Source organism: Eschscholzia californica, unplaced genomic scaffold (genome assembly GCF_041429995.1).
Source record: "Eschscholzia californica isolate CP2 unplaced genomic scaffold, dmEscCali1.0.p SCAF_2, whole genome shotgun sequence".
In the NCBI taxonomy this organism is placed as follows: domain Eukaryota; kingdom Viridiplantae; phylum Streptophyta; class Magnoliopsida; order Ranunculales; family Papaveraceae; genus Eschscholzia; species Eschscholzia californica.
In genome coordinates this window covers 44,927,068-44,998,612 of record NW_028238309.1, presented here as the reverse complement: position 1 = coordinate 44,998,612, position 71,545 = coordinate 44,927,068, and the positions used below count along the sequence as shown (strand labels likewise).

The 71,545-nt window shown below is 36.2% G+C and overlaps 4 protein-coding genes, 1 long non-coding RNA gene and 1 pseudogene across 19 annotated transcripts; 4 read left to right on the top strand and 2 right to left on the bottom strand.

Moving 5' to 3' along the window:
* Positions 1–18,606: 18,606 nt before the first annotated feature.
* Positions 18,607–26,228, top strand: LOC147558262 (ethylene-insensitive protein 2.1-like). Of its 2 annotated transcripts, none has more exons than XM_086659835.1 (8): positions 18,607–19,222; positions 19,870–20,513; positions 20,717–20,803; positions 20,947–21,057; positions 21,134–21,346; positions 21,888–22,088; positions 22,272–24,956; positions 25,475–26,228. In XM_086659835.1, the coding sequence occupies exons 2-8, from the start codon at positions 20,262–20,264 to the stop codon at positions 25,868–25,870; spliced, it is 3,945 nt and encodes a 1,314-aa protein (XP_086515961.1). In that variant the 5' UTR covers positions 18,607–19,222; positions 19,870–20,261; the 3' UTR covers positions 25,871–26,228. The 2 variants fall into 2 exon arrangements, with proteins under 2 accessions (XP_086515961.1, XP_086515962.1); XM_086659836.1 differs by having other exon boundaries at positions 18,905–19,661.
* Positions 26,229–36,164: 9,936 nt separating this feature from the next.
* Positions 36,165–40,176, top strand: LOC147558261 (phenylalanine ammonia-lyase 1-like). The gene is made up of 2 exons (XM_086659837.1): positions 36,165–36,733; positions 38,201–40,176. Exons 1-2 carry the CDS (start codon positions 36,309–36,311, stop codon positions 39,948–39,950), a joined length of 2,175 nt encoding a protein of 724 aa, XP_086515963.1. The 5' UTR covers positions 36,165–36,308; the 3' UTR covers positions 39,951–40,176.
* Positions 40,177–42,212: 2,036 nt separating this feature from the next.
* Positions 42,213–52,871, bottom strand: LOC147558259 (uncharacterized). 14 transcript variants are annotated; one of them, XM_086659820.1, is made up of 14 exons: positions 52,736–52,871; positions 51,104–51,208; positions 50,103–50,654; positions 49,090–49,673; positions 48,698–48,773; positions 47,593–47,883; positions 47,212–47,385; positions 46,022–46,943; positions 45,842–45,942; positions 45,346–45,450; positions 44,362–45,186; positions 43,453–44,241; positions 43,160–43,373; positions 42,213–42,605 (listed from the first exon to the last, which is right to left on the bottom strand). In XM_086659820.1, exons 2-14 carry the CDS (start codon positions 51,104–51,106, stop codon positions 42,316–42,318), a joined length of 4,926 nt encoding a protein of 1,641 aa, XP_086515946.1. In that variant the 5' UTR covers positions 51,107–51,208; positions 52,736–52,871; the 3' UTR covers positions 42,213–42,315. The 14 variants fall into 14 exon arrangements, with proteins under 14 accessions (XP_086515946.1, XP_086515959.1, XP_086515954.1 ...); XM_086659833.1 differs by having other exon boundaries at positions 49,090–49,645; XM_086659828.1 differs by having other exon boundaries at positions 50,111–50,654.
* LOC147558260 (uncharacterized) lies at positions 49,990–52,814 on the top strand. The gene is made up of 2 exons (XR_015234315.1): positions 49,990–51,709; positions 51,858–52,814. It is a non-coding gene; the product is annotated as an uncharacterized LOC147558260 (long non-coding RNA).
* Positions 52,872–57,819: 4,948 nt separating the features above from the next.
* Positions 57,820–62,616, top strand: LOC147558258 (adenosine kinase 2-like). Its single transcript, XM_086659838.1, has 12 exons — positions 57,820–58,117; positions 59,304–59,357; positions 59,798–59,844; positions 59,949–59,980; positions 60,082–60,183; positions 60,296–60,363; positions 60,776–60,852; positions 60,936–61,033; positions 61,124–61,194; positions 61,328–61,394; positions 61,476–61,656; positions 62,258–62,616. Exons 1-12 carry the CDS (start codon positions 58,035–58,037, stop codon positions 62,398–62,400), a joined length of 1,023 nt encoding a protein of 340 aa, XP_086515964.1. The 5' UTR covers positions 57,820–58,034; the 3' UTR covers positions 62,401–62,616.
* A 1,189-nt stretch (positions 62,617–63,805) lies between these two features.
* LOC147558257 (protein SMALL AUXIN UP-REGULATED RNA 16 pseudogene) lies at positions 63,806–64,270 on the bottom strand (annotated as a pseudogene).
* Positions 64,271–71,545: the final 7,275 nt, after the last annotated feature.

The window sequence follows — 71,545 nt, the reverse complement described above, 5'->3', positions numbered from 1 at the left end:
TCGTATCCTTCTCATTCCCTCTCGGTCTTATGAAATCTTCTCCTTCTTTACTTATCTGTTTTTTCTATTTATTTCATAAGGAAGGAGAAGATGAGAATGATATGACCCAATCAAAGAGATCCCCCAAATCGTGGAGCTAATCAATGCTTGTCACGTTTAACCAAAAGCTGGCATAAGGTGTAATTTGGTGCTTCGCGCGGCAGCCAACATAAACTACGACAGGAGCCACATACACGGGATCTGTGGGAAATATCTACGGTCGTCGATCAATATGACGTGTGTAAGGGAGCATCATAGTACCATGTGCCATGTCGCACCCAACTGCTGCTAGGTCAGGATCCCGAAAACACCCGGGAGCCCACCAAGCTTCCCGACAGTATACCACAAACTCATGTTACCGTCAGATTGCGTTGTGTCCTCCTGATGGATCTGCGCCACGTGGCTCTAGGTGTTTTGGTCAAATGATTTTGACCCCAATCTTTGACCTCACCTAAATTGCTCGTCCGGACCCCGATTCGACTTCCGTTTTCACCTACGGGCTCGTCTTGGGCTCTACTTTCCATCCGAACACTAATCTTGACCAAGAAGTCAGAATCAACAAATGACCAAAATGCCCCTAGTCTGTATTCTTTCCGACTTTATCCGTTTTGCACGCGTAACTCTGTAAAAAGGTACCTGAACATAAAAGAGAATAATTCGTGAGAGTAACTGCTCTAGAGAGACTAACTCGTCTAAATTAAGAGACTCAAATGGGACATTTCCATGTCTCATCAGCAGGTAAAGATCAATCATCTATATGATCGATCTTATGCCTTAGACATAAGTTTCTCTCTCATGTGGGCTTTTGCTCATCAGGATTTCCAAATTCTGAGTCTTGCTTAGCAATGTTCCATGAGAGATGGGTAGATACTCTTTCCTAGAGTATTTCTAGTTAGACCTCTTCAAAACTCTTTTGAACGAGTCCTATCATCTTCCTTATCTATTACTATAAACATCGATGCCAAAGTAATTTACCCTCGTCTGGTGTCCTTTTGATTGAGTCAGTTCCCTAACTGTTTCAACATTCCCAATGTTGTTCTCAATCTTGGCATGTCTCACATACCGGGTGTGAAACAAACTTGTTTCAGTCCCACTTACCCTCTTGTCGAACAAGACTCTAACCTATTCTTTTAAGAAAATCAAACCTTCGAACTTCTTTATGAATGTTAGATACCAACTCTTACTTGTTAATCCTTTATGAACTTTTACGATTGAGCATAAAATCTTATTCATAAGACTCTTCTTGTGAATTCATTTATCTCGATCATAAATCTCAGGAAATCAAGATATTTCCGTCTATGTCTAGGTTTTCGCTTTGAAATTCTAACGTAGATTCCATTTCTAATCTTTTTTGCTCTTAGCCAAATTTCAGAGTCTTGTTCTACTATAGTTTGTGTGGGTCTTCTGAGGACTTACTCGGGGTTTTAAACAATTTCATAAAACCTTCTTAACTCTGAAGAAGTTTCCTGACGAGTTACCACCTACTCCCATTTGTTGCTCGGTTCGAATCGGATTCGAATATTTCTCCCACTTGTCTTCTTGAACGACACCTTTCAAGGAAGACACCATCTGGAGCAGCAATCCAATTGTGTTCTGGTGTTCTGTGGAAAAACTTCGCTTTCTTCTTTGGAAGAAACTTTGTCAATAACGTTTTAGACATGCATAAAAGACTATTTTAGAACTCCATCTAAAATCCATACTCGTATGGAGCTCTTTTATTAACTATAGCATATTTTAGTGGGTATGCAGCTTATATTAGACACTTTTGTTTCGGAAGACTTTATGACTTTGATTTATGATCTCATCAAAATCTTTAGTCAAGTTGATTCTTTACTTCATTTAGGTTTGGTTTCTAAAAGTTATCCTACAATCGAGTATTTAGTTTATTCTAGTCAAATTAACCATAATCTTATGTTTAACATAAGATTCAATGATTGATTGACCCCTGTTTTGTCATAAGAGATTTTGTCAGATTCGTTAGTTGAACCATGGTTTACAAGAGTTCAGTGATTCGCGATGAAACAACTATTGGTTACATCTTCTCGGATTTCATGTGCATCTTAACTGTCTGACTAAATTAGAATAAATAACTTGAATCCTTTGGTATTGATGTTGTAAGTTAAATAGGCACCTTTAAGAACATCATAAAATATTGAACTTAAATACTTTATCTCTCTATAAATCTGAATACAGAGACGATGTTATAAAAGAAAAACTAAAATCTAATTAAAGTAATGTCTTTAGGAGACTATGATCTTTCTCGAGTCGTCTCAGAAACTCTTTCCTTGTTTGCTTTCGACAGGTTCATCTCTTCTTCATTTAAATACTTAGCCCTATTTTGCTCATGTCATTCAAAATTTTACGAGCATGTATCTCATACCTATAAGGGAATGTATTTATTTAACTTTTATCATTTATACCTGAAGCGAAATTCACAGTATTGTTCTTCTTGTCTTCCAGGAATTTTGGACAGTTTCTCTTCCAATGGTCTCGCCATCACAGTAAAAACACTTGGAATCAGAAAGAGGGCCTTTGGTTTTGACAACTTATTTGCCTTTTCCTTTACTCATTTTCTTCTTCTTGTTCTTCTCTTTCCTGTCCCTTTTAAATCCATTGCCCTTTTGAACCATTAAAACTTCTTTCTTAGGTTCAACTACTTCGATATTCTCTTCGGTTGTCTGGAGCATTGCGTGTAGTTCCTCCAAAGATTTATCCCATCCGTTCATATTGTAGTGCATTCTAAATTGATTGTACCTATTATGAAATGAATGCAGGATAATATCAGTGGCGAATTCATGGTCATTGTCGACTCCAAGTCGTGCTAGTTTCTCAAAAAGACTTATCATTTTGAAAACATGTGACCCTACAGGTTTTCCCCTTTCAAGGCGACAATCTAGTATTGCCCTTGATGTCTCGTACCTTTCCATTCTCGACTTCTTTTGGAACAAATTCCTAAGTTGTCGTATCATGGTGTAAGCATCCATTTGAATGAACTTATTCTAAAGATTAGGTCCATGTTTGCTTAACATAAGACACGTTACAGGTTCAGATTTTCTCCAAAGGAACTTCTCTTGCTCTATTTCCTCGACAGTCGAGAGTTTCTAAGATAGCTGCTTTGTTTTCGGATCTGAGAACGGGTCCCATACTTTTTTTCCCAAACAATAAAGTTATCTCCATTCAACTTCTCTTTCTCAAGAAGCCAACGGATGTTGAAGGATTCTTTGGTTGCCATAATTAAACTACACGTAAAAAACGCAAACTGACAAACTTGTTATCCTAGCAAAATTCTAGTTTTGTCATATTTTCAAGAATTTATTCCCAATTTGAGTAATATGATTTCAAGATCTCATTTCTCTGAAGTTAAGCATACTAGGGCACTGCCCTTAACTCCGTCCTCCTAGGTGGGTAACATCTTTACTGATCATACTCCTATAATTCTTGGTTGATGAGTTTCACACTTGAGTGTCAAACTCATCCTTTGCCTCGAATTCCAAAACCCTTTTGCTGACTCATTAAGAATAACCATTTAGACATGTAGACCTCTTCATAGGTCTACCCGTATTGTCCCAAGATAAAAGATGGCACTCTGCGGAGGCAGCCCCACCATCGATGAACAAGGGCTCAACAGATGTCTAAATCTAGGTAGGCTTTTACTCAAAATTCTTTTTAGATTTTTACGTATTTATCGTGTATGCGTTACTGTGAACTCTAACATAACTATTCACGATATAAAATGTAAATAAATAAGTAAATGCGCACAAGGAAATAAATCAAGTAGACTAGATTTTAATATGACCCCTAAAAGATCTAATCTTCTTAGGTAAATTCTTGTTTCGCCTTTTGTTCGTATGGATCATCATCCTTGAACCACCATTAAGTACTCCCACTTGAACATGATCTCATCATTCGGTTCTTCAATGGATTCTTTAGACCCTATACTCTACGTATTTTATCGGCCACACACACACACTTGTGCTTAAAAACATTAATAGAAAACTTCTATGGCAGTACTATTCTCCGCATTCACATTCATAATACACAACAATATGTCATTCAGAATATGATAAAGTATGTATGAGATCCGTCTCTAAGGTCGAATCTAGGTTTGCCATAATCTAGATAGCTATTCGGGTGAATCTTTTGACATCTTCATGTCTAACGGGCTTTTAAGTCTATTTTCGTAAAATTCGGACTAATGACACGTTATGTTTCTTCCATAATGATTTCTAAAATCGATTTTAGGAAAAACTTCGTTTAGGCCCTCGGATGGCCCGGGTCAATATCAGAAAAATTTTATGCGTGAAACCGGGAGAAAAGTTTAACAACTCCCACTCGGGTCAAGGCCCAAAAGAGCCCGAGTAAGCCTCAAAAAGACCCAAGTCAAAGCTTGGTCCAAGCCCATGGACTAGTCTCGGGTAAGCCCAAGACATGTCTCGGCATAACCTAATCATAGGCTGGACCTAGGGACAGCAGGTTCCAAACGTGCTCAGTCCCTTGGTCAGACGCGTCCTAGCCGTGCCAGACGTGTCTGACCTAGGACCGGTCATAGGCCATATCGGACATAAAGCCCGAGATGCGTAGGGACGTGCCAGACGCCTCCACACGCGTCTAGACTATCGGGTCAATAATATTCCATCTCGGTCTTGAAGTTCGAGATGCATTGGGACGTGCCAGAAGCGTCCCATACGTGTCTGGGTTCGGGACTAGCACATTGGCCATCTCGGACTCAAGTCCGAGATGCCTTACTGTGTTCCAGACGCGTCTGGTCTATCGGATGGGAATAGGCCATCTCGGACTCTAAGTCCGAGATACCTCTGGACACTCTAGATGCGTCCTAGATGCATCCTAGATGCATCTGGACTAGTGTCTCGGTCCAAGACCGAGACCTGCTGGGAACCCCAGATGCATCTGGGATGTCCGAGACATATACTGTCTTGGACTTTCCGGGTCCGACTGGGATTGGGATCCCCAGACGCGTCTGGGATGTCTGAGACTTTAGTGTCTCGGACTCCTAGTCCTATTCGAACTAGGAATCCCAGTTTCGGTATTCCCGAGTCTCGGGATTCTTTCCTGAGTCTCGGGATTCTTTCCCGAGTCTCGGGATTCTTTCCCGAGTCTCGGGATTCTTTCCCGAGACCTGCTGGACCAGTCTAGATGTGTCCTGGCCGGTCCGGCCGGGCAGTTTCTAAAAATTTAGAAACTCCCAACCGTCCCACCTTCTTCTTTGATTCATTCCGGTTGTTGTTTTTAATGATATTCATCATCAAAAACTCAGATTTTGAAACTCTTTTCAAAATTCATAAACCCTACGATCATGTTTTCGACAAGTGTTTTCAAAATATTGAAAATTTAAGGTTATGTGCTATTGAAACCCTTTCAAAAACCTATTTGATTACGTCTAAATCTCATTCAAACTAATCAAATATATGTCCGAATCTCTATTCAAACTAATCTATCTAATAGTTCAAGTTCGAATCTAATTTGTCTGGTCAAAGATAGTTCGTGCAACCAACTCGTGATGCCACTGTTGGGTTTAGTGGTGTCTCTTTAGTGTTGTTAGCGGAATCTCAAAACATCTATATGTTCAATACTAGGTTTCCAGGATCATATGCAGGAACTAAAGATGAACTAGAATGGGAAGAAGAATACCTTATTCGCTTTCCCTCGAACTAAATTCCGACCAGTATTCGACAGATAGAGAGCTTCAAGTGTAGCTCCTCTACTTGAGACACCCAGTAGGTTGACTTGAACTCTCTTCTTTAAGTCAGCTAGGACCTTCTTGAAGGTTGAGATGAAGAACTCCTTCTTCTTGACTAGATAGATTAATCAGGAGTCTTTTCTCTAAAATCTCTCACTTCACTAGATGTTTGGAAGAGTGATTTTCTCTTGAGAAAATTTCACATCTTTCCTGTTCCCTACTTGGTCTTTGTATAGAAACCCTAAAATAAGAGTTGTACTCAAACTAGGATTCAATATGGACAACAGAAAAGATATTACTCTGAAATCCCCTTTTCAGAGTAATTAGGGTTTCTTTAAGGTGGCCGGTCAGAGTAACCCATTAATGGATTTGGCCTGGCCGGCCAACTCACCTTAGCCGGCCATCACATGCCGGCCCATTGCTCCTGGTCGGCCATCACATGGCCGACCCTTTACAGCCTTTGTGGGCCTCCCTTTCAGGCCCGGTATTATCTATCCTTTCAGGCCTTTCATACTGGATCTAATCCATCTATTGACGAAGTTCTCGCTAGTCAATTCCCTCCGTTCAAATCACCACTCCTTGTATAACCCGTTGTAGGATCCGGTCTATATTAGTTGCGATTTCTAGCTAAGCATTACGATCCCTGATTCGACCGGACTAGATGATCTTTCATATAAGGTCACCGTTATCTTATAAGCCAAATTGTACGCATTGCCATCTTGGTCGAAGGACACTCCTTCTGAAGGACATTCCTTCCGACCGCAAGGACATATCCTTCAGATGTAAGAATGAAGAGAAGAAAAGTGAAAGAGTACACAACAGAGCAAAAAGTATTTCTACATATGATTTGCTCATTATATTTTTGAATTTGAAAAATAGTTGCATATGTGGATAACTATCATATCTGATGCAATCCCAAGTTAATTGTAGTCGATGTAAATCTAGTTGAATCTCATGTACATCCCAATCAATGTAATCTTATTGCAACTCGAAGTTGATATTATTATAAATATATGACTCCTTTGAACAGAAAACTCAAGGGAGTATTTTCTGCTTTCATGGTATATAGAGCCCATGGTTTCACTTGTTGCTTCTTCCCAATCAACCTCAACGCAATCCCACCTTCATACCCTAACTGTTTGCAATAAACCCTTACTCTTTGCAAGATGATAAAATGGAAAATACTCTTCTGTGGTTTAAATTCCAATTGACTATTCTCTGTGTTGTAAGTCCTACAAATCTTGCAATTGGTTCTTGATTGTTAAGTCTTTTGGTAGGATCGTAATTGTTGTTATTATTGATACTATCGTTGTTATATGATCTCATGGATTCATCAGGTGAAAATCTAATACGACATTTTCTGCATATGCCACAAGGTATGCTTGTAAAGTCAAAATGATGAATTACCTTTTATGTTGATTACATTTAACGACCACTTTGACTGTTTTGATATGGTCTATTATATTGAGTTGAACTATATTGTTATTGATTTGAGTAGCTTCTTTACCGTTGTGGTTGATAGTTTCTAACTTGTTTTTGATTCATTTGAGCCAGATTGTGTTGTTCATTTTGTGACTAAAATTGTTGCCTTAAACGTGTCTTCTTTACAAACTAAGTTGAATAATTTGTATCTTCAGTTTCTTGTATATTCAGTCATTCTTCATGTTGAACGATCTTGGTTCTTAGCTCAGGAAAGGTAATTTTTATTCTCCTTGATGTGTTGCAATAACAAATTGGCTATACTTTTTTCCTAAACCTTTCAAAGTTATTCGACATAGTTTCTTTTATGGAATTTTTATTAACAACAACTGCATCTGCTAATGTCTTGATTTTTCTCAATTAGTCACTTACGGTTAAATTTCCTTTCTTGGTATTCTGAAGAATACTCTTTATATATATATATAATTTCTAAGAACTTCCAGATCTCTCTAGATGTAGTCTTCATACATAATTTTACAAAATTATTTACTTTTCTCCAATTGAGATAAGTAACATTTAAAGTTTCTATTCCTTCTCTAGTGATGAACTAATTTAGTGATTGAATTGATCCATCCACATAACTTAGAAGATTTGTACTTGAGAATATAGTTTCATTCAGGAAATTGGACCGAAGACTCAATTTTAAGTTTTTTTTAGTTAAAAAGGCAAGTTAAAAAAGACAAGTTTTTTTTTTTTAGTTTACAAGGCAAGTTAAAAAAAAAATTGTTAAAATGTGGTTGGAATCAAACCCTTACCGGAAAGAGAAAGTGGAAACTAAAACCCTAGAACTCTCCTCTCTCTCTCTCTCTAACTCCCCATAACCGTTTTTTGTAAAACTCCTTGATCGTCGTTGCTTCTCCGGCGTAGGGTTCTCCCTTCGCCGGATCCCTTTACTTTTCGTTTATAATAAATTGTTATTTGTTTTGTTGGTCTTTTAGGGCCTGTTTAGTTGATCTATAGGATCTTTTTTGTTGTTTTCGAATTTCTTCCGGTTCAAGTGTTTGATCATGGACAATTCATTGGTGCTTCTTCAACAACTCACTTCTCTCTTCATTTAAAGAGAAATCTCAGAAGATGTGGACTTACTCAAATTCAAACTCATCATGTTAAACTTAGGTTTGAGAAGATAGGGAGATTTTGCTTCTTCTGTGGGATCTTTTGGAGATCAAAGTATTGAAGTTGTGGAAAACAAAAATTAAGATCGGGGTGAGACTCAAGCTTCGGGTTGCATGGACGAAGATGCTGACTTGACAATGGGAGTCAAATCCCGACCGGCGGCCAATGGAGGTTCTCCGATCAATCCAGTTTGTGGTGGGGAAACGGTTACAAGTTTTGACCCACTCAAAGTTAGTTACTCAACTACATGAACCAATGGAGGAAGTAGTGGAAATGGGTCATGTACTCATGAAAGCGGGGGAACCACTAAAGACACACATAAACTATTGTCTTCTTCATATGTAGTAGGCATAGGATTATTTTCTTTGTGCTTTGTGCTTTGTTCTTTCTTTTAACTTCTTATTGTAATCCATCTTGGCTTTGCCTAATCAATGAAGTTATCAGATTCCACAAAAAAAATTGTTAAAAACCCAAATTTTGTTTTTTTTTTGTTGAAAACCCAAATATTTGTATTTTGTTTTGTTAAATCCCCAATATTTTTTACAAAGTTGTTGCAAGGTGTTGTAAGGCGTTGCAAGGCATTGCACAAGTGTTGCAAAGTTGTTGTAAGGTGTTGCAAGGTGCTCCAAAGCTATTGCAAAACAATTGTAAAATTGTCGCAAAGCTGTCACAAGGCGTTGCAAACTAAAAACGTACTCAGAGACCTAAAGACTAAAAAAAATTGACTGGTCCTTTTAAACCAAAGTCCAAATTTTTTAGGGAGTTTTGGTCAAATTTCCCTTTTACATTTGACCTTTGCACAACATGTAGTTTGTTCCATTTAGTTTCTCTTATACAAAGTTTAAAATGTTCGAGATCGAAACATTTATGTTTGAATTGAAACTTGGAGAATTTGTTGACATATTTTTTTTTGAAATAAACCAAAATTTCATCCAGAGAAGGAATACATTCCAACAAATTACATGGTTTTGATGATTTTGACTCCTTTGAGTACAACATAGATTTACTCAAGTAAAAAACAAAATGAAACTAACAAAAGTAAAGACAACATGAAGGGAGTACAAGATTGCAAAAATAAAATAAAAAGACCCTAAAGGTCACACATAAAAGATCCTAAAGATCACAAAGGAGACCCTAAAGGTCGTGAATTATAATACTTAATTATATGTAATCAGGATGAATCAAGTAGAGACGAATTACGGTTTCATCAAAAGCACCACCAAATTTCTGGGAGACTAATTATTATACTTAATTTCGAAGATGAAGGTTGAGTGATTTCATAACTTTATCTTCTTGTTGTTTATGTATAATCTTTCCTCCTCCATTGATATTTTCTTCTTATCATCAAGATACAGAAACCCAGATCGATGAGGAAGAGAAGAAATTTTGGATATGGAAAATAGCTTCTACTTTCTTCTCCTTCTTTCCTGTTTTCTTGAAAATCTCTCAAATCTAGAACAGAAAATCGAATCTCTACTTCCAAAAAGATTACTATAGATTGAAAGAAAATATATACATAACAAGAGGAAATTCTGGAGAAGGAAACCCTCTTCCGGAATAATTGAAGATCTAGAAAACTGGTTTGGAGAGAATTGAGGAGGCGGTTAGGAGAGAATGGAGGTGGTGGTTTTCTCTGCTACATTTGTTGACATTGATGGATCCATTTTTAACAAGTTTTAGAACGATAATAAGAAGATTCAAAGAACAGATTGACTTACTCAGATTTCTGAAAATAGAGATATGTTTTAAGTAGATAGAGGAATGAAAGGTTTTCCACCAAACTCTCATACCGTGTTAGAGTAGACAAATTTCATAGAAGAATCAAATCCATTAAGAGAGAAAAGATTTCAAGCAGGATCGTGCTTCTCACATATTTGATGTTCAGCGCCATTGTATCGACTATCGTACATCGTAGTTAATTTTCAAAAAAAAAAAAAATCTATTTTTAGATAATAAATTTGTTAACTAGAAAGAGAAAGTTAGTTGAAAGGATTCTTAAAAAACTTTCTTCTTGGGTCTATAAGAGCACCCCTTATTCTAACCGCACCTCCATTCAAACCTAAAATCTTTACTCGTTTACCCTCTCTCTGCCCCTTCTTCATTCATTTATATTTATATTCATCCACAAACACAACATCTGACCATAAACCAATCACCAATATTTAATTTGATTCTAACATCAAATGCATGAATAATCCCAAATTACTAATGTTGTTAAAATTAAGGTAGGTTCTAAGAACCTTTCTTTCTTTTATCCTCAAGAGTTGGAAATCTCTAGAATGGTGGAAACCAATTCTTTGTGCCCAATGGATCCACACCATGTCTTAGTTTTAAATGATTCAATCCTTCTCCACTATCATAATCCATGCATGAAGACGTGTCTTTGTATGGACACTGTAATTGTTTAGACATGTTTATTTACCTGCTTTAACCAAAGTTCAATGAACCTAGCCATACCCATAACTCTCCAAGTACATGCATGCACGTACTCTCTCTCTCTCTCTCTCTCTCTCTCTATCTCTCTCTAGATATATATATATATGTATAGAGAGAGATAGAGAGAGACATAATGATAAGATCATGAGACATGAATAACAGTACTCTTAGTACATCAATCATAAAGAAATGAGTCAGTTAACTAAGAATATTTAAGAATTAAGTCAGCACAATTCTTATGATGTAGGCCCCAAGATAGCTTTTTTTTGTTGTTGTTGAAAGGCCCCAAGATAGCTAGCTAGGTTTGTTCTAGTCTTATTGTTTACATAAGAGCAATTGAAATGCGGCATATGGCTAGGGTTAGAATAGATAGAGTAGTAGGTACTTTGATTGCTAATTAACTGTTTCTTTTATTACATTGTTTTTTTTTATTACGTAGTTAAGACAACAATCAAAATTGTGCCTATCATTCATGAATTGACTGCCATGTAATGAAACAAATATGTGATGTTATGATAATGATTGTGAGATGGCTTCTCAAACTTATATTGCTCCATGTACGATTGATAGTGCTATAACATGTGAATCTCATGTAGTATTTGGTTTAAACACATCATGTCAGTCTACTAATCCCAATCAATTTTATTGTGTGGATTGTTAAAGGGTTTGCATTAAAACGAATTTAGTACAAATTAAAATGTCTAGCTAGGTGGCTAAATATATAAAAAAAAATGAAAATGGTAGTTAGGGCCACTGAAATTTCAAGCCGACTCAGGAGAGAATCTCGAAATCAACGACTTTGATTTGAAAGTCAACTCTCTCTTGATTTGTGTGTAAGATCCCGAGAAAATCTTAACCCTTGATTCTATTTTCTCTCCCAAATCTGTCTACACTGTCGATGGTTGTATCACTAGCTTCTTGATATTATTGTAAAACTTACTAGGATTAATATATACATACATTATTTCTAATTTATATACATGTTTGCATTTCTTGTTGCATATGGAATATTGAGCTCGACTTTGATTAAGTGTGAGAAGTTAACCCGGAAGTTAGGACCTATCAAGTTTATACAAGTAGCTAGTTGTTCTTATCATGGCTTCTCACACTTATATGTTGTTCCACGTACAATTTATAATTTTAGGGCCTATGTAAATCTCACGTATATATTTGGTTAAACAGATCATGTCAATCAAGTAGATTTCAATTCTACTTGATTGACATGATCTGTTTTATGTAGAAGAGGATTTTACACAATTACTCTGCAAATGGATTATGGATATTGGAAATGGAGAAGCCACAGAGCTTCGGTTTTATGTAGCTTGGTGTCTATGGAAATCACGAAATAAATGTGTGTTCGAGCATGTTATTCCAAATCCTTATCGAAATTTACAGGAAGCTGTTACATTACAAAAAGAGTACTCAGGCACTCTCCTGAATATTGAACACACAACTGTAGAAGCATTGGAGCATAGCTCCTATTGGGTCCCACCAGGAGATACAGAACTTAAGATAAATTGTGATGCAGCGTTTGCCGATGGAAGGGCGTCGGTAGCAGCAGTATGTCGAAATGCGCAAGGAGAATTCGTTATGGCCTTTGTCAGAAAGTGCTCCATCTCGACAGCAGTTGAAGCTGAAGCTCAAGCAGTTAAATTAGCCATTGAGACAGCAAACAGGTTACCAGAGTATGTGTGTATAGTTGAAGGAGACTCACAAACGGTCATAAGTGCGTGTTCGAAGAATTTAGAAGAAATTCCTTGGCGAATTCGAACTACTATGAGAGAAATACATAAGGGAAAGGAAAAACTTCGAGACTTAAAGTTCAACCACTGTATTAGGAGTGCAAACTCTGTAGCTCACTCATTGGCGAAACAATATTTTAATTCCAGTTTAGAGCAAACATTGGAGATCTATGATTCTCCTTCTTATCTTGTAAGCCAGTTGGCGGCAGATGTAACCAATATAATTTCTCGCTCAAATAGCTAATAAATTTAGGCATTGGCCTCGTTTCATCAAAAAAAAAAAAAGTAGATTTTAATTCCCAATTATTCTTTCATAGTGAAAGTTATATTGTGTCAATTGTTAAAACTTCTATATTGGCATATTTCTGACAAATTATCGTCTGAATGGCTAAATATGTAAGAATCATATTTAATTTAATCGAGTTATGGTCACATGAGGTAGTTCTAGACATTGGAATATTACCTTTAGCTTTAAATCAAAGTAAAATAGGAAGCTATTGAAGCTAGCTTGTTAATGTAAATATTGTAAATCTAAAATACTCGAGGAAAGTAATATATAATTTGCTACTTTACATAAATCTCTTTCATTTCTATTGTTATATATAAAATACTACGGTAAGAATGGAGGTGAACTATGAATAAGGATGGGAATTTAGTCTAAGTTTTTTACCTATCACATCCATCTAAATAGTCTAAATTAATACGTAGACTCTCTAATATACAAGTAATTGTTACTATGTCTATAAAAGATTTTGACCTAATTTATGCCAAGATGACTCACATTTATTATAATAACATAACATAATCTGATGAGTTATTCCTAAAGATAAATTTGTACGTTCATTTTTTGTTAGGAGTTTAATAAGATTACATCCAATTATAAAATCATCTCCATATAAATCGACCAAAATCGGTTAGGATATCCTTAAAATAACTACGTTAATATCTCTTCCTTATTTTTTTTTCTCTTCACTTCTTTATTTTCTTTCCAAAATCTGCGCCGTCTTTATTACTTATTCAGTTCTCTGTTTTCCCATCTCCATAATTTTTAGGGATTCTGATTTAAATATGAATCTGAATCAAATGTTGGCGTTAGCCAAGAGGAATTTGTCTCGTCTAGTGACGTAGTGGACACCTAGTTTACTAAAGACAACAAAATTCAAATTTTGATTAGGGTTTGGATCGTTTTTTTTACATAAGTGATTATCATGTCACGAAATTGAGTTAGTCTCTAAAATAATTGGAAACCCTATGGGTAGGGGTGGGAATCGGTCCGGGTCGAGTCGGTCGGGTTCAGGTCATTCATCGGGGAGAGCCGGTCGGGTTTTCAAACTCTCTGTCCATTCGGGCTTTCGGGTTTAATCGGACGGGTTATTTAAAAATTCTAGTGTCCAAAACCCGTCCAAGTCCGTCAAACTTTTCGGGTTTTTCGGGGTATTGAGCAGTCGAGTATCGGGTTTTCACCAAAGTTTCAAAATATCTCGGTCGAAATGACCAAAATATTTCTACTTTGATGGTACCGAAATTTCTATCGAAACTAAAATTTAATTACGTTTCTCTCTTAACAATGTTGTGTCAAGGGCACTCCGCACTCGGACACCAATATATGTGTATATATCTACGCTTTAAATACTTTAAAAATATATCTATATATATATATATATATATATATATATATATATATATGTTATACATGCATACATACAAGCAAGCATACATATAATGTGCGTAGGTATTATAGTACAAATGGATGACATTATTAAACAGGTTATGTCTAATTAAGATTACTGGGTGAGTTCGAGCGGGATGTCGGGTAGCACTTCAAAATCCGTACTCGACCCGTTGATTTTGTCGGGTCGGTCGGAATAAACCTGCCTTCGAGTTTTGGGTATCCGCGAGTTCTAACGGACTCAGATACCCGCAAAGGGTTTCGGGTTTGCAGTTTTTTTTTTCCCAACCCTACCTATGGGCCAGCCACGGGGTTTGGGAGACAGGTCTTTGAGAAAATGTTGTGGATTCTCAACCCGACCCTCGATTACCTTCCCAAATTAACAAAGAAGATCGACCCAAATGACATGAGAGAGAAGTATTAGGATTATTAAACATGTGAATTTGTGGGAATATGGGGCTAACAAATGTACACGGCTACTTGTACATGGGCACTTGGAACAAAGCATTAGTTGTCCCCTACTTTACGGGAACCAATAACTTGGATCTCCACCAACTATGGATACCTAGAATTGGTCTTTGTTGACATTGCTGACTCATCATATTCAACCACTATGATGATGACACATCAGCATCTTAAACATATCTAATGATCACAGATCTTGTTGGGAAATAATCGAGGAATGTTAATGTGGAAAACAAATGGTCCTCTAATTTTATAATTAAAGGTTTATAATTGTTTACAAAAACTCAATAATTAAGGTACTTTTAATTTACATAGCCTTTCACCGCAAGATATGGGTACCAAGAGTGGTGTTGACAACATATTTATCTTTTTTCGATGTTAGTCCTCGATTTATTCACCTCATTTTATCTTTCCCATTTTTGAGATAGATTTTATATTCGCCGTTATATCGACGACTTCTCTACAAAAGTTGTCAAATTTTTTGAGAGCAAATCTTTTCCGAAAAAGTTGATATCATTCTAAACATATTATATGTATTCCAATTAGCAAAGAATTACATATTAAATTTATCGGTCGGCGACCCTCGCCGGTGAAGACGATGAGGTGGCGAGAAGATGATGTGGCGGAGAGAGAAGATGAGATGGACAAGAGAAGGTGATGACTAGTTAACAGTGTGCTAACGGTAACTGAAAAAAAGGCCATATGAAAATATTTAATAAAGTTAGGAACTATGCAGGAAGCTGGTCACAAAGTTAAGGGCTATTGGGGAAATGACTCAAAAATAAAAGTTATAATTAGTCCCTTGCTCCCTTTCATAAATTGATCATAGCCAATATCTTAAGGGGTATATATTTTGGCCAATTTCTTAAAATTAAGGTCAACAAATTGAATTGTTGGCTGCTGTTGATATGCTCTTATTATACTTTTCTTCAATCTAAATATTTTCCCATAATCTCTTTTTTTTTTTCTTTTTTTGATGAACATCCCATAATCTCTCTTATTAAAGAAGATGTAGAAATGTGAAGGTGTGACCACCAATTGCCATGCCTAGATTCATGGGGAAATGAGATGAAATCTATGGGAAGGTCGTTCATAGACATGAAGAGCCATCTATCAATCAACATCAAATATTTTACATTGAAAACCTTACCACACGTGCACCCAAAATGGGAACCCACCACTAGACAATTTCAATAGCTCTTCAATTCCTACTCCATCTTATCGACAGCCAACTTTGGCTAATCCTTTTTTTTTTTGGCTAATCCTTTCAACAAAAAAAAAAAAAAAAAAGCTTTGGCTAATCGGTATATGTCCAATAATTAATCATGCCCCTTTGAAGTTTAGTGTAACAAAGAGGAGTTTCACTTACAAATGTTTAATAGGAATATCGAGACGCTTTTTGGAAGTTTAAATTAAGGTTGGTTGGGTCAATCCAAAAATTCTACTTATCCCTCCATTTTAGTCCCTCCCCCAGCCCTCCGTCGATGTGGCGACATATCACTGGAGTATATTTTCTCACAATTCTCTCTCCGATTGCTCCACACTCAAGTGATATGTTGTCACACCGGCGGAGGGTTGGGGGAGGGACCAAAATGGAGGGATGAATAGAACTTCTCATGTATGTCAGCTTTGATCCAGGAAGAAGTCAAAAGATTTACATGAGCTACACGTGTCGACACCCACATATCTAGTGAACAAACCCTCAATATAGCCATCTGAGAGTGAACCAGACAAAGCTTTATTGCCTTAGTCTAACTTTAACCAAAGAGATTGTTGGAAGGTTGACATGAGTTACCTAGGCACCTTGAGTACTGTGTTGGTCCAAAGACAATCCAAGAGGTGGATTCGAGTCAGCCCTGCCCCTAAGCCAAGTTTGAGTCTTGAAATAGATTAGAGGGGATTGGCGAAGTCCGGTAGGCGCCTTGAACTCTGCTCTGTCTCGAGGCAAGAGGTGAGTCATCTCTGCCCTCAGAGGCCGGCTCTGATTTGAGAAACAAAAGAGCAAAGTCTGCAGAAGGCAACTCAACACAGCGAAACTTGCCCTGCCTGAAGAGAATGACGATAATATGGAGGGCCAGGAAGCGCCAAACATCTTCCAATCATACACAAACGATTATTGTCTGATGATACGGCAGTGTCAAAAGATTCGCATTAGATCAGATTATCCTCGAACGACCATAACACACGACTCTCATCAAGTTGGTGTCGTCACACTGCATCATCTCAGCCAGTACTTCGCCACCGCCCTCCAAACCAATAAATAAACACATCAGGGGTGCAAAAAAAGTGGGCGAATCTTTCACATTCTCATTGAATTACTTCATAACCTGCAACACTTGACTGATTGGAGCATTGGGGTATCTTTTTTGCAGGTCCCCCTGGCCATCTCAGATCACGTTAATTTCAGGAAGGACATCCTTCTTATAGGGGGGTAATGCAACAGAAAGGAAGAAAAAGTATCTTACTAAACCACTTCCCTCAAGTCCGTCCCGAGCTAGGATTTACAAAAGAAGATGTCATTTGTTTGATTAGAAATAAAAAGGAATATTGAAAATTCTAAATATGGTTGTAGAAGCCCCTGGACCAACTAACTTAACCGTTTCTTCTTAACTTACTTAAAAGAAAGCCCTTCGGCTTGATTTTTTGGATAATGAAATGGAATAAGCTAGCCTGACTTCGACTGCTGGTTTGATGACAGATTAGGATGAAGGGTTTCCCTTCGATCCGATCCATCTGTGACCCATGGTCTGGAAATGAACTGATTGTTTCTTCGTCTTTTGCCTTTGAAGTTCGGTAGAGTTCAAAAGGATCAACTTTCTATGAGATATTTAGAAAAACCATTTTTCCACGTCATTATTTGGCACTAGATGAAGGAGTTTTCACTTCAACAACCCCCAATATTCGTTAAACACGACAACAATTTTAAGCATTTCGTTTTCACGAATTGAATCACCGAACGTTCAATATCTTGAATCTGAAGAGAACCTCTTTAATCTCTCCTAAAAGATCTCTTCACAACTCCTACTTTCCCGAAACTCCCTTCGTCAATACTAACAAAGAAAAGAAAATAAGTTCAAACTCAGAGCATCGCGAAATCAAATTAAATAGCCTCATTAACAATCTACCATGTGTTACTAATTAACTTCCTAAATTATTCGAATATCGTTGAAAAGAAATCCGTAAAAGGAGGGGGTTTTAAACCAACCTTCACAGGCATATATTGGTTGGAGTCACTCTAACTAACAATTTAGCCTCCCTTACAAATAATTTCTCAATCAATCGCGGCTTGGAGTCACCCTAACCTACAATCTTTAATTTTCAGAACTAGCCACCCTTAACTCCATTATAAAGAATATACTTTATTCTTTTTATTAAAAAATAAACTAAAAAAAATTAAGTTATGAAAAGAAATAGGGTGCATGAGTTTTAGGCCCAAAATAAAATTCAAAAAGGGATTAGAGTCCAATCTTCTCAGAAAAAGGAATTTTAGTACTTTTTTTATTTGGACCCTACTTTACCCACGTATAGAAGAAACATTGTTAATGCATAATGTGTTATGTATAACGCATATAAAAAGTGATATAAAGTATGAAACTTTAACAAGAATCAATAAACAGATTAACACTGTAACCTTGACATCTAGACACACTTTAACTATACTAAATGTGTTTTGTTGTATGAAATATGCGTAATTGATATTAAATAACGTGTATCTTGCGAAACATATACTAAATTTGCAATCAATCGAAAAAATCTGAAAAAAACGAAAGAGAATTTTGGGGATTGATTTTCAAAAGTGGATTTTTTGTTATATAAAAAGTTATAATGTGTATTGTGATTAAAATAGAAATCATAGAGATCTGTTTTTTCCATTGATATGGTCAATTTAGATTGAATATCCATCATTATTATTATTTTGGCTTAAAATTCTATATTATTAGGGCGGACTAAATGTGTGTTTTAGCTATAGATTGACCATAAGAACCCAAAATTAAAAGAAATAATAGTACGAAAATAATGTTTGTCATCGGGAGGAGGACGATTTCTAGACTGACTCATCATCTTATTTGTTATTTCACTGATCTCGAAGAATATCTAGCGACATAGAGAAAGAGAAAACTTTCAGTCCGGGATGACAATAAAGAGAAGTGAAGAGAAGATAATAGAGAGAGAGAGAGAGTCTGGTTGTCGGAAATGGAAAAATAAAAGCAAAGATGAGAGATCCTCAATAAATACAAAAGAGTGCGTAGATGAGAGAGAAAGTGCCAGTTATCAGAAAAAAAATAATATTATCAATTCGTTTAACTGTCTCTCTAAAACACTTTCTCTCTCTAAAAACTCTCTCCATTCTTTCTTTCACCAGTAAATGCTTTTAGTTTTGACTCTTTTTGATCTATTTTTAGAGTCCTTTTAACAAAAACAAACCCCCTCCCATCACTTTCTCTCTCTCTCTCTCTCTCTCTAGATTGGTTTTTAGACTTCGGATGGACTTATCAACCAAGAAGAAGAAGAGTTTCATTAAACTCCTCCTCACTACTTCTCTAACATACAACAAAGTTTAACGGGAAACCCTAAAAGGTACTACTAGTACTACTACTTGTATCATCTTTCATCAAACCCTAATTTACCTATTTATATGGATGAATAGAATTTGTAACTCCAATTGTTTCTTTGATTTTCTTCTAGATCTATCAACAGTTTGATTTCAATTGTTTCGATCATTAATTTCTAGGGTTTTGTTATCAATTTTTTTATTCTTATTAATCTGATGATCTGGATGACATTGATGGAATTAACTTTTGTTTCCAAATAGTTCATTTCACTTATTTCATGTGAACTGGATAGCTGATCTAGTTTTTGCTGAATTAAAAAAGTTCACTTTTTAGGGTATCATCAGATTTCTCTGTGGTTAACTCTACTATCTACTGTTCTTCAAGAATCACATGGTAGCTGGAATTTGCTGAAATTTGTGTTTACCATAGTATGCCCTGGATTTGGGTTTTCTTTTATGCTTCGGGTATATATCCAGTGGATATTGATATTGATTTTGAATCTTTTTTTGATGCTGTTGAATCTGCAATTATATGCTAAAAGAATTCTATGATCTGATTCATGAATTCATGTGGATAGTGTCTGGTTTATGTATGAATTTGTACCGATACACACATTTCCCGGCAGATTGGAAAATCTTCAATTGATCATATCGTTTTCTTTTTTTGTTCTAGCTTTCTGAATGCAGTTGGAAGAGAAAAGAAGTTTCGAGGAGAAGCTATTTAGATTTTGAGTTTGGCAAGTATAATCGAAAGAACAGCTGAGAGTTGCTATGTTTCCAACTCTTTGTGGCACAAATGCACACTATCTACCCTCTGGAGATGAACAATCTGGATCTTACCGTACGAAATTTGCTTGTAAAGATGGTTAACCAAATTGGTCATAGATATCCTGCTAAGTTACATGTGAAGAGGTGCTGCAAAAGTGTACCAGCTACTCAATGTGTGTCTGGTGATGTGGTGTGTTTATCTTTGTAGTTCTTTAAGAGTTCGTTAATTTCCTAGAAGTGATTTATACTCGTCAATTGCTTTAAGAGTTGTAAATTCTAGTGAAGACACTCCTAGACATGGAAGCCGGTAGCAGTGGAAGCAATAATCAGGTTTCAGGTTTTGCTCCTCGGCTATTCCCAGCTGTCGGACCAGTGCTTCTTATTTCAGTAGGATATATTGATCCTGGAAAATGGTCTGCGGCGGTTGAAGGGGGTGCTCGTTTTGGGTTCGATCTTGTGTTATTGCTACTTCTTTTCAATTTAGCTGCTATTTTATGTCAATATCTAGCCGCTCGTATCGGTGCTGTTACTGGAAAGAATCTCGCCCAGGTATTGCATATTTATTTTTTCCATTTAAACATTGATCTGTAAATTGAAGGTAGCTTTCAGCTGCATCTTAACCCTGCTACACCTTGATAATGGAGAAGAAAGCTTTTAGATGTCCTTACTTTGGAGCATGGCTTTTGTGGTTCTTAAAATTGCAGTTTAATTTGCATTTCTCACCATTTTTGTTTCTTTTTCTATTACTATAGATCTGCAGCGAGGAATATGATAAGTCTACTTGCTTATTCTTGGGGTTTCAAGCGGAGCTTTCAGTGTTTGTTTTGGACCTGACTATGGTAGCTGTCCTGCTTCATTACTTTCTCTTTCATCTTTCTGGTTTTGGATTGGTGTCACTAGAAATTCGAGCACAGATATGTTTTCTACCTATATATGAAAAACTCACAAGGCTAATTGACATATATTTGCATTGTTATGCTAGATAATGGGGATTGCATATGGACTCAACCTTCTTCTTGGAGTGAACCTGTTTGCTTGTCTTCTTTTTACTGCAACTGATATTCTTCTATTTCCACTTCTTAACAACCTCTGGGTATGTTAATAAGTTTTTCCTTTCTTACTGCGAGGTATCCCAAAGTCCACTTCTTGACTTTTACTGGTATGTTCAGGTGAAATGCAAGGCAGAATTTCTTTTTGTTAGTGCAGCAGGCATTATGTTACTCAGTTACGTGCTTGGAGTTCTTATCAGTCAACCTGAAATTCCGCTTGTTCCGAATAGGATGCTGACAAAACTAAGTGGGGAGAGCGCGTTAGCACTCCTGAGTCTTCTTGGGGCAAATATTATGCCTCACAACTTTTATCTCCACTCTTTTATTGTACAGGTAGCAGCCGTTTCTCCTTTCCTCCTTATCTCGTGTTCTTTTGATTTTCACTTTGTGTCTCTCTTACTCGTGATAAGGCCCACTTGTGACCTTTTCTAACTTCTACTTTGTGCCTTTGTCCTCCATGGTTTATCTTTTTGTCAATTAGGCAATAGTACTGAATTTTGAATTTGAACATTACTAGTCATGTCCTACATGGTTAAGACTTAAAGAGTTAAGACTATGTTTCTTGAATTTGTTCTATATGAGTAGTAACGAATTTCTTCTTCCTACCATTCGCATATTTACTCATTTTATTGCTTGAAATTTCTATTATATAAAATCATAGCTTGGGTAGAACCATTTAACCGAAGTAATAATCATGATATAAAACTGTTATCTGTGTGATATGAGCTTTTAGTATGTGGATTAATGTTCCCCATGGATTATCTTCTATGGCGTTAATACCTTCAGACTTTGAGTTGTACTTCAATTTATTTCGGCAATTTTCTTCCAAGTTTCCTTGTCAACTTACTGAACTTTGAGTATTTGGAACTACCAGAGGCAGTACCAACAGCAACATCTGGAGACACCAAATGTTCCCAAGAGTGTGTTATGCCATGACCATTTTTTTGCCATCTTCTGCGTTTTTAGTGGTCTTTTTTTGGTAAATTATGTGGTGATGAGCTCAGCAGCAACTGTTTTCCACAGTGCCGGCTTGGTTGTGCTAACTTTTCAAGATGTACTTCTGCTGATGGATCAGGTATTATTCTGGTTCTTTCAAGGTTTAAGCAGCTAATTATTTGTTGTGTTTAGGTTATCCATGACATAGCTTAGGATGATTTTTTTATTCCAAATACAGAAATGGTTCAGTTATTTCTGTGATTTCCTTACCTATTCAATGCTTCATGGGAATTTATATACTTCTGTTTCCAAATTGGAACAGGTATTTGGGAGTCCTGTGGCTCCATTTGCCTTTTTCCTGATCCTGTTCATTTCAAGTCACATAACAGGATTAACTTGGAATTTAGGCGGCCAATTAGTCTGGCATGATTTACTAAAGATGGATATATCTGTTTGGCTTCATCGTGCAACAATTAGAATTTTTGCCATTGTTCTAGCTCTTTATTGCACATGGAGTTCAGGTGCCGAAGGATTATACCAGCTACTTATTTTCACTCAAGTATTACTTGCTATGATGCTTCCATCTTCTGTGATTCCTCTTTTCCGTGTAGCTTCATCAAGATCAATAATGGGTGTTCACAAGATCTCTCAGATTCTCGAGTTCCTAGCATTGATTACCTTGATTGGGATGCTTGGTTTAAATATTATCTTTGTTGTGGAGTTATTGTTTGGAAATAGTGATTGGGTTGGTAATTTGAGGTGGAACATGGGAACTAGTACTGCACTTCCTTACACTCTTCTTCTCACCACAGCTTGCGCATCACTTGCTTTGATGCTCTGGTTAGCAGCTACACCATTAAAATCTGCAACTCTTGGACCAGAAGCACAGGCATGGGATTGGGATTTGGATAGCCAACTCGAGCAATCTTCAGAAGCAGTACAGAGTGATGATAGAAGTATGCCTAAATATCATGGGGAGCTTGTAAAAGAAGAGCCGACACTAGAGAAGTCCATTGAAAGTTTTTCAGATAACTCAGGTGTCGAATTTGATGTTGACTTGCCTGAAGCCATTTTAGATTCAGATCAGGAGACACAAATATCCAAAGTTGAGGATACCCGTATTGCAAATCGATTCTCCCCGACATTCCATTTAGAAGAATCATCGTCCAAAGTCGGGTTGGCTGTTGAAATTGTAGATAAGGAGGTTTCCAATGCCGGATTGTCGAACATTGGTACTTTACCAAAAACAGAATCAGTAGTTCCTGTTAGAGAGATAGTTAGGGTAGATGGAGATTTGCAGAATGTGAAGTATAATGAGGGGGTTGATACTTGGGAACCTGAGGTATCATCTACAACTTTACCAATTTTGAGCTCTGAGGGTTCAGGATCATTTCGAAGTCTCAGTGGGAAAACTGATGATGGAGGTAATGGACCTGGAAGCCTTTCAAGATTATCTGGATTAGGTCGTGCAGCCAGGCGTCAGTTAGCTGCTATTCTTGATGAGTTCTGGGGGCAGTTATACGATTTCCATGGGCAAGCAACTCAAGAAGCAAGGGCAAAAAAACTGGATATGTTATTTGGCATGGATATAAATCTCACTGTTCCTTTACAAAGAATGGACTCTTCAGGTACAGGATCATCTGGATACTTCCCGTCAGTACCAGAAAGAGGATCCCCATATCTGATAAACTCAAATCTTTATGATTCTCCGAAACAACAAAGAATGCCATTAACCGTAGAATTGCCTTATGGAGTTCAAACAGGACCTGCATTGTCTAATCAAATGCATTTGCTGGACGACTATGTCCAGAACTCCTCCCGGAGTACAACTGATTTTGCTGAGAAGCGGTATTCTAGTCTCCGCCTGCCACCATCTTCTGAGAGCTGGAATTACCAGCCAGCTACTGTACATGGTTATCAAATGTCATCCTATCACACTAGGATTGCAGCAGATAGAAGCTCAGATTCCTTGAACAATATATTTGATCAATCAACCCCTAAATCCCCGTCCTCATCTTTTCTGCGTGGAAACTACCGAGACACTCATACTAGTGCTCTGGGGCAGATGCAGCCAAGTCGGATTAACTCTGTACATGCATCTATTACTCAGGACCCTGTCATGGCTAGAGGTAGCAGGATGCAAGCTGATAGACCTTATTACAATCCTTCAGTATCTGGGCCTGGTGAGAATGTTGGGGCCACAGCCCATACGAAAAAGTACCATAGCTTGCCTAACATTAAAGGTCTTATACGTCCTCAACGAGATTTAAATGCGACTGAGAGGATATCACACTTGGGTGGTCCACCGGGCTTTGGCCCGCCAGTTGGTAGAGCAGCTTATGAAAAATCCATACAGTCAACCACTGGATCCAGACAAGGAGTTCCTTTCACGTGTGATGAACTCTCCCCATCCGGGCCCTATAGAGATCCTCTCTCTTTAGAGCTGAGTTCGAATTCAGGAACCAGATCACTTTGGTCTAGACAACCTTATGACCAGTTATTCGGCATGGATGGGAAAAGTCATATTGTGGGAAAGGAAGTATTGGCAAGAAAGCCGAGTTTTGTCGCGCAAGAAGCTACATTTCATGCAGACTTGGAATCAAAGATGCTTATGTCCTTCAAAAGTTGCATCATCAAGCTCCTGAAGTTGGATGGGTCTGAGTGGTTGTTTAGAGTCAATGGTGGGGCTGACGAGGATTTGATCGATCAAGTAGCTGGAAGAGAGAGCTATGATACTGAAATTAAAGGGGTCAACCAGGTGCTTCACACTAACGAGTCTCTATATATGTCCCCTGATAGAAAATTCAGTCCTCCTAAGAATGACGAGGTCGATCGTGCCAAATTTCTGGGTTCTCCACTTCCTCATTGTGGAGAGGGTTGTGTATGGCGAGTTGATCTGATAGTGAGTTTTGGAGTTTGGTGCATTCACCGCATTCTAGAGCTATCACTTATGGAAAGCCGACCAGAATTATGGGGAAAATATACATACGTTCTCAACCGGCTACAGGTAAAAGTTCCGCTAACATGCTTATATTTTTTTTCTTTTTACTGTCATACCACTTCCTAACCGTAGAAAATAAGGCGGGATTACTGTAATGGTATCTTAAACAAGAACTAGAATAACATATTTTTCGACCCAAACTTCCTTCTAGAAGTCCGTGAATGCCCCAAGTATCCTTGTATACATGTTTATATCATCTGGCATCTTTTCCAAATTCCAACCACTGTATTGAAGGAACATGTATAGATTTCATTGTCACTGGCGGAGTTCAATTCTCTTATCTGGCATTTAATGTGGGGGAACAAAGGGTCACCATCCTATTCTCGCGAACTTAAAGGCTAGTGAGATGGTTGGCAGTGACCGTTTTAAGTCCGAAGGATGGGATGGTGGGATCTTATCGGAACATATTCATAATGGATTCCTAAGAGGACTATCTTTATAAGGGCATACTTAGTTTATTTTTTTTATTTGGTGTTAGTAAGTCTAGTTCCGTTCAATTGCTCCATTGAACTTGTTTCCAACAGGGAATTCTTGATCCAGCATTTTCTAAACCACGAAATCCCCAACCACCATGCTCGTGTCTTCAAGTTCCAGCAGCATATTCAAAGAGATCGAACTCGCCCCTTCAAAACGGGCTTTTACCCCCAACAGCAGGTAAAGTAGGAAGAGGAAAATGCACAACTGCAAGTGCACTTCTTGATATAATCAAAGACGTGGAAATTGCAGTCTCTTGCCGAAAAGGGCGTACAGGAACTGCAGCAGGTGACGTTGCTTTCCCGAAAGGAAAAGAGAATTTAGCATCGGTCCTGAAGCGTTACAAACGACGACTTGCAAACAAAGTAGGAGGCACCACGACCAGCCATGAATCGGCATCTGGGTCACGCAATAAGGTTCCTATGCTTTCCTCTTATGCCTTGTAGAAGTAGGAAGTGTAGTAGTTTCTTTCATTTGGTTCATGGACAGAAATCTTGGTCAGATCTTTAGTTTGGTTTGGGAGGAAGGAGGAGAAATCCAAAATCTCAAGATCAAAGATTCTTGATGAGCTTTGGAGTGCAATTAATACTGTTGTATGTAAAAATTCTGATGCAATCTTGTTTTCCTGATTATTTGAATACATACATAAAGTGTAAAATTTACTGGAATTGAAAAATGCAACAGAAATGAAGATAGGGAAGAAGTGAAATAGATTAAAATGTTGTATTCTCCAAGGACCAAGTAAATCCCTCCCATTAGATGAGATGATTGAATCTCAACTGAGTTATAAAGTTTGTTGTAATATTTACTTGCCTTTTTCTCTTTGTTTGTTTGTTTACTTGAATTTGTGTATTTGTTCCTCTGTCTTTGATACCACCCCACCTTATATTTCTGATCAAGAAAAAACTGAGGGCTCCCTGTACCAAATTGTTATTAGGTAATACTTTTAGAGATTTAAATATAAATATTAATACATAGACAGAGAACAAAACAAATACTGTTTCAATCAAAGAGTGATGATGTATATGAAGAACCGTCTAAATATGTAAGGAATTTTCAACAAGAAATGTTATTAGATTAAATTATGGTTCCTTTTTCTTTCAGTCTTGTTCAGAAACTTCTCTCATAAAATTTTACGAAAACTTTCTCTTATCATTATTGCAAAATAGTGAAATATGTCAACTTCACCACCAAGAGACTGGAAGGTTATTAAGATCTCTAAAAATGAAAAAGAAAAACTCACACGACTTCCGTTGATGCGTTCATTATTGATGAGCAAAATATTTGGTTAAGGTGGTCGCTGGAGATGTATAATGGGTGTTTGTGAAGGCGACTAGAATGGTGAATGAGTCATCTTATCAATTTATTTTGACTTCAACAGTTTGACTTAAGTCCTTCAAAGTTTTTTTTTTGTTGAAAAAGTCCTTCAAAATTGTGAGTTTGAAACGTGATGACTATAAAATTCAAAGTCCTTAAAATACTAAAGCGAAAATATTATTTCTCCCTTCTAATGTTAAGTGTTTCACAACCAAAATGTTTCTCCAACGGTAGCTCCCCAATATTATTTACAAGGTGCTGTAAAGGTTATGACTCTGTTTGTCTGTAAGTATGTTATTATTTTTCGTCTGGTTAAGGAGTATGAGAAGATAAGTTGAAAGTGGAGAATAAGTGAGAATGGTAAATGAGTCGTCTTATCAATTTATTATTGTTATAGTGGTTGGTTTACATGCCCTCCACTATACTTCCTATAAGTATACTTTTATATTGTAGGTTTAAAAAGAAAATCACTAAATGAAATAATTCATTTGAAGTAATATAAGACAACTAGAATTTTTCGTGACAGGTTCTAAAAATATAATCACATCGTCCAGTCTTAAAAATGTCTAATATGGAGTCTGGGTCTCAAATTTAGTTAACTTTGTTTATTGAGGCTAGTAAACTGATTTTTATCTTCTTCAAAAAGTCTTCTTCTCTATATATAGACTTGAGAATATATCACAATAGTACCACAAGAAATAATGCTCACAATTAGGAGACGCCATTGACTTCCCCTAAAATGAGATTACATAAGAAATAGTTTCACATAAAAATATTTGTTGAGTGCCTCTGAGGCCATCATCCCCTTATTCTCCTAATCTAATAAACCCCATCAAAGTATACCTTAGTTGATTGAAGTATGCCTTCATTCACGTCCATTGTACCGCCTTAAATAAGTCAAGGGGTAATATCATCTTTTGAGACTAATGTAAAAAGACTTTATAGCCTCTTGATTTATTATCATCAAATTCGAGAGGTTTTACCATCAACAAGAAAGCATTTGGAAGGAGAAATCTCGCAATGCCCCTATCACTCTTGGTGACCGCGACACTAAATACTTCCACTCGATGGCGACCAAGAGAAATAGAAAAAACCAAATCTCATCCATCAAGCAAATTTGTGGCACTTGGGCTCATGAGAAGTCTGAAATTGCCGACATTTTCACCTCCCGCCTCAAAGGTATCTCCACCTCCGATGGCTCCCACATCTCGGAAGAGATCTTGACCTTGTCCATCCTCTGATTACGGATGAGCACAATTACTCTTTGACAGCCACGCCGATGGTCGAGGAAATTAAGTCGGTGGTCTTTAGCCTGAAAGTCGGCTACTCCAGACCCGGATAGATACCCACCTTTTTTCTATCAATCCAACTGGGATTCTGTCCACATAGACATCTTTAGGATGGTTCAGAATTTCTTTAACACTGCTCGGCGCCCTTTACACTCGAGACATACGCATATTTGTCTCATACCTAAAACCAAAACCCTTCAAACCCCGGTGGATTTCCGTCCAATCGGTTTACTCAACACCACTTAAAAATCATCACCAAAATCTTGGCTAACAGACTCAAACTACAGTTGCCAACTCTTCCCCCTTTCAAGCAGCTTACGTCCCTGGTCGGTAGATCACTGATAACATCATTATTAACTAAGGACTTATTCACTGCTTCAAAAAACATCGCGGAGCTAAAGGTTTGTTCGAGCTTAAGCTTGACGTGTCTAAGGCATTCGATCGCATCGAATGGGCCTTCCTTCTTAAGGTTATGGAACGGTTGGGCTTCTCAAACCACTAGATCTCCCTGATTCAATCCCGCATGTCTACTTCCTCCATGGATGTCCTCATCAATGGCTGCCCAGGCCAAATTCGAGATTAGTAGAGGCATTACAGGGAGACCCCCTCTCCCCCTTCCTATTCACCCTGGCGATGGAAGGGCCTAGCCGACTCTTGGAAAGCAACACTGGGTCCAACCCCTTCCTCGGATTCCTAGTGCCCAACTCAAACATAGTCATTAAACACCTGTTATTCACAGATGACTGCATTATCTTTGGCATGAACCTCACCCATATCATGTAATCCCCGCTATTGTTTGTCTCAACATACATAGCTGATGAAGAAGACAAAGAACCTCCAACCTCACCCACCATGAATTTCTCTTGGTTGGAACTTGGAACCCTCTCTCATTTTTTAGATAGAGAAAAGTGAGGGTTATGTACTTCTGTCGAATTTTAGGGCAGAAGCTGAGTCTTTAGATCTGGACCATTGAAACTTTTCAACGGTTGTGATTAGAGATTAAGGCAGGGACTAAAGGTGAAACTCGGGTCCTTAGCAGATTGAAGATAATACACGAGAAGATGTTTCGTTTTTTTAACAAACTTGCCACATGTCTTGCTACTATTCGGTCGCTATCTGGTAGGTTTAAGGGCTTCGCCCTATATATCATTTCGGAAAAAAAAGGGTCCAGGCCAAATATCTCTCCTAAATTAAACTTTGTTTTTTGTTGAAAGCTCCTAAATTAAACCTCAACTATAATAAATTTGAGAAGAGCTATTCAAACATGATCCCAATTGGTTTTTTCTCTGACTTCACATTTTATTTACAAAAGTAGAGAGTAAGCACGGACCAAAGATTGTGGCTTGCAATTCCACCGTGTATATTTTTCCGCTATAACGATATTCGGGTGGTTTCTATTACCATTAGATCAAAGTTATTTTTGCCAAAATGGTTATATATAATATACTAGGGTATGGCCCGTGTCTTTAGGGCACGGAAATTTCTATATTTATGTTATACAAAATTATCAAATATTTTGGTCTTATACAGATATTGAAGTAATAAAAATATATTAAAAATAATAACCGAGATTATATTGAGTTGTTTGAAGGGAGAAAAAACGAAAGAAAGAAAAATAGTTCGAGAGTTTATAGGGAGTGGGTAGTTATTCTGACGGTTAAATATCTATCTTTTCAAAGACTCTTTAAAAAGAAGGGTCGTGATTTACAACAAAAAATTGGACGACTAAGATTTATAAACCAAAGTTATGACATAGAGTTATGACATGGCACCAAAACATATATCATTTGTTATATAGATATAGACATATGTATGACCACATAATGTGCGAGTAAACATAAAAGAAGATTATAGATAAGGGTGGTTTCCCAACTATATTGAAACCCCTCGTGTGAGGCAAGAAAATTATATTTTGATTGATGACCAATTCTTAATACAATATTCTTCAATTTTTGTATTAGTTAGGGTTCTCTTTCCTAACTATAATTCTTGTATTCTAAATCCTACAATCATTTTTAGTATCAAATTAATAAAGAAAATAAGAGTTGAACCACCAGCAATGGTCCTCTTCCAGAACCAAACAAATACCCTTTGTACTTTTATGACTTTAAGTAGTTGGTTGTTTGTCAGTTTTGAGAGTAGAACCCACTAATTTTCTTATTTCCTATTTCTTTTGTGTAATGTGTTTTTCTTTTTAAAATATAGTAGATAATCGATTTTGATGGTAAAAAGCCTTTGGATAAAATTGTAAGATGAGGTAATTACATTAGTGTTTTATATGAACTTGTCAACTTAATCGAGGTGTTTACCCTATGTTTGACGGTATTATCACGAACTTTAAATACAATTCATATTATATTTAGCAATGTTATTTGGCTCGACAAAAAAAGATATGAGAAGACGTAATTTGCATATAACATTAACATGATGTTATCATGACGTCAGTCTTTTGGTTTTTCGAACATTTGATACACATTTTGTTAGACCAAATAACATTCTTCTATTGTATTATCAGTTATTTTTTTGTATCCTACTCAAAGAATCTGTCTTTATTTTTGTTTAAATCAGAATTACGAAAATGCGGAAATAATTATCAAGTACGAAACACCAATTTATTTCTGTAAGGACAAGTAATTTCATAAAAGAAAAGGACAAGTAAGCAAAGGTAGAATATGAACTGTGGTCAATGTGGTTACACGGCCACGAGTGAGAAGTCCCTGACCACATAAGAAACGAAGATTCATGTGGCGAGGTGTTGACCGTCCGATCAAATTGAAAGTCATAAAACAACAATCTCATTTGGGTGGTACAAGTTAATGAAAACGTGCCATTAGTTTCATTATTTGTTTTTTTTTTTTGATAATTTGACTTTGATGCAGGATTGTCATTACAAGACGTTGATACATCAAGGATATGATAAGTACGGTAGCTGCCAAATCAAACAAGAACATACCTAAAATCCATCTAAATTATGGCTTAAAGCCCAACTAACTTGTCCTAAAGCCCATCTACGTTATCTATCCCTAATAACAATTTAAAAAACAATAATACTTATATATATACCCATTTTATGGACATTATATGATTGGCAAGGAAACTTTTTTTTTTTTTTTGTTAAGGAATTGGCAAGGAAACTAATCTTTTTTTTTTTTTTTTTTTTTTTTGTTGAAAGGCAAGGAAACTACTCAGCAAAAGAATTGTGGTCGTGTGGATAAGGTCTCATCTTTGTAAGTGGAAACAAAGAAATGTGTTGAAAAGTCCAAATAGACTACTTCATGATGGAGTGGGTTGGTGAAGAGGGTTCACCCAACAATAAGTTCACTTTTTTGTCCTCAACTTGGTTTGTATTTAGTTTTCTTATTTATCTCTCCTATTCTCTATAATATTTTCTTTTCTTTCTTACTCTCTTTTTCGCTATAATCTTTTTCTTTTCTTTCTTACACATCATTTGTTGTTTTTCATTGAGAATTTAGCAGAGTTCTTGGTTTTCTCTAAAGACAATGTTGACATTATGAGAAAAGCAAAAGAAAGTAACGTGAAAAGAATTCAAGAAAAACCATGAAAAATGTATTAAACTCCAAATAAATTCCCATATTTAAGAATTTTAAATTAAGAACTCTTTAATGTTTTAACATAGCAGGCAAAAATAATTTGATGGTATGTATCAATTATTGTGTTTAGTGTGAAAAGCAGAATTTGATATTTAACTGAACTCTTGGTTTTCTCTAAAGACAGCGTAGTTATTTTGAGAAAAGTAAGGAAAATAGACTTTAAGAGTTCAAGGAAAATATTAGATTCCCCGGAAATTCCTATATATGATCATTTTTAAATTATTTGCGGAATGTAACAAAAATCACTTGATTTTCAACATTAGACACTGACTTTCAACAATTCATGTGGTTAAGAAATCTAAAAAGTACTTTAGTTAAATAAAACATTGATCCTTTCTTTAAGATGTTGGCCAAATCTTGCCCACCCATAATATCATTTATTTGAAACTATATGATTAGGATCCTAACTAAGGTCTACCATTTTAATAAAAAGATGGGAAGAAATTGGTGAAAAAACAAAATGGTACTGTATTGTTTCTTGACAGCAGACCAAACGGCACAAGTAATCAGTCGTCCAAATCTCATAAGTCTCACCTACTCACCAATATAAGCGGGTTGGGTTGCTCACCCACAAAATAAAAGTCATATGGGTACCCACCAGACTTCATAAAGTAGTTTCTTCGATGACACTACGTCCAACACCAGTCTCGGCAGGCTGACGTGTCGGGTCACGATCTAGAAAGAGAAAGTGAAAATTTTTGTCTCTCTAGATATTGGCCCGACACGTCAGCCCGCCGAGATTCGATGGGACTCGTGCCAGACATAACATCACGGTTGTTCTTTTTTTATATCCAAGTAAATCATCTAAATTGAACAACCAATAAAACAAATGGACTCTTATCTCTAGTCATTTTTTTCAAGCTAATTCATTTGGTCTCGGCTATCACAACATCAAATATGTGTATTTTGCTAGATATTCACATCAAAAATTAAACTTAAACTCATCTATTTTGATTACATTCAATTTAAACTCACTAAATACACTTCAAAGAAGTTCAACGAAAAAAAATACACTTCAAAGAAAATAGGTATATATCCGCTTATTACGGTAGTATATTGAAGGACAAATTCAAAATGGAATTCAATTAAAATCGATGAATTGTTATGTACTGTAATTTTGAAACGGTTTAATTTTAAACACTGAAACTAAGAGTGGTAGCCCTAAACTATGATTGTTTACAAGAGATGTAATATGTTGGTGGAGAGTGTCTAAATGGTTGATTCTTTCTATATATATTACTTAGGGTGTACCTAACAAGGATGGCATTTTCAAAGTTATTTAAAGTGTTAGTATTGGTAATGGGGGATTAGGGCACCACCCCACATCTAGATGTTAGTTTTTATATTTCTAAATGGAGTCTTTATTCACCTACCATTTGAAGTGATTTAGGGGGTTGGTGAGGAATACTGACTGGTAGTGGTGAGGAGCACGACTTCTATATTGTTGCCTCACCATTTCTTATAATATTCTTTCTCAATTTTGTTAGGGTTTCTTAGTCTACATTTTTGGTAAAGGATATTAACCTAAAGTTTTAGTAAACCTCTTGATTGTGACTTTATTGAGATATTGTCTTTGAGTTGTAGAAACATAAGTTAGACATTTTTATTTTATCTTTGTGGAGGCTCAAGTAGATTGATTTTAGGAAATTAAAATAGTCTATTCAATATGTTTTTTTATGTATTTTGTAAGATAAAGTCATCTAGACTAAATGAAGTCTAGCTATATATTGCACGCATTGGTGGAGCTACGTTACATTTTGGATATATGTAAAAGAGGAAATGGTAATATTTAAAAAAAAAACATTCAATAAAATCTTAGTAGCTTGGTTGGTCCAATGTTGGTTTGTTTGTGTAATAGGTTGCAAATTCGAAATTCATCACTATTTTTTTCTCTGCTCATGCTCACCTTACAAGCGAGCCAGACGCCAGGCATAGTTTTTGTTTTGTGCTCATGCTCATCTTACAAACTAGCTAGAATCCTAGCTCTGCCCTTGATTGCAAGACTTCCACCTAGTGTTTGTTTGGCTTGAAATCTCTATTAAAGACACGAGTCTTCACGTTTTACCTCCCCCATGCATACTAATTTTTTTGTGTATTTTAATTGCCTATTACAAAAGGTAAAATATGGGATTTTAAACTACCATAATCTTGTTTTGTTTACCAAAACCCAACTTTGAAAAAGTGTGTGCTATTTTTCTAGTATATGTTTCACTACTTCCTTTTCAAATTAGGTGGGAAAACCTTTGTTGTTCACACTACATGGATTTAGCTACTACATCAGCTTACTAAGTCTTCTATTTTTATCCTTTTATACATATACATATATATTAAAATAGTGATAATCATTGCTTACTTGTTTGATGTAACAAGTTCAACCATATATTGGACATATCAAAGCTATTTCCATGGATAGGATCATAGACTTATTCGAACCTAAAAATTAAGGAAAATTCATCACTCTTATATATTGCAACAAGGGGTGAAAGGCTTAAGCCCCTTCTCTTGCTTTTGGTGTTATTTAGACTTCCATCTTCTGTCTTTTCATTGCTACTCCACTCTGTTTTTTTTTTATTTTAAATCTCATTCGACTGTAACTAACTTTTGTCTGAGATCTCCTTCGCATGAAGTGAGAGACAGAGTGGTTGTAGTGTTCGAGAGGAGAAAGAAATAGAGAGGAAAAAGATGAAACTGGGAGAAGAGAAGCGATAGGGGCCGACCGTTGATGGTTGAAGGTGAAAAATAGGCCAGAGAATGAAATAAAAAGTAAAAAAGGAAAACAGAAAAGCGAAAAGTGAAAAACAATTTGGGACTAGACCAAAAATCCAGACACGTATGATTGCCAAAGTAAATGTGAAACAATGGGGTTAAAATGGACAATTGGTCACAACTTGGGGAACTAACTCTTTCAAAGTTAGAAGCAAACGACCGAAGAGCGTTAATAGGAAATTAATGAGTTTCAAATGAAAGCTATATTTGAAAATAAATGGTTAAAATGGTACAAGAATGAAAAAGAATCAAACTATTTGAATTAAATTTTCCCCGAAAAAGAAAATCTCTTCCTCACATCCTAAATGAGTAGTTAAAGGTAATTGATTAAAATTAAGATGTTACCGGGACGAAGACAATAGAGATTTTTCAAAGATGTATATGAACAAATTTAGAAAACTATGAGTTATTATTTTTCTAAATTTTCTTATTTTATTCAAATTCCCTAATTACATTATAGAAAAGAGATTCTAAATGACCTTAAATTTGGCTTAAGTCATCTTAATGGAGAAGAATTGTAACTTTAGCTCGTTATTTCCACTAGAATCTTTGAAATTTACAGCAATATGATTCTCATAATATATATTTAATGTGTCAATTATACAACTGCCAAATACAAACACGTCGCCAACAACTGATAGCTCAGTTGGTAGTGCATATACTACAATATTTGTAGGTCTAAGGTTCAATTCTATATAATGACTATCGTAGTCCACTTTGACAAAAAAAAAAAAACACACGCAAAGTTGAGCGACTTATAAATTACGAAAAATTACAATTTTTATAAAACAAATCTACAAGTGAAAAGTTAGAATCTTTATAAAACAAATTTACAAGTTTGGCCTATCTTTAAATTGTTTTCAAAATTTTATTAATGTGGAACTCTATTTGAAGATATTTGATAAATGTAAATATGCAAATCTAATTTTGAAATAAAACATATGAATGATCAAATCTTTAAACAAGAGAAAAATAATTATTGTTTACATTGCATTCAAATTTAATCTATTTGAAGACTTAATCTCCATTAAAGTGCACAATCCCTCATCTTTGCCATTTTATTTTTTAGAGTAACTAAATCAACCTTAATTACCTTCTTTTGGGCAAAATACTAAATGGGTTTTCTCCTAATATCTCTCTTCACTTTATAATTACAAAAAGAATCTCATTTTATTCTCTTATTATGAGATTCATTAAGGGTAAGGATTCCAATCTTGTAAGGTAAAAATAGTACTAAAAAGATATTTCAATTTTAACCAACAAATGTTTAAGGATTAATGGGTTTCCCTAATATGTAATTGGGCTTTGATTCATTGAGCTCGAGCTCATACCGTGAGGTATGAGCTCGAGATCTTGGTCGTTGATTCTCAAGACAAGATATTAATACATAAATACTTTTCTTTTTTTACTTAAAGATTCTCTACTATAAAGTTTCTAAATTGAAAATTAAAAGATTTTATTTCTATAAAGAAAATTCCAAAGTAAATCTTATTTCTTCATCTAAAAAAAAAAAAAAAAAAAAGTAAATTTTATTAAATATTTTTTGAAATAGTAAGAAAGTAAGAAGGTGACGTCATGCTTTCGTGTCATTCCACCAACCAAACTCTTAACCCCTCATTAATCACCCCCCGGCTCCCAGGGCTATGAAAACATCAACTCACGCGTCTAAGATTTTCCAACGTGTCAAGATCACAACCGTTAAAATAGGTAGAAAGATCTAACGGTCATAAAAAGATTTCAACTAACCCGTTGTGACTCCCACCAAACTAAATGAAATCTTTATTTATAGCACCCAAAAACCAGTGAACAAGACTCAGGAATTATCAACCAAATTCCTGTAAATCTCTCTCTCTCTCTCTTTCTTCTTTCTCTATCTTGTTTCTCTCTCTAAACCCATTTTCATGGCTACCCAAGTTCATCAAAATGGTAATTCCAAGCGTAAGATCTGTATTGATGATCATGAAAAAATAATGATAAATGAGTTGGCTAATAAAGACCCATTAAATTGGGGAATGGCAGCTGATTCTTTAAAAGGGAGTCATCTTGATGAGGTTAAGAAGATGGTGGAAGAATTTAGGCAGCCGGTGGTGAAACTTGGTGGTGAGACATTAACAATAGCTCAGGTGGCGGCGATCGGAGTTCATGGAGGTGGGGTGGTGAAAGTGGAGTTGGCAGAGGCGGCTAGGGCAGGAGTAAAAGCTAGTAGTGATTGGGTAATGGATAGTATGAAGAAAGGAACAGATAGTTATGGAGTTACTACTGGTTTTGGTGCTACTTCTCATAGAAGAACTAAAGAAGGAGGTGCTCTTCAAAAGGAACTCATTAGGTAAAAAAATTAATTAATTATCTTTTTATGATTATGTCTTAATTATTTATGATTAATCTTTCGAAGAAAATATTAATTGATATTTACGTCATCACAAGAAAAGAAAAGAAGACAGATGATTAGAATGTTTGTCTGTGTTCAAGACTTGTGAGATGTGGAGATGGTAGTCAGTATTTACGTACGTAATCTTCATATACCTGAAAAAGACGTAGATTATAGATATTTTAGGTGACTTAGATCTAAACATTGATAGATTTGTGATTGAATTGAGTTTTAGCTTCACCTTTACGTGGTAATAAATTAGAGTTGTATACACTGCAAAATATTTTATCTCTTTTCCAAACGCTATTATCCGATTCAACCCCTAACTAGTTTCTTTCTACCCAACAAAATTAGTCTCAATCAGAACTTTTTATTTGAAACGGTAGGATTCCATATTCTAGACTCTCGCGATATATAAATACTATAGCTTTTTTACTAGAAGTAAATTTGGGATGTAAATTTAAATTAATTATACCCCTAAATCCTATATTTTTAAGTAATCATTAATTATATCAAATAAAAATATATCAACAAAAAATATATCAAATAAAATAATACATATTATATTGTATAACTTTATTTTCAACTTTAAATTCAAAGAGATACTCTATTTAGCAGGCCCAAAATCATTTGTGGTTCTATAGATTAGATATTTCCAAAAGAGTTTATAGCCAACTATCTTCATGCCACATGGCCACTTTAAATCCATAACAATGAAAATGAATGAATAGACAAAACACACCTTTTGGGGTTAAGTGAGTCGACCCACTACTCCTATTCAACATGGGCTCTAGTTCTCATTAGCAATCCTAACAAAATTGGATTTTTTTTTTTTTGTTGAAAGAACAAAATTGGATTTGATATTCAATTTATTGTCACAACTTAAAATAGACAATAAAAATATATCTCAAGTACTGTTTTCAGCATAAATATCCCAACTAAAGCTTTTCTTCGTAGTGGTTTTAAACTTTAAATTTTTGGTTTTCTGAAAAAAAAAAACAATATAAATATAAATTATACAACATTATAAGACTAGTAAAAATTAAAATTACAAAGTTTCAGGTTAATTAGACATTAAGCTTGAGATTAAAATCAATTGCGTTTGAGGGTCTTAATCATATCTATAGATTTAAGGTTTGGTGTTATATGTGTATATAAAGTAAATACGAGAATGTCGTTTTTCAGAGTAGTCGTGGTTATTGGAAACCCACAAATATTTCCCTCCATTTGGTGGCCTCACAATATATTATAGAGACAACCATATAAATGTAGCACCTTTCAACAAAAAAAAAAAAAAAGATATAAATACATGCACTTTAAAAAGAATACCCATTTTACCCTCTACCTACCACAACCAAGATCATCTAAACCGTTGGATCTACCTAACCTAAATTTCTAATCTGTTGTTTTTTTCTTGACCGTCAGATTCTTGAATGCTGGAATATTTGGGAATGGAACAGAATCAAACCACATATTACCTTACTCAGCAACAAGAGCAGCTATGTTGGTTCGGGTCAATACCCTACTCCAAGGTTATTCGGGTATCCGTTTTGAAATTCTAGAAGCCATCACAAAATTTCTCAACAACAACATCACTCCATGTCTTCCTCTTAGGGGCACCATCACTGCCTCAGGTGATTTAGTCCCTTTATCCTATATTGCTGGGCTTTTAACAGGCAGGCCCAATTCAAAAGCAACAGGCCCAAACGGTGAATCGCTCGATGCTTCTCAAGCATTCGATCGTGGTGGAATCAACGGTGGGTTCTTCGAGTTACAACCGAAAGAAGGACTAGCCCTTGTCAATGGGACGGCCGTCGGGTCTGGGCTAGCTTCCATGGTTCTATTTGAAGCTAATATTTTAGCTGTATTATCTGAAGTGATTTCGGCTATATTTGCTGAAGTTATGCAAGGAAAACCAGAATTTACTGATCATTTAACACATAAATTGAAGCATCATCCTGGTCAAATTGAAGCTGCTGCTATAATGGAACATATTTTAGATGGAAGTTCTTATGTTAAACAAGCTAAAGAAATGCAAGAACTTGATGCATTACAAAAACCAAAACAAGATAGATATGCTCTTCGAACTTCACCTCAATGGTTAGGCCCATTGATTGAAGTTATTAGGTCATCGACGAAATCAATCGAACGAGAAATAAATTCCGTCAACGATAACCCATTAATCGATGTGTCAAGAAACAAAGCTCTTCATGGTGGAAACTTTCAAGGAACTCCAATTGGTGTTTCAATGGATAATACAAGATTAGCAATCGGTTCGATTGGGAAATTATTATTTGCTCAATTCTCAGAGCTTGTTAATGATTTTTACAATAATGGGTTGCCTTCAAATTTATCAGGTGGAAGAAACCCAAGTTTGGATTATGGGTTTAAAGGTGCTGAAATTGCCATGGCTTCTTACTGTTCTGAACTTCAATTCTTAGCTAATCCTGTCACTAATCATGTTCAAAGTGCAGAACAACATAATCAAGATGTTAATTCACTGGGATTAATATCTTCAAGAAAAACAGCTGAAGCTATTGAGATTTTGAAGTTAATGTCATCAACTTTCTTAGTTGCTCTTTGTCAAGCTATTGATTTAAGGCATTTGGAGGAGAATTTGAGACAAACAGTGAAAAACACAGTAAGTCAAGTTGCTAAGAAAGTTCTTAATATGGGTGTTATTGGAGAACTTCATCCATCTAGGTTTTGTGAACAGAAATTACTTCAAGTTGTTCATGGTGAATACGTTTTCGCTTATATCGACGATCCTTGTAGTGCTACTTACCCATTAATGCAAAAATTAAGACAAGTATTAGTTGAACAAGCATTGCTTAATGGTGAAAATGAGAAGAATTCTAATACTTCAATCTTTCAAAAGATTGGAGCTTTTGAGGAAGAATTGAAGACCCTTTTACCAAAAGAAGTCGAAAATTCGAGGAGTAAGTGTGAGAATGGGAACCCGGATATTCCGAACCGGATTAAGAATTGCAGGTCTTATCCATTATATAAGTTTGTGAGGGAAGAACTTGGAACTGGATATCTAACTGGAGAGAAAATTGTTTCACCTGGTGAAGAATTTGATAAGGTATTTTCAGCTATTTGTGAAGGTAAGTTGATTGATCCTCTTCTCAAATGTTTAAGTGATTGGAATGGTGCTCCTATTCCAATCTGCTAGGGTTTACTGAAAATTGCAGACACACACATGATCACATTTTATTTTTTTTGAAGTTCTTGGGGGTACTATGATGTTCTTTAATTTTATATAATGTCTTTATGGTTTGATATGGTAACTGTTGCCATATGCTGGGAAAAATGTTGGATACCCAGAAACTTTATTATTATTTAATGTTTGGTATTTTTGTAGCACATGGATTTGTGAAATAATAATTATAGTTTTTCAATTTAAGTCCTTTTAAGTTTTAATCGGAGGGCGATGGATGTCACGAATAAACAATTGTAACAGTCTGGCCAAATGTCAGTTAATTTATGACCGATAATCCGGCATGGAAGGAGACGATTTAGAGCCTAAGAGATCATACCACAACTTGGCACAATGGCATACCATCATTTTTCATGAATAAATCATGACTTGTAACGGCAATTCTAACAAATGAACTATCTGACGAATTGTTCAAGTGAAATAGCATTCGGTACGTGAATGTGAAAGTTCTGTATAAGAGTGTAATATGTCTGATATCAGAAGATTATCTATCGACGATTGATATTACTCAAACTGTCCAAGATCGTGACATGATCAATCCCAACAAGAATAAGAAGTTTCCAACCCAATGACAACATGAGCGTCGAACACAAGGACATGACTAAACATGGCCTGTCTTGGCCGTTGTGCGCAGCCTGTCGGCCTTTATTAGGCAGGCAAGTTCCGGCAGGACGTCTGTTACTAGGCTTGGACCAGCCTGACGCGTAACTAGAACTCATGTTGTCCATGAAAGAAAGGAAGTTAAGGGTTTACATCACAACTTTGGAAGAGAATTTGCTTTATTATATCCAAACAAATTTTGTAAAGGTAATCATCTTTGCCCTTTCATACCGATTATGAATGTCGGTTGAAAACTTGTTTTTTTTCCCACGTGATCACGCAAACATTTATCAGACATAGATTAAAAGTATAGTGGCGATAAAATACTGTGAAACAATTTGATATCTTGTTATCGAGTAGACCACTTGACAAAAAGCAATGGCACCAAATATATATTTTGTTTCCTATAAGTTCGAAACTATAGAGCAATAAACGAAAATGAGCCCGGGTTAATAGGCTTTAGATAAAAAGAATATTGTTGTATATTTTTTGTGATGTAGTTGTATGAATAGTTTTATTGTATATATATTTCACCAAAAGGGTTTCAATTTTTATTTTCATTTCCATAATCCTGTTCACATATGATTAAACAATCTAATCACTGTTTAGAAACCAAAGTTAATTCCTTATTACTCTTTCTTTATTAAAATTCAAAATAATACTTCGTGAACAACAAAGTGTTTAGAGACCACATAAACTTCACCTAGAAAAATATTAGACCAATCATATAAAGTCATAAGTTAACATCGGTTCTCTCTACAATTTCATACTTTTCTTGTTTTATTAAATTTCTTCAAATTTTGGTCTCTATTTCGCTATTAAATTGTTTTAGTCATAATACTTTGCGTATATAAAGACCTCAATTGACTCATCAGTAGCAATTGCGTATATAAAGACCTCAACTGACTCGTCAACAAGTAGTAATTATTATTGGATGCATAGGGCGATCTGATATTTTGATAAATCAATTAACAATTTAGACATCGTGGCACTACAAAACACTTCCTCCTTTTGTGGTTGGTATAGTTGAGTGTGTAGTTAGGAAATTGGCCATATACATAAAAAGATAATTCAAACTCCAACTTGTTAGTCTTCCTGGCTTTCTTTCTTTTACCAGTAGCTTACCATCCAACAAACCCATATTCTTATGAACAATTTTGACTCAAACAATCATGCCATCAGGTTACTATATTATACTTTTTGCCAAGCCAAAGGGATGTCTCCTTCACCCTAGATTTGAGTCCATATTCATTCCCGACCAACACGGCAACACCAACACGAGAGGCCAAATTCCGTACCAGCGTCTACAGGGGTCCCTCTTTTTTACTCTTGGCACGCCCTTCCTCTTAATGCTTGGGGCAATCTGAGGGCACTTGGAATGGGCCTAATCTGTGTCGTGTTTGAACAGAAAATTAACTTCTTCGACCCACTTATGCCCATCGTGTGCCCTTCATACCTCTGCTTGGTTGGTAAAAAATCCTTCATTTTAATGCGACCTACCTACGGTGATGACCTTCCTGTATGAACTACATGCACGCGAAAGTGTGTCTATATATATATATATATATATATATATATAGAGAGAGAGAGAGAGAGAGAGAGAGAGCACATAATCACTGTCGGAACACTTCAAGTTAACAAAATGGCACTGCTTTTCTTCTTTTACCTGTGTCAATATCTGCTACATCCACTTAAAAAGCTGAAATAGCCCTAGGTTAAATTACTCGTCGTCAGACAAGAATACTACGCCTGCTGCTGCTGAAGTTGAGGTGAAAGGAACTGACTGTTGAAGTTGTATGGCTTGTGGCCGTAATTCACTGCCTTCTACTGGATAATTTAGAGTGATTGAAGGACCAAGGCCAAGCACTGGGCCACGGTGGCCCCCTTGTAATGGGGATGAGCCTACTGTAGGAGGAACTAATGTGGCCCCAGATGCATTAACTGGGGGTCTATGAGCATTTGGTTGAGTTGACTGGAGGAACTGCTGCTGACCGAAACCCGGGTGTTCGCCTGAGAAAGAATCTAGGGTCAAATGCTTCTCACTATCGAATTAATATCAGTATAGACAGTTTCCGCATTTAGTTAGAAGGAAATAACGACCCAGATGACCTTATGCACTTGAACAAATTAAAAAGCTGTGGATAGCTTGTACTTAGAGATCCACGTCCACTCATTAACAGATTATGATACATATCCTGAATTTTACTTGTGGATTTGTAGATACCTCAGCTCCCAGAGAAAGAACTCATTATAATACAGGTGAGGACTTCAGCTTGAGCTGATATCATCTATTAAGTCCACTTTCTTCTATCCATGATTGAACACACAAACTAGTTTTAGTTGGTTGAGAGAGACTGGGTTGTAATTCTTTAACTTCGGTTTTGACTAACTTACGTGATTTCATACTTTGTAATGATTTGCGGGGTAATTATCTCCTTTTTACACAGAAAAGGTCCCAATATGTGACTCAGGTATATTTGATGAAAAGCCTGAACAACTGAAAAGGTATCTTAACATAGAACGAAGTTAAAATAGCGAGACAAGGTCTTCAAGAAGGTACATACCTTGCTGCAATCCCGGTTCTCCTGCTGCCCTAGTATCACTGCATTTGAACCTCGACACCTCAGCTAGCATTCTATGCATGCATACAATGCTGAAATTCGCCTCAACTTCCTTCTTCTTTTGCGCTAATGACTTGTCAGCCTCCTGAAGCAACTTGTTATACTTCTGCTGGATCTCTCTAATCTCTTTCTCGTAATCAGAATTTACCCGCACTTTCTATATGTGAAACAAAAGAAGCCATCAATAAGCAAACTAATACTTCCTGATAATATCAATTAGTATAGCAAACACTAACCAAGCTCTCGTGGAACTTCTCTAGTTGATCCGCCTCTTGATGCATTACAGCTAGTTCATGTGAAAGAGGATCAACATGCAGCATATGCGGAGGCTGAGGCATTCGAGAAATCGCAGGACCAGTTTGCGCTTGGTTACTAGAATCTGGAACAAGCCCAATGCTTCTGGTAGCTGTTACATGTGTTTCACTTCTACACAAAGGTCTGTTCATAGACATAAGCTGTTGAAACACGGTATCTGAAACAGTGGAGTGAGAAAGTAGCTGAGCATGAGTAGGTGATGGTTGAGTTGGCACTTCAGCCTGTTGCAAAGTGTCTTGCCTCAGTCGCATGTCATCTTCCAACCGGGTAACGGGTGGTGAGGTGGAGTTGCTTACTAGCTCAGCTTGGTGAATCCGAGGCTGAATTGGAGCTTGAGACTGTTCTGAGGAGTTCTGCACTTCGTTGTGTAGGTGCTGCTTTGGAAGTTCAGCCTGTTGGGAAGATCTATGCTTCAACTGGGTCTCAGATTCTTTATGAGCAATGGGTTCTGAAACATCCAAGTCATTTAATATATCAGCCTCGAGTTGATCTGAGGCCTGTCGTGGAACTTGAGATTGTTCAGATGAGTTTTGAGCTTCTTGATTCCCACCTCCAATTTCAATCACTTCATTTACAGATTTAGACGTCAGGTGATCACTGGATTTACAAGACAAAACATTTTTATCTGTACAATTTCGCAATTTAAAACTGGATGCATCTTTATTTTGCGGTCCATCTGATATAGGTTGAGAATGCTCAACAGGAGGTACCTGACAAGCACATAATATCAGTAACAAAAAAGAGAGATTACGAATAAATCCTAAGAGTACAAAAAGAAATCCGATCCAGGAGAAGTATAAGAGTGTAGTGCAAATTGTGGGGCATGTTACCTCTACCACTTCTTCAACACTAGTCAGAGACTTGGCAACTGCCATTTGACTTGGCTGGTTTCCTGAAGAAGTCTCACATGTACGAATAGCCTCCTCGGGAGCATCAGAAACTCTACACTCCAGATCCATATCTTCCATCTTGAACCCAGACTCTGTTAGAGGGAGCATCGAAAACGAAGCCACCGGCTTGCCAGATCTTGCTTCTCGCAACCAATGAATTTTCATACGCTTCTCTTCATTCCTTGAGGCCTGTTGCATAAACTCAAGTTTTCTTTGCTCCATCTCCATACGGTTTTCTAGTTCCACAACCTTCCTATTGAACTCCCGATCTACCGTCTTCAACTTTTCGAGCTTTCCCTTCAATTCCTCCAGAAGTTTTGCCTTCTTTTTGTTGAAAGCTTCGATTTCGTCCATCTGCTTGGTGATGATCTTTCTCATCCTACTGGAGTGAATCCTTTTTACCAGAGTAATGCTCTTAGAGATTTTATCTCTCGGTGATTCATTAACCTTTTCGGAGTCAGTAACCTGTTGTTTGGCGGAAACTGACTCATGATCGCCTTCTAATCCTTGTTGATCAGGCACAGACGATTGACCTGGCCCATGCAAACAGTCTTTTGCATTTGCAGTTCTTGCAGGATTATTTCCGCAATTGGACACCACAACTTTTTCTGCTTGAGGAAATACCAATTTCTTAAGCATCCGCAACTTCTGATAAACAGACTCAGTTTCTTTTTCCGTGCACTCAAAATTTAAGTGATGCTTTGCAAGTACAAGGGTTTCCTTTCGATTTATCTTATGTTTCATTGAAGAAGCTGCTGTCCAGCACTGCACATAAACAGTAGATTTATTTACCAAACTAGATTAGTTTTTTCAAACAATATCTACTCCATTCTGACACTCAAATGCTCAGAGTCGAGTTGGAGAGGATTTTTCAACAAGATATATGATGGTGCTAGGAACTTAGTAGGAGAGAAAAATTCAAACCAGAGATATCTGAAAAGCTTGAAATATTGTCACTGGTTCCTTATTGACGTGGTGATTGTTCATAACATATTCAAGATACCTTCCAGCCTCATTCTTAACATCCTCCTGTATTTACACCAATCATACAAATAAAAAAAGATATATAAGACACTTAATTGTATAATAACTTTTGTAAAGTCACCATGCCACTCATCAGGAATTAGGGTAAAATTCCATTTTCTTACAACTCTCTCTACTTTCATCTCCAACAGTCGAATGCAAACAACACCATTATGAACGATTTTAATATGATCAATATCCTTTAAGATTGTATCCCTTATTTCCCTAGATGCTCAAGTACTACGCTGAATTGTCAACATGTAGATTAATGAAAGTAGTTAACTAAAAGTCATGTAACTCTAAATATTCTAATCCAAATGCATTGTATTGTTACTTTCTGAAACAATAAGTGGAATGGCATTCCAACACCTACTAGACAGTTTACAAAAATACTTACTGGAAGTCGTAGAATTTCACAAAGTTCTGATATCTTTGGCTTCAAGAAGATGTGAAGATCCTTTTGTGAGTCACGCAATGTTTTCTTCCTGTCAGATTCCGCTGCAGTAGTTACACAAGAGATGCCGTTAGAACTAGGATAAGTTAGGATACAGAAAAGCAAGGAAACTATCTCATATACCTCCTGCACCAATTACTTTTCTTTCATCTTCTGGCAGCGGATCCTGAGATATTGGATAATGGGTGTTGTTGACAAGTTTCTTTTGCTTCTTTTTTACATCATTATTGTCAACATCTATTTCCTTTGGTGTCTCATCAAAATATTGAACTGTTTTCCGAACCCTAGGGGTTGGACTAGGTAAATATCTCCATTTGGGGGACCTCCCTAGTAATTTTGTCCAAAAAACATGAGGTTGATCTTCATCACTGAACTGCATTTCTACCTCGCCGGGTAAGGAAGAATCTCTCGAATATGACATTCCAGTCTGTTTAACTTCAATTAGAATTTTACAGTCTTTAGTGCTACTGCTTCCAGAGCCCTGTGGGAGCTGAGCTAGAAATTCCTGCACTACATTTAATTGTAACTCCTCGGCAGATAAGATTGAACCAGATGACGGGGTGGAATTATGGAACTCGTCCAGCTTCTCGAATAAATAAGAGGCACCCCATTTAAGCAACAAATGACAATTAGTATGGTTTATATTGCTTAAAGAGCTATCAAGAGTCTTCTCTTGCTTAGCAAGAATTAGAACTTTTTCTTCTAAGGTACAAGACAAAAACAAGCGGAAAACTTTTAGCTGCTCATAATGTGAGTCAATATTGATCTTCTGTAAAGCTCTTAAATCATTTAACGGGTTCCAATCGCTATCATATAGAATCACTACGTCAACAGAAGACAGTTTAATGCTTGAGCTGCAAGCACGAGTCTCTATTAGAAAAACAAATCTCCCTTTCTCCTTATCATTAAACATGTCAAGAGCAGCTTGCCTCTTTGATGTGAGCATTCCACAAACGACACGTTCATAGGAATCTGGACCAAATCTTTGGCGCAGAAAGTCATCCAAATAGTCCCCAATGGAGTCCCGACCAGAGCCAACAATAGACTGTCCCATGAAAACATTTTAATGAGAGCACAATTTAAACATAAATGGTAGTCTCAATGTAGATTATACAGTCTAGAGATACAAATCATACAATCACAATCTGATGCAGGTCAGATATAAATTGTTAGAGAAGTACAAAACTAGTCAACCTTCCGTATTTACCACTATAAACTATAAAATATAAATAACAAAAATGCGAATTAGCAAAGATGGAATGACATCCATAGGTAGGTTTCAAAAATGCATCCAATTCACTTAGGTCGCATACCTGAAAAAGGATTAGTACTCTCATCCCACACTTTTTTATCTCTGAAAGGCTCCTGTCCAGAACCTGTAGCTTGGCGCTTGCATCTACTCCAACATCCAAATACTTAACTGGTGTAAGACCTTCTATGAGCACCTTTTGCAAAGCAAGGTCCACAAGGTAAGGATGGTCGCAACACTGTGAAGAAACCTCACAAAGGAACCATTAAAACCAGCTCTATCGATTAACAAACCAGCAATTATAGCAGCTCTATTAAATGAATTGAAAATCCAAACTAGGGAAAACCATTTAGGCAATCAGTAAATGACTAGTAGAACTAACTTTCGAAACCTAAATACACGGATCAAACACTTGAAGCAACAAAAGATCAGAAGTAGGTCTCACCTTCCTGAGAGAAATAAGAATAGAACGGAGAGCCTCAACAGTATCACTCTTTGAGCTTGAACGAAGTACTGATGCTTTGTTAAGTAGAACAGCACAATACTGCTCAAGCTGCACATTGGTAAGCCTTACAGGAACCCAGTACTCCACAAATTTGGATGAACCTGACTTATGATCATTCGCAACAAACCGTGCAACCCTCTCCGTTTGTTTGTCAATCTTGAGATCATCAATGCCATCCCCATTAACTCCATTAGTAAGAGAAGGACGATTGAGGCACTCAACCACACAATGCTGTAGAATGAAACAAAAGTTAACAGGGATACAAGGGAAAAAGAGTCAAAATATTTGCCTTAACCATGAGACCATCAACATTATGATTCAACCATACCATGCTATAAAGTTTCAATAAATATTCAATAGAAGAGAACAAGGTCAACCCAAATTCATCTCCATGCTGGTACTTATGAACCATATTTTCATAATAGTCCCACATGGGAGAAAGATGATCTAGTAACCAAGAATACAATGTCTAGGTCTTCTCCACTCATTGCCCATTGGTTTTGAGTTGAATGAGCACAAACTTAACATAGTATCCGAGCTAAGCCCACACGCCACATTTGCTTCATGTCACCCGAAAAGAACAAAAACATGTGTTAGGCTCAAAAAACCTCGCATGTAAGGGGGCTTGCGAGAATAGTTCCACATGAGAGACTGGTGCTCTAGCAACCAAGAATATAATGTCTAGGTCCTCTCCACTCATTGCCGATTGATTTTGAGTTGGATGACCTCAAACTTAACACATCGAAAACTTTGTGCAAGAAACTACATATAAATTTACCGAAGCTTGATAACCCCGATTCTTTTGCTCTAATGAGTGATGACAATTGTTATGGTTAGGGATGCTTTTTTGGAGGATGGCAACCGCCTTGAACAGAAATTGAATACCGCAATATAACAAATAGGTACGAACATTGAAATTTCAAGAAAAATCTCAAACTTTAACAATAGATTTTACAACTAGAAGCATCTATTCTCGCATGGAAAAGACAAACAAAAAAGTAAACAGGGGAGTACTTGAAGCAAATAAGTAAATAACAAAACGAACCTTTGGAGATTTGTTGTTGCATGCATCATGGTCCTTTTCAGAATAGAAATGGGGATTTTCTGAATCACATTGATCCCTGCAAAAGACAGAAAAAAATAAAAATTAATAAATGTATTAAACTAGAAACTGTTCTATTTTTCGTTTGGAAATTTGGAATTAATACTTAATGCTTCGCAGGTGCCAATCTAGTTGGGATGGCATGTGTAGCATAGTGAAGATATCACACCTTTTTTTTTATTTTAAAAAAGACTCAATATTTTCCGACTGTATGGTGCTTCGTGCCCATTTACTTTCTTTCTTTGCAGAGTTTCATTGTCAGAAAGAAGGGAGAAGCTTATAAGTAAAAGTCAAAAGAAGGCAACAGTAAGTAGCAAGCCTATGGAAGAGAGTACCTTTGTTTCTTAGAACAGGGGTCACCTCTCTCACTAATATCACAATTTTTGTTTCCCAGTTGCAACGAAGGAATATTACTAGCGGAAGTGCGAGTCTCTCCACTATCTTCCACAGAAGCACCTTTAGGATCCATATCAAACCATTTCCTCTTATCTCCAACTCTCTCCGTCTTTTCCAACTCAGAGTCACCAGGAGGTGATTTTCCTTCGGATCCCTTTATGTCTGGTTTGTGCAACTCTTCCGTTGCTGTGCGATCCATCCGAATCTTATCAGTGTCTTCAATTGCTTCTTTAACTAACACCACATCCTTGTTACTTGTTTTATAAGCCTCCTCCAGACAATCTTCACGCTCCCTGTTAAGATGAGGTTCTTCTATTTCCGTATCAAGTTCTGGGGTGCAGTCGCCAGGCTTAATTGAATTTGAACAGGATTCCTCGACATCTCTCTCACAACCTTCCAGCAAATCATCCTCTTCCATTCCCTGGCCCTTACCTTCGCTGCTATCTCCATCCTCAACCTTCCTAGAATCACTAGTCCCTTTATCGTTATCATCCCCTTGAGACAAATCATCATGCACTTTCAGCTTCTCACCAATTTTTGACAAATTAAAATGAAAAGAATTAGATAATCTTATATTCAGATTTATACCTTTTGCCAGGACTCTAGGGCATGTCATAGAAACATATATTATCTTTTTTTTTTTTTTTGTTGAGGAGAAACATATATTATCTTAATCTTTTTTGAACAAATATAAATCATCTTAATAACTTGCAATAACGGCACCAGTGAGAACACCATTAATTGGCCACCATAGAAGTAGATATTGAGCTCACATGTGGTGCACTTTTAAACCATGGATATAAAGTTGTTGTGATCCTAATTCCTAAAGTTGTTTCATATTTTTTTTTTCTTTTTTTGTTGTGTTTTCACTAAATTCAAATTTATCAGATATCCAAAAGACTCTAAACACCGATACAAAGTAAATTAGATATCTAAGAAGTTAAGAATATACCATAATACCTGACTCCTTAATCTTCGCACAATGGGGCTCAAGAAAGAGAGGCACATCGTGACTACGGGCCTCCACTATCATGTTCTTTTTCTTAATCTTCTTAACAGGTTTCAGACTCTTTTTCACGTTTCCTGTCTCATCTTTGGAATTTAGTTTCAGTTGTTTCTCATTTTTTCCTTTCTTCAACTTTTCCTTTTTGGTCTCTGGTGAACTTAAGCCTTTTGCAGACTTACTTGAACCTGATAAACTCAAGGAATGAAGTCTCTTTTCTCTATCAGATCTTCTCAAAATTCTTGGCATCTCTCGTTTCTCAAGCCGCTCAGACTTCCTCGGGAGTGGAGGAGTCTGCGGCAAATTCTTCTCAATTCTTTCTGACCTTCTTATACTTGAAGGACTTGATGTCCTTTGTTTCTCTCTGGTGGACCTTCTTAAACTAGATGTCTCTATGGTCGAAGATCCAGAAGTTGTACCTTTCTCATCAATTTGCCTCTTTGAACGGGTGCTATCGTCATCGTCCTTCAATTTGCGGCAAGAACGTGTAACCGTTGCCATCTTGTCCACACAAAAAAAATTCATCAGAATGTGAGAGAAGAGTGAAAGATGGAAATTAGAATTGAATCTTATAAACCCGGAATTATATAATAATGATATCATACACAAAAAACTTGTATTGTATCGACAATTTTGACCAGCAGCCAACTGATTGAAACAATTATGTCAATAAAGAACAAATCTAATTCCTTTAAGTAAAAACACCACAAAACCATAACATAAAGCAATCAAACTTGTGATTAACTTCATGATAGAAGTATGTTCCACACCTATTCGTGGTTGAGACATGTTCAACTTGATACAAAATTCAAACTTGTCAGTCAGCCGTCAGGGACCTAGACATGCCCGCGCCAAATATTTAATAATATTGGGAAACCAGACATATCATGCTCAACTACATAAGAATACCCATTCTATCCGTCGGAATATTGTTAATATTCAAGACTTACCATTTCCAGCAGATCACCTGGAGAACACACCTCAATCTCTTTCAAGCATGCAAAGCTTAAGCAAGAGATGGGTCAGTCACCTTTTGTGCGTGCATGGCTGCAAACCTGAATTACGATTTTGTGATTAACATTTTCCAAGAACTACGCAATTTTTTTGAAATGGAATACGAACATCTCTAAAAGGCCAATACATTCTCCACTAGGGAACATTAGCTGAAACAGTGAAACTTGGTTTTTGTGTTGGTAAATCTGAATGTAAAGGAATACTTCTGCATTTAAAGTCCTCTTCCTCTCCCTGTCTCAGAAGATCTATAAGCTTAGTAGTCAACAATTGAAGAGACAATGGTTCTCTCCTTGTTTTTCCGTGGATTGCCTATTGAGATATCTATCTAATTTACTTTCTTCGCTTTCTACTATATCTCTATTAAGTTTTGAACTACGATAAAAGAGGAGAAACGTTTAAGATTATCGACGGCAGCTAATTTGCTATTTGAACTTTAACCTTCTCATTTACTTCTCTTTTTGGAATAGCACCCAATTGGTGCCTGCTGAACTCTATCAGAGGCGTCATTATCACAGGAGATCTCTGAGATTACCAAAAAACAGGTAGGCATCTATGGATGCTTATTCCCCCGTGTCATCATCTAGAAATGGAGAAATAAGGCCACCTTCAAGAAGCCAATGGCTATTCTATCCATTGTCCATATAGCGAGCGGAGAGGACTTTATACCATGTCATCATCTAGAAAAAACAGGTAGACATCTATGGATGCTTATTCCCCCGTGTCATCATCTAGAAATGGAGAAATAAGGCCACCTTCAAGAAGCCAATGGCTATTCTATCCATTGTCCATATAGCGAGCGGAGAGGACTTTATACCATTGTAGTCCAAGCAAACTTTGGGATTTCAAAATTTCTTAATTGGGTTGTGTGCATAATTGGGAGGCTCTGATGACCCCTTTGTAATTTTTGTTCGGGGGTCTGGCATTCAGTTCTCGCATGTGAGTTTCTGAAGCCCCTTTTTTCTGTGTTCTTTGGATCGTTAATTTTTTCCTTCCGTCTTTCTAATATATTTGTCAGCATTTTCCAAAAAGATGGCACCTTTACACATATCATCAATTTACCAGTATCACAATCTTTAAAATATCCACCAGAGCATGATGAAAACCTCGAGATCATTCATACAGACTCAAGATTCTACATTGAAATGCAGTTAATGGTGACATGCAACAACTCTCATCTTTCACAATCAAAACCTAACAAAACCAAATCATTATGGAAACAATGCAAGAAAAACACTCACTCAGAAATCTCCAATAGAAAAACCTAAATTTTTTGAAGAACGAAAAAAAAGAATAACTCATCAAGAACAAATGCATGAACAAAATCCATGAATCTGTTCTGGTAGTGATGAAATTACTCATAAATACACATCAAGTAGGGAAAATGGCAGAAAAATGAAACCCTAATACAAGATAAACAAAAACAGCATAAAATGGATAGGGGAAACCGAGATGAAGATTACACGGAAAGCGGGAACTAAAAAAATGCGATGAAATAGCAGAGATTTAAGTAGAATAAGAACAGATTTTTAGCAAAAGAACATTGAGATAGTAAGATTAGGGTTTCTTACGGAGGAGTTTCAGCTTTCAGGTTCTGCTTGATTCGACAAATCAGCTTCCTTTTTGAAGTGGAAACGGGAAGATCGGAAAGTAAACAAAAGTACTTGTTTGGGTGTTCTCTTTACAAGCCGAGGTAAATTATGGTACGAAAATACCCGCGAGTTATATTCTATTTGACAAATCACTCCTTCGATTAATATGACGAAATTACCCTTAAATGCGCGGGAACGTGGCAGCTGTTTTATTAGTCTTGGCCTATTGTTTATAAAGGGTTTTTGTGAGATTTCCCTTCTTTCCTAACTTAGTTATGTGGTGGTTCACCTACTTCCACTACCCATAAGTTGTCTATTTATAGATTTTAATCAAATAGGTTCAAATAATATTCAAAATAAGTAAAGTATAAACCATTTCATAATCATTATCTAGGTCAAAAAAACATGGTGGCCAATACGTGGACAACCGTTTTTCTTATATGGACAACTATCTTATATGGACAACTAAAATAATTAATTTTTTTATATGGACACCAGTTTCTAAGGGGACAACTCTCTATTATTTTCACTCAAGTTTTCTTAGAATTAGATGTATTATTTTAACACCTCTCTCTGTTCTCCATAAACCCTAAGTAAGTTTGGTCTTCTTCTATTACTTCATCTTCATCATCAACCCAAAATTCTAGAGAGAGAATATTTTTGGGGAAGATTATGACATCAAACAAAGGGAAGGGAATTGTTGAAGGATATTCCTAACCAGAAAGAAGATCAGATCTAAAAACCCGTTAAACTTTTAAAACCTAGAAATCAAAATTTTCAAAACCCTAGATTTTTTTTTTACAAACAAATAGAGTTGCTCGTGATTCATGGAAAATCGACAAAACACGAGAGATCTTAATTTCTGACTTTTTCTTTAAAAAAAATTCTGACTTAGCCAATTTCGTAGATTTCCTACGAAAATTTGGCAAGACAGAAGGAGACTTGCCACGAAAATATAGCATATTTCCGTGGATTTCCCACGAAATTCTGGGATCTTCTTCACTTCGAGTTTTTGCCTTAAAATCGTTTTGTATTCTTTCAAACTACCCAAACGAAAATACAAAATAAAATTCAACAAGTTAGAGTTTTACCTCATCAATGTAGGGTTTGATTAGAACCCATCTAGGGTTTTATAAAAAACAAAGGGAAGTAGTAGAAGCTATAGTTCACTAAAAAACAAAGAGAAGTGGTGGGAACTATAGTTCACTAAAAAACAAGGGAAGTGGAGATTGATGAGTTTTATCTGAGTTTTATCTTCTTCATTCATCTAAGGTTTGATAAAAAAACAAAAGGAATTGGTAGAAAATATAGTTTACTTTTAGTAGCACTAAAAGAATAAGAAGAAGACTAAGAAGAAGGAAGAAGAAGATGATGATGAAGAAGATGAAGAAGAAGACAACTTAGGTTTTCAATTTTGAACTATTATTTTGTTAATGGTCCACAAGTTAGTAACTGTTAGTATTTAATACTTTATGGAGTTGTCCCCTTATTAAATCAAAGTCAACTAAGTCAAGCATAATTGACTCGCACGGGCCCAAAAATAGTTGTCCATATAAAGAAAACAGTTGTCCACGTATTGGCTACCAAAAACATATAAAACTTAAAATGTTTTTTTTTGTTACTTAGTGTAATTAATTTTTTTTTTTTTAAGTTTAAAATTTGTATAATTTTTTCTTGAAATGTTATCAAGTTTATACATTTGGAAAGGATATTTATTAGCTTACTAATAAGATCCACTTTCAATATTTTTTATTTTAAATAAAATTCAGAAAAACAGTGTATTTTTCCTTTTTTTTTTTTTTTCTGCAAACTGGATTTGCAAAATGTAAATTGGAATTGTAAAATGTAAAATTGCAAACTGAATTTACAAGCTTTACATAATGGAAACTCGTTTTGCGGATCTTGTAAACTCGTTTTGCAGATTTTGTAAAACTCGATTAGCGAATCGATAACAAAGAAAACAAAGTTTATTCTTAAAAACTGAAAATTTTCTTCTTCATCAACATTAGATAAATTAGGCTTTTAGATTTGGGTGTCATAATCATTAACATCAATATCAAATTCATCGTCAACATTAGATTCATCGTCAACATTAGATTTATCATCATCAAAAATAAGGTTTCGATTTAGTAACCAATATATGGACAATCAAATACCTTATGTGGATTCCGGGCCTAGTGCAAATCAACTATATTTGACTTAATTGACTTATATTTAATAAGGGGATAAAACTATAAGGCCTTTATATTAAAACAATAACCTCCGGACCATAACAAATACAATAGATTTAAAATACAAAACATAACTGTCATTCAACTTCTTCTTTTTCTCTTTCTTCTTCTTTTTTTTCTTCTTTAAGAGATAAAGTCTGCGAAGAGCATTTTTGAAGATGACAAATTCAAACAAATCAGAGGCACCCATGTTGACGAACCTTCAAAAAGAGAGAGAGGGAAAAAAATAATAATTTTATATCCAAATCCAAAACTTCAATATGCTAGGTTTTTTCTTTATCAACATAATTGAGTTTTTGTTGAATAGCTCCAAAAATCTTGGTTTTTAAGGGAAGATTTGAGTTTAGTTTCTAAAGTTTTGGAAACTTAAAAACCACACAAATTGACCATGTTCGTGTTTCGTCGGAAACTCCCAAATTTTTGGTGTGTCAGAGGCGAAGTTGCCACGAAATCAGGCCAAAATTTTAAAAGTTTTCCACGAAACACGAGTTGGGCAAAAAATTGCCACGAAATTCACATAAATTCACCTTTTTAATGCACTGCCTATACCAGATAGTGTTCTTCCTGTGCCAAAGACCTTACATTTCGAAGTTTTCCGAGGTGCAAGGACTTTGAAAAAAACTTGTCAACTTTAGTTGACTAATTTTTTTTTCTAATTGTTAGAGTTAGAGGAAAACAATTTTGAGTGAAATATTTTTGTCTTCCCTTTTTGTTCTCCAATATTCCACCACCATTTATTATCCTCTCCGATAATGGCCGCCGACAAACGACCATTGTTACAATCTTCAATTTTTTTTAGAATTTTTCTTCTTTGTCCACATCCGACCACCATCACCACCATTATTTTCTTCTTCTTTCTTCTTTCTTCTTTCTTCTTTCTTCTTCTTCTCTCTTTTCCTCCCTCTCTCTTTTCTGGCGAAGAAAAATGACACTAGTTTGGGGATCTCCCAAATCATATTGTGATAATATTTGATCAGATGGTATTCAAACCCAAATCATTAATCTATTGTAATTTTTTTTTGAAATAACGACATTGGTCCTCAACCCCATTAATCTCTCTCTACTCCTAGGCTTCCAATAGTATATTCTCCGATTATTCTATCTTTTTGCCTCTTTTACTGAAAGTTCTTGTCTGATTTTAAACTTCGCAAGTTCTTGTAGATTTAATTAAATTGAATGATTCTCACAATTTATGATCTTTAGATCTTATCATCTTTCATTTTTCTTTTTACCTGAATTATGAGTTGATCAATAGAGTTTGTAGTCTATGTCAGGAAGGTATTCATTTTTTCCTCCACTGGTTTGGGTTGACTAGTTTGGGTCTTTGGGAGATCCCCAAACAGTAGAGATGAGATCATGTTTTATTGGTAAAGAGAGATTTATAAGTTCTACAAAGTGAGCTTCAAATTCTACCTCCCCATTCTTATGTGTTCTTTTACGGTTTTGAAATGTGTATGCTCTAATAGGAAGATAAAGAGATCTAAACAAAAGGCCCACTGTCATGTGCAAACTGAGTTTGAAATGGTTAGAATCCTTCTTCAACATACTTACACACGAGACAAGTAGTGGCTTCACAGTGGCGTTGTGTGCTGATGGTCATGGGATCGAAACCACCTCAATGCCATTTTGGGTGTTTTTTTCTATTTTAGTTTAGTAGCCAACAACAACCACAAATATCAAACTTTAATTCTATGAAATTTACTTGCAAATTCGATAGTTCTGACAATCGAAAGTAAATAACATTTATAAATTTGACGACTTTTCCACGATTTGGTAATTAATGTGTGCATATCGTACAAACTAAAGAAAACGTCAATTTTTTCCTTTTTTTCGTTAATATTGGTTGTGGGTTTTGGTCGAAAGATAACGTAAAGTCATATCTAATTTGTAAATTTCATAGCATTCTTGTGAATATGAGAAGGGTTCTTACTAAAGTTTGTTTTACATTGTAATATGAAGGGCCCTTATGAAATTTTGACACGGACTTCTAAAATCTCAACCACGACCCTGACGTACAAAGACATAATTTGGGCCATTAACGCATGGTGGTGCCCGTATTTGGTGGTAGTAGGTAGGAGATGAAGTGGTGGGAATTTGGTGTTAATGGTAGCAGAGGAATAAGAAGTGTTTTATTTCTCTTTAAAATTTTAAATTTCGAAAAATTTATCAAAATTTACATTTTCCTTCTTAAATGTTTTACACTGATTTTTTTTTGCCACCGTTTTGGGGAAAGCTATATTTTCGGGGAAGATGGTGAAAAACCAAAAAAATTCAATCCAAACGCACCTTTATCTCTCTTCTCTGGCCAACTCTCCCCCTCCGGCCACCGCCGGCCGACCGTCTCTCTCTCTCTTCTCTGTATCTCTCTCTTCTCACTCTCTCTAAGTTCCGGTGAAGAGAATGGTCCCCTCGCCGGAACCCTTCGTCTGGAAGACCAGACGAAGGTCGATTGGATCTGGACTCCAGATCCATGCGAGCTTCGCCTGGTTCTACCAGACGAGGGTTCCGGCGAAGGGGACTCCGGAACTTTGAAATAAACAAAAAAAAAAGAGGAAAAAAAGAAGAAAGAGAAGAATGAGAGAGAAGATAGAGGAAAAAGAGATAAGATAGAGGAAAAAGAGGGATGAAGAGAGAGAGAGAGGGAGATGGATGACCGGAGTTGTTGTCGCCGGAAATAATGGGCGTCGGAGTTGATTTTGGTGAGAAGGAAGATGGTGGAAGAAGAAATGGGTTGTGTTTAGAAGAAACAAAAAAAATTTGTTTCCACCCAAAACTTATTACCCCGAAAATTTTGCTTATTTCTTCAAAACACTGGCTTTTTTTTTTTTATTTCCCCGCAACCCTGCCCAATTCAAATGCATCAAAAATTTGAAGCAACCGGATGGAGAGGTTGGTGAGAGTGAGACACCCGACAACCCTCAAAGCTTATAAATAGTCTCAGTTGAACGAGAGATCTCACTGGTCTTCTCAGCCGACGCTTCTCCTCTCTCTCTCTATATCTCTCGTCGTATTTCCCTGCTCCATCATCTTCCCCGCTCTGTAAATCAATGGCGTCCGAAGGAATTCTTCTAGGAATGGGAAATCCTCTACTGGATATCTCCGCAGTAGTAGACGAGCAGTTTCTAGAGAAGTAATTCCAACTCTTATCTCTTTCTCTGGTGCATCCATTTTGTACTTTTTAAAACTCAATGAACACAGATCTGCATATTGTATTTGATCTTCTAGAATTTTGGGTTGAATCGTAGTTAGTTTTCATGTTTAATCTGATTCAAAAGGTCTTGTAGTAAAGTTTGTAGTTTTGAAATTTAAATACTTGAACTTTCAGTTGAAAATCTCAGTGGATTGTATCAAAACCTAGTAGTAGTTTAGATACTAGTTTACATGCTAATGGATTAATTTTACTAATTATTTTTTACCACCGCTTCTTCATTTGGTAAGTTTGTTAAAGAAGATTTTAGGTTGAAAAGCTTAGATCTAACATTTGGTAAGTTCATGTTTGGTCCAGACACTGTGTGTCTATTCTGAATTGCTTCGTCCACTTCCCCGTTTTACTGATAAACATGTTGTTTGAGATCTTAGGTCTTAAATAAAGATGGTTCTGTAGTTGTTTAGATAGATTGAGTAATTGATTTTGAGGAAGTGGACAAGAGGTTTCATTGTTTCATGAAATCATTTAATTTTAGTCATAAGGCGTATGAACTTTATATCTAAGTGACGATTTATGGACTAACTTGTAAGTTTAACTAGCAACATTTTGTGTTTCTTGGTGTTTGTGGTTTAAGTAGCAACATTTCTCTCTCAAGATTTCACATTTAAATGATTTTAGTTAGATTTTGAAAGGGGACATGTATTTGTCGTTGTAGTTACTTGTAATAATTTGTACCCTTTGATGCAATTTTACATGAATAATGTGGTAGAAACTAATTTTTGTTGTTGTATTTCCAAAGAAATATGTTCCACCCGGTGCATTACATCGATCTCCAGGTGTTCTGCTGAACAAACAATACCAGTCACGATTATATGCACTTCGCTTCTACAGTTGTATGAATGGTGTACCTGGTTGGGGTTTTTGTAGAACTTATCACATACTGTACAATGTTGGTCTTGTGTTTTTGTTAGTTGTTAATATGTCTTGATGGATTTGAGATCATGAATTACTTATGTATTTGCACACATAATTGACATTATATTGTGGTCGAGTACTGGTTAGTCACTGGATGGTTGAACATCACGTTTATGGCTCATGATACTTATTTCAGCTTTCTGTTTGAAAAGCTAAATAGTAAGCAGACTTTCTTTCTCTTATTTGCTCACAGATACGACCTCAAGACGGCAAATGCGATTCTTGCAGAGGACAAGCACCTTCCTATGTAAGCCCCTTGTTTCTGATGTGGGAACTTTATCTGCTCTGTGTTTGGTCTTTGAGATCCGTACCACTTTTTGAATTTTGCGACGTATTGCTCATTGTGTAGTTTATCTCTTTCCTGTGGAAGAAAAACATTAAAACCCTTGTTTCCACCCCAAGAGAAATGTTGACTGAAATGAAGCAGTTATTGGGTCCTTGTCAATCAATAATGTTGAGAAGTTGCTACATGACTTTCCGGTAGAATTTATCCCCACCTACAAGGCTACAACCAAGAATAGAATATGTATGCAAATATCAAGATTCAAGAATTCGTTAGATGAGATAACCATGATCACGCCATAATTGGGATTTGATAATTTAGATTACGTAATTTTTATGAGCATTCCTTTGGAAACTTTCAGTCCAAGTGTTTCTGCAGAACTAAGAATATTTTGTATTGTTCAGGTATGATGAATTGGCTACTAAATACTCCGTAGAGTACATTGCTGGAGGTAATGCAAAAATTGGTTCTTTAAGATGACGATGCTTAGTGAACTATGTTTATATTTCCACATGTTGTTTAATTATGTTTTTCATGCTATTTTGATATATGTAGGTGCAACTCAAAATTCAATCAGGGTTGCCCAGGTATAGTTCGAATTCCTTTCATGAACGCTTGAGTTTTTCCAGTTATATCACTATGCATTATAGAAATTAGTAAGTAGAGTGACTTTACCTGTCTTTTTCAGTGGATGCTTCAAACTCCAGGAGCAACTAGTTACATGGGGAGTATTGGAAAGGACAAGTTTGGTGAAGAGATGAAGAAGAACTCAAAACTTGCTGGAGTTAATGTGAGTTGCTTCTCCTTGTTTCATTTGTTACAGATCATTTTCACGATATATCGTGTAGCCTTTCTCTGCTTGTGTGTCTATCCTACTGACACTGCTACCCACTGATGACCAGGTTCATTATTATGAGGATGACGTCGCACCAACTGGTACATGTGCTGTTTGTGTTGTGGGTGGTGAAAGGTCAGCCCTGAATTTTCTATTCAGATGTGTTCTATTGTCATGCAATTTCCACTGACATACTTATTCTCGCAATAAATTATTGATATGATCCACCTTAAAACCCCTCATTCTGTACTCAAGTTAGGAGTAAAGTAAAGTATACTTTAGAGAAGAACCTATGCATATTGAAAATATTTTAGGTGAAGCTTCTTTTATATCTAAGTGAGGTAACTGATCACATGATAGCCACAAAAGAACCGCATCAATGATCTAGAAAATACACTATTTAAAAGTGTCTCTCTCTCTCTCTCAGGGTTGACGTGACAATTTCTCAGTGTCTTCGATTCTTGGTTAACTATGATACTGTTGGTGAGGTCTCCTCTACTTCTATATGTGATACTGAAAAAGCCCGATTTGTCCCAAATATGTGCAGGTCACTTGTTGCGAACTTGTCAGCAGCAAACAATTACAAATCTGAACATTTGAAGAGACCAGAAAATTGGGCTTTGGGTACGCCTCTCATCTCTTACTGCATGTTCCTTTTATACATTATTTTCAAGTCTAACTCTGAGTTGACTCTTATCATTTACCAGTTGAGAAGGCCAAATACTACTACATTGCCGGGTTCTTTCTCACTGTATCCCCAGAATCAATTCAACTTGTAGCTGAGCATGCAGCTGCAAAAAACAAGGTGATTGCTTGGATTATAATTGAAAACTCCCCCTCTAGTTTTGTGTTTTCCATAACTTCTTGTAGTAACTAAAATTAAAAGCATATACAGATCTTCACAATGAACCTGTCTGCTCCCTTTATCTGCGAGTTCTTCCGTGATGTTCAAGAGAAAGCTCTCCAGTAAGCTTCATTTTTCATCTACCTTGTACCTCATTCGTCATATGAAATATACTAATCACGGTTTTGTAATTATGTTTCTTTCTTTTGAGAATTTACTTTGGTATTTATATCAGAACTCAAATTCATTATCCAGGTACGTTGATTATGTCTTTGGGAACGAGACGGAAGCGAGAACTTTCTCGAAGGTTCACGGGTGGGAGGTAATGTCTCCGTATGTGATATAATTTAGATGCTTATTGTGTTTGAACAGTTCACCTGACTAAAATGTAATTTCTTTGCAGACTGACAATGTCGAGGAGATTGCTGTGAAGATATCCCAGTGGCCCAAGGCATCTGGACACAAGAGGATTACTGTTATTACCCAAGGTGCAGATCCGGTGGTTGTTGCTGAGGATGGGAAAGTGAAATTGTTTCCTGTCATCTTGTTGCCAAAGGAAAAGCTCGTCGATACAAATGGAGCAGGTAAATACTTACATTTTTCTTCTTTAAGCGCTTTAGAACTGCCAGGGTTCACAAACTTTAGGATCTTCTGTTCCCAACCTAAGATTAAAAAAGAAAATATTTGTAAGAAAAACCAATCCACATAAAGCAGAATTTTGCCAACGCCATCCGACGGCGATTCAAATCAAGAGTATCCGCAGAACTTGAAACTGTTTTATACCATCTTCAATTTTCCACAACTAACAGGGCATAAACGTAACGGCCTTAACCAATTAGGACTTCCTGACTAAGAGTAAAGAATCACAGTTGAGTCGTTTACCTCTGCTAACAAATTGACACAAGAAAATTGGGGGTTAACTCCAAATCTCCACTACAATCTTCCACCTAAACAGTGAAACCCTACAACAGGACATGTTAGTATCTACGTCATGCATAAAGTCTCTCAAAATATTGCAACTGATTAGGGAAGTGCCCAGAGTTTAGAGAGATGAACATGTTTTATCTGGTGAGAACGTTTTCATACTAAACTAGTAAAATCGCCATCTTTAAACTTTGAAGTACTCGAAAATGTATTAATTGCATATTGACAGAACAATAAATTTTGTGTTTTCGGTTTTTGCAGGAGATGCATTTGTTGGGGGCTTTCTATCTCAGTTGGTCAAGGACAAGCCAATAGAGGATTGCGTGAAGGCTGGCTGCTATGCCGCAAATGTTATCATCCAGAGGTCTGGTTGTACCTACCCGGAGAAGCCCGATTTTGAATAGGCCCAAATTTCTTTCGAGTTGGTTAGTAATAATTTGTCAACTTGATTAGTACCCTAATTATGTGGATCAGCAAACAGCGCGAAAGTAGATATTCAACAAGTTTTAAGTATTAATCTTTGTCGGCCGATGTATTACCCCAAGTTGAATTTCTTCTTTATTTCGAGTGTTATGAGAACAGAGGGGTAATTTTCAGAAATAAAAACAACTAAGATATAATGCTAGTGTTTGATTTTTCTTTCTTGTTTTCTACCATGGACCCATGGTTGATTGTACTACCAATTTGTAGCCAAACAGAAAGCTATAAACTACTCCTGCAATTTAAACCATGTACCAAAATGATCAAATTGTTGATTTGTTTTTCGAAAAAAAAACTAGGGAAGCCTTTGAGTACCTCAACAGCAAACTTTGGTACAAATAAATGGTGGATGTTACCGATAAACAATACTACAAAACATCTGATTCTAAAATAAGTTTGTTCCATCTGTTAGCCAAGACAAGTCCCATGGGGTTCCATTTGTTAGATAAGACAAGTCCGATGGGGTTCGATTGGTTAGATAAGACAAGTCCGATGGGGCTCGATTGGTTAGATAAGACAAGTCCGATGGGGGTTCCATTGGTTAGATAAGACAAGTCCGATGGGATGGTGCCAAATTTCCCACTGAAAATGACAACTACTTCGACAACACGACAAATGAACATCCGCACAAGCTTCTGTGAGCACTCCAATTGGACCATCTTTTTTTCTATTGCTGTCGAAGTTGTTAACCTTGGGCATAACTAACAACTTATAATTTAACCTTCCTACCTTAATTAATGATCATTAACTAGGAATCTGTATTGATGATCCTCAACTAGGAATCCTGTCTGAATTATTCCCCAATGGGGGTCCAAATACATGCATGGACATGGGAAGTGGTATCTCTCTTTCCCTCTGACTCTTGCCCATATCCAACACTAATGAGGAAGAGGTTGTGGATTCCCAGATCATAAATAAGTTACTCAACAACTCTCTCTCTCTCTCTCTCTCTCTCTCTCTCTCTCTCTCTCTCTCTATATATATATATATATATATATATATATATATATATACACATACACTGATACACACACATTCATGCACCAAGAATCCACCTTAAAACAAGATGATTAAATTCTTTTGATCAATTAATGCATCTTAAAATGCCTAAGAAACCAAATTACAGTCCATATACATAGATTCAATTCTAAAGAGATAATACTTGAACCAAATACTACTTCATACCCTAATACTATGCTAATTAATAAGCTTAATTAGAACAATAAGTCGCAGCAAATTAGTGAAAACTACTCAACTTTTTCTCTTATAAAATTAGTTAAATCTGATCATAAACTCCTTAGTATCTATCCTAAAAGAACTAAAAACTAGTTAAGAAGGAAAGAAAAAGATCTTTGTCTTCTGTGGAGTGTTAGTTCTAGCGGCGAAGCGAATCACATTGAGGAAAACTTTCTCTTCACAAGGGATACAAAGCTTTGAATGGGGTTGAGTGAATTCATACTCTTCTCTTGCTCTATCAAGCAATGCCATGAACAAGGGATGATTTAATAAGCTCATTTTGATGACAAATCTCTTGTATTTTTCTCCTACATATACTACCAAGTGACCCTTTGGGACATCTCTTGGAATTCCCATCATGGGTTTGGTTTCTTTCTTTGAATTCTCTTCTTCTTGATTTTCATGAAATAAAGTAGTAGTACTAGTACAATTAGGGTTATACCAAAGACCCCAACAATGCAAGCAACAATATTTATAAGTTGAAGTAGGAAGCACTAATTTACTGCTCATCTTCCTCCACTTATTAAGATATGCTTTCAAAAACTTACTCTTCATCATTGGTTTTGTTTAGGATTTGTAATTACTAGTTAAAAGATCAAAATGGAAGTGTGGGTAGAGAGAGAGAAAGAGAGAGATGGGTGGTATGCTTGTGACCATGAGTATGAGGTATATATAAAGAAAAGAAGTGTGCATGCCTCATAAGCCATTATTAGTGATTAAATTTGTAGGCATTAAATTGTTAAAAATGATGGTATCCAACTAGCTATACCCTATAGTGATTATGACATTTCTATATATTGTGATTTTGTGTGTGATAGCTTACCTATTAGAATATATGATGGATGGAGATGGATCAAGATTCCACTGACCAAGGTATTTGAAGATCTCTAATTAATAATACATTTCTTTTTGTAATTATTATAGACAGGGTCCTAGGAAAGTAATACCAAATCACTCTATAAATAGGAGTGAATTTTCACGTATTTTATTATTGAGTAGCATCAAAGTCATTCTAACGGACCATTAATCCTACATTTGTCGAGAATTCCTTTCAAGCGTGTGCGTGTTCTATTGCAAGATTTTAGTGGTCTATCATATATTCTAGTAGTACCTCAATTATGGTCTTCTTTATATTTCTTAAGGGCATGCAATTCTTTTCCCCTTTCATGTATACTTACTGCTAAGTTTGTATTTATCGAACTCAAAGTCATTGGTGTGGTGATTAGTTTTTTATATACTGATTGTTTGTGTATTTGTACGGATTGTTCTAACGCAACAATTTTGTATTGACTTACATGGAGCAATCATAATATTAACGCGGACAATGTCATTGTCACATAGCTTTGTGAGATTCCAAAGGAGGATTCTTAGAGAATTTATATAGGAATCTATAGGCCCATGAATAATCATTTTCAGAGGATTTCTAAAGATGATGGTACATTATTGTACACCTTTGGTACGAAAATGTACGATCCTCCTACTTTCTATGGGACTCTATCTAGAAAGTTTCATCATGAAATCAATAATATATAGTATGTGTTTGATCTTTCAAGGTTCCAAAGGTTGATTAAGACCCCACAAGTTGGAGAGAAAAAGATAAAAGGATAAGCTTATGGAGAAAATATGATAGAAGAATGGGGTGAGAGCTTCTTGGGGTTAGTGAAGCTTTTATCTATTTACTATTTCCCCATTCTCTTATCAGAATAAATATTGAAAACATGCCTACTCCGAATTCAATTTCATATTCATTTTATATAATTAATTTTTTGCATATTAAAAATTGAATGTTTGTGCTTGGGTGAATCTCTAAAAACATTATAGTCTAAGAAGTAGTTCAGTTGGTCTAATAACACTACGAATATTTTAAAGTATAATAACCGTGTACGGTGCACGTAGACATAGAATCATGTAAATGAGTTAAAATATACATAAACGGGTTAAACAAATCGATGACTAAAGAGAGTTTAATAGTTAATTTTATCCTAATTATGATAAACTAAGATGATATGAAGGTGAGGTCTGAAGCACTTAGCTCATATCAAAGATGGATTGACAACCTTTGAAAAACTAATCCATAATTGTTTAAGCTATCCATGTCTCTTTACTTTTTTGACTTTGGTCAATCTGTAAGTTCACTTTTATTCCACTACTTATCTTGTTCTTTTAGATTTATATGATTTTAATCTTCTTAGTGTTCTCCATTTTGTAAATGTTGCCATTCAACTCAATATTTAGTGATTTGTGTTTGTTTAAGTTAAAAAACAAATTTAAAAGATTTAGAGCAATTAATTAAGCTCTTAACTTTATCCCAATGTCAAATATAATCATCCTTGTCGGTTTAAAAAAAGATTTTAATGACGATTGAAATGAATCATATACTGATATACTACTAGAGACCATTAGAGCAATAAGAGAATTGTTCAATATTCAATCTAATTAAGTGATTGAAAAGGCAACCTGCGCGTATAACCTTTGTGTCTTGTAGTGATTTAGAGGTTTTGTCGACATTTTTCACTTAATTGGGTTTAATTATGATAACTTTAGGTTTATAAAGTGGAGCACATGCAATTTTAAATTTTTTTTGGAAAGACAGTGTAAGAAAATGATATAAGCCGTCATCGACTGCTAAGAAAAGGTTGCAATGGTGCATGCATACGTTTGTTTCTTATTTATTTATGGTTAACAAAACGTACCTAAAAGGACAACTTAGAGTTTTGCAAAAAGGAATTCTAGAATAGTATCCACAATTTCATCAAACAAAAAAAGAATAGTATGCCACCAAGTTTACAATAAGAACCTTCACATATTAATTTATAGATAGATGAGGCAGGGTGGTCGCTGAGAATTTAAAAGTTCGGTGTCAAATTTCAAACATGACCTTTTTGTATGAAAAACACAAAAGTTGAAAGAGATCATTTACGTAACCTTTTTTGTTTTGAAATGATTTAACCATAAAAGAAGGATTCAAATCGTTGAGAAATCTAAACTCAAAGTATGATGTCTATATATGGTTGGCTTAAGATTTTCGTTTAAAACTTCTCTACTTTGATGAGTCTTTTATTTTCATAAAATAATATTTTGGAATTGAAGAAATGAAATTAAATTATGAGAATAAGGAATCGACATTTAGGTGTCGTTTGGCAACCAAAAGTATAAGTACATTTGCTTGTAGTAGAAGTTGTTTTGCTTCAAAAAAGTAAAAAATTATCACAAGCCTGTTTGACAAAAATGTTATAAGTAAAAAAAAAGTCAAAAAGTTAGTTCGGTAATGTAATTTTCATTTTCTCATAAACATATTTGATTTCAATTAAATTTATTTAGAATTTTCATGATTACTCTTTCGGAAGAGTTGGTGGTGATATCAGTGGTGGTGGTGGTTGTGATGTTATTGAGGTGTGATGGTGGTTGTTGAGGTACAACGGTAGGGATATGGTTGTGGTGGAGTCGTGGAGGTACTGAATGATATATGTCCTTGGAGTCTGAAGGTATATCCTTCCGAAGGAATGCCCTTCGACCAAGATGCCAATGCGTACGATTTTGCTCATAGGATAATGATGACTTTATTGGAAGATCAATCAATCTGGTTCAATTAGGAGTCGTAATGCTTAGCTAGAAGCCGCTTACGATTGTCGGATCACTTCGGTTATCCGCGGCTAACATAGACCGGATCCTACAACGGGTTACACATAAGAATTGGTAACTTGAACAGTGAGAATAGACTAATGGGAACTAGTATATATATGGATATGATCCAGTCTAAGAGATAGAAAGAATCGGGCTCGAAAGATAACTCTGAAAAGGCAAAAACCCACTTTAAGAGGGCAACAAGGGATTCTCTTAAGGGGAGATCCCTGGCCGGCCTTATTAAGGGGGTGTGCCGAGCAGAGTAAGCCCATTAAGGACTACTCTGACCGGTCACACCATGGGGAAACCCTAATTAGGGTTTTCTCCATATTAAGAGTCCTAGTTAGTTTAACACTAACTTGTACTTATCTTTTCAGATGGACTTTTAGGATTCCTTATTTGAGTGGGACTCTACTAAGGTAATGCTTATATAAAGCCCCATTATGAGTTCAGAAATGGTGTGGATTTTTCTCTGAAGAAAATCATTCTCTTCACACAGCTCTTGGAGAGAGAGAGAATTTTAGAGAAAAAGTTCTTATTCTATCTATCAAGTCTAGAAGAAGCAGTTCTTCATCTCAACCTTCAAGAAGGTCCTAGCTGACTGAAAGAAGGGAGTTCGAGTTATACAATTCGGTGTCTCAAGTAGAGGAGCTCCACTTGAAGCTCTTTATCTTCCGAATACTGGTCGGAATTTAGTTCGTGGGAAAGCGGTTAAAGGTATTCTTCTTCCTTCTAGTTCATAGTTAGTTCATGTATAGATCCTGGATAACTTAGTGTTAAACATTAGATGTTTGAGATTCCGCTTACAACACTAGTTAGATGATTAGTATGTATTAGATACGTACAAAACCCTACAGTGAAATCACGAGCCGTTTGCATGAAACTATCTTTGGCTAGAACGAATTAGATTCAAACTTAAGATTGATAGATAAAATTGTTTGAATAACGATTCGGACAAAACTTTGATTAGTTTGAAAAAGTTTTAAACACAATCAAACATGTATTTGAAAGGGTTTCAATGCATAGAATCGTTAAAATTTTCTGTTTTTGAAAAGGGTTTCGAAAACGGATCCAACGGATCAAAATTTTTGAAAAAAAAAAATTCAAAATCATGAATTTTGGGTATTGAATATGAGAAATTCAACAGTTTTTCCATGAAAACAGTAGGAAGAAGGTAAAAGTCGGTTGCAGGGAGGATTTTTGAAAAATCAAAAGACCTCATAGGTCCGGACCGGACAACAAGTCCCGGGATAGAGTCCCGAGACCATAAAACACGGGACAAGAAGTCCCGGCTCGTCTAGGACCGGGATTCCTAATCCCGGACGGACTGGGAGTCCGAGATGTTCGCATCTCGGACATCCAGACGCGTCTGGGAAGTCCCAATCCGAGTTGGACTGGGACGGTCCGAGATGTTCGCATCTAGGACCGAGACCAGGGACGTGCATCTGGAAGCATCTAGGATGTGTCTGGAAGCATTCAGACGCACCTAAGGTGCAACTGGAACGTCCAGACGCGTCTAGGACACGTCTGGCACGTCTAGGCACGTCTTGGACTTGGAGTCCCTGACAGTCTTTCTGTCCAACCCGTTCCAAACGAGCATGGCCTATGGCCATGCCGTGCCATCCGACATGGTCCATGACCCATTTACCGAAAAATCCAGACTATTGACAAGCCTAGACCAAGACTAGTCAAAGGGACTTTTGACCAAGTTTGACTTGGGCCCATTGGGCCTTGACTCGAATGGGAGATTTTCTTACTTTTTCTTCTGATTCTGAAACATTATTTTTCCGACATTGACCCGGGCTATCCGAAAGCCCAAAACGGAGTTTTTCCGAGTTTGATTTTAGAGATCATAAAGGAAGAAACTAAATGGGCCATTAGTCTGAATTTTACGAAAATAGACTTAGAAAGCCCATTAGACATAGATTTGTCACGATATCCCACAATTAGCTATACGGAACATAACAAAACCTAGAAACGAATTTAGGTCACATACTTTATTTATGATTGTCATATATTTTGTTTGTATATGTGAATGCGTAGTATAGTATTGCCTTTAGTTGAGTAAACGATTCTTGTTTCTAAGCACAAACAAGTATGTGCCCGAATAATACTTAGAGTATAGGGTATGGAAAAGCCGTTGATGAATCAGATGATGAGATCATGATTCGAGTGGGAGTAATCAATGGAGGTTCAAGGATGAAATCCAAAAGAACCATTAGGCGAACAAGAATAAACTAAAAGATAAAGATCTTTTAGGAGGCTCTACCTTGGTTTTAGATAAAACCTTACGAGAATTCACATAAAAACTTACGTATAAAAGTCACGAATGGTTACGATAGAGTTCACACTAACGCAAACCTGATAAAATACGTAATAATTCCTAAAAGAATTTTGAGTATAAGCCTACCCAGAAATAAGACACTTGTTGATCCCTTGTTAATCGATGGTGGGCCTGCCTCGCAGAGTGCCAACTTTTACTCGGGACAATAAGGGTAGATCTATGAAGAGGTCTACGCGTCTAAACTGGTTTTATTCAACTAGTCAGCAAAAGAATTTTGGATTTCGAGGCAAAAGATTAAGTTTGACACTCAAGTGTGAAACTAATCAACCAAGAATTGTTGGAGTATAATTAGTAAAGATGTTACTCACCTAGGATGACGGAGTTAAGGGCAGTGCCTTAGTACGCTTAACTTCGAAGAATTGGGATCTTGGAATCGTATTATTCAAACTAGGGATAAGAATTTTGAATAATATGACAAAATTAGAATTTTGGTAGGAGTATGGTGGTGGTGGCAGTGGTTGAGATACAAATAGTGGTGGTGGTTGAGATACAAATGGTGGTGGTGTTGGTTGAGGTGTAGTGGTGGAGGTACGGTGGTGGTAAAGCTATGGTGGTGGTGGAGGTACGGTGGTGGTGGAGGTTTGAGGAGTGGTGGTGGTGGAGGTTTGAGGTGTGGTACAACGGTGTGGTGGAAGTTTAATTGTGGCGGTTGAGCGGAAATAAACGTAGAAAAAATTTGGTAAAGTAAAATTAGTGGATATGTTGAAGAAAAGTTACTGTAACTTTAAAGTCAGAAGTTAAAAATATGAACTTCAAAATAAAGTCAAATTTTAACTTAAGTGAAGTAAAAAGTTTTCACGTTACCAAACTAATTTTTTTACTTTTCTACTTAAATAAGCAAAATAGTAACTTATTTTAGTGTTGCCAAACGACACCTCAGGCTTGTTTGTTTTTTCCATTATGACAATTTTTTTTCTTGAGATAATAAAATGTTAGTGTTGTAAGATTCTAAAGAGATTGAACTGTTATCTTCTCAATGTGTGACTCTACAAAATTATGATTTTGTCTTAGAACAGATCTGAAAGAGAGATGATGTCCAAAAGTAAGAAAACAAAACAAATTATGGAGAGAGATATATGCTAGAGAGTGAAGACGCGTTTGTGATTTGCAATCTTTATTCTTATTTGATGTGCAAATACTATAGGAATTAAAATTAAAGTATTAGAATCAAACTATAAAACTTAATATGACACAATTAGCTAGCAAGGGATAAGTATTGTGCCTTTGAGAAAAAAAGGAAGGCAAACTGCTAATAAGTATTTTCGAACACGAAACCCCTTATGGGTGAATCTAAAAATCAATCAGTGGAACTAGTACGACTTTGATGTTTATTCTATGATTGATTTAGTACTTAATTCTTAAATTCCACAACCTTAAGAACTAAAAGTCAGGCCCATTATGGTGGGTTGCTTTATGTGGGCGCACGACCCAAACCCCCACCACACGCCCCTGAGATGGAGTCGCGTCGTGGTTTTCTTTTTCCACAAAAAGATGGTTATTGGATGAATTTTCTAATTTCTTTGTTGTATTACTAACATGAGAAATTTTAAAGACGCATCCTAGTATTATTACCAGGGCATAACTGCTATTGGCGCCCTCTGTTCCGTATTTTTAGTTCAAGACTTCTTCCATCAAAAGAAGACACACGCCTCCCTTAAGTTTGATTCAAACTTAAGGTGACCGTTATCTTTTCTTCCCTCTAACAGGAGCACCCCTTCTTTATCTAACCTCATCTTGTTCATCTTGCTTCATCTTTTTCATTTTTACCTCTCTCCCTCTCTCTCTATATCACCAGTCTAATGATAGGCCTAAAATAGGTCTATTCCCGCAAGTATACGGGGTCAAGTTATAGTATTTATAATAAG

Excerpts from the sequence above, each read along its gene's own strand:
- LOC147558262 (XM_086659835.1), top strand. The coding sequence starts at position 20,262 with ATGGAAGCCGGTAGCAGTGGAAGCAATAATCAGGTTTCAGGTTTTGCT. Across the intron at positions 21,347-21,887 it reads TCCACTCTTTTATTGTACAG|AGGCAGTACCAACAGCAACA; the intron begins GTAGCAGCCGTT and ends TGGAACTACCAG. Across the intron at positions 24,957-25,474 it reads ACGTTCTCAACCGGCTACAG|GGAATTCTTGATCCAGCATT; the intron begins GTAAAAGTTCCG and ends TGTTTCCAACAG.
- LOC147558261 (XM_086659837.1), top strand. The coding sequence starts at position 36,309 with ATGGCTACCCAAGTTCATCAAAATGGTAATTCCAAGCGTAAGATCTGT. Across the intron at positions 36,734-38,200 it reads CTTCAAAAGGAACTCATTAG|ATTCTTGAATGCTGGAATAT; the intron begins GTAAAAAAATTA and ends CTTGACCGTCAG.
- LOC147558259 (XM_086659820.1), bottom strand. Across the intron at positions 44,242-44,361 it reads GTGTTGAAGAAGTGGTAGAG|GTACCTCCTGTTGAGCATTC; the intron begins GTAACATGCCCC and ends TGTGCTTGTCAG. Across the intron at positions 42,606-43,159 it reads AGAACCGGGATTGCAGCAAG|GCGAACACCCGGGTTTCGGT; the intron begins GTATGTACCTTC and ends ATTCTTTCTCAG.
- LOC147558258 (XM_086659838.1), top strand. The coding sequence starts at position 58,035 with ATGGCGTCCGAAGGAATTCTTCTAGGAATGGGAAATCCTCTACTGGAT. Across the intron at positions 60,853-60,935 it reads ACCAGAAAATTGGGCTTTGG|TTGAGAAGGCCAAATACTAC; the intron begins GTACGCCTCTCA and ends ATCATTTACCAG. Across the intron at positions 61,395-61,475 it reads CGAAGGTTCACGGGTGGGAG|ACTGACAATGTCGAGGAGAT; the intron begins GTAATGTCTCCG and ends ATTTCTTTGCAG.